At 41.1% G+C, this 72,089-nt stretch overlaps 1 protein-coding gene across 1 annotated transcript; it reads left to right on the forward strand.

The window, feature by feature from the left end:
* The first annotated feature begins 33,565 nt into the window (after window positions 1-33,565).
* Window positions 33,566-36,798, forward strand: LOC145806462 (protein MAINTENANCE OF MERISTEMS-like). The gene is made up of 5 exons (XM_082903506.1): window positions 33,566-33,903; window positions 34,339-35,004; window positions 35,258-35,419; window positions 35,506-35,992; window positions 36,758-36,798. The coding sequence occupies exons 1-5, from the start codon at window positions 33,676-33,678 to the stop codon at window positions 36,796-36,798; spliced, it is 1,584 nt and encodes a 527-aa protein (XP_082759632.1). The 5' UTR covers window positions 33,566-33,675.
* Window positions 36,799-72,089: the final 35,291 nt, after the last annotated feature.

The following is a 72,089-nucleotide window of genomic DNA, read 5'->3' on the forward strand; positions in this document are numbered from 1 at the left end:
CATCAAACATCTTTACAAGTCTTACAATTTAGGTACAGCAAGAATGAGATACAAAACACATCCTGACTAAAAGGCTTCTCAAGCCGACATATGCCAAAACAAACAAAGAACATAAGCCGAGAAGCATAATCTTCAAGACGATGCAAAACGCAAATCCAAAACATGTCGGCTATACGCCCAAAACACATCGGCAATCAAAACACACCGGCAATCACGTCTAGGCCTCAATGCCTTCTTGTTCATCACCTACATATATATATAGAGAGGGTGAGCTTGGATACTCAGTGAATGATATTAGAAATAAAGGTTTGCATGATTGATATCCAAGATTTCTTTCAAAACAATACAAAGTATACTTTACAATCAAGAAAAAGTCAAGTTCATTGCCGGCCTTTCAAGTTCTTTGGATGTTATTACATCTACTTAATACAAGAGGGTGATGACATTCCCAAAACAAGAGTGCAGTTGCATTATAGTCCCCTGCAACTAAGGACCTTCAAGACAAGCTGTGCTGCGAAAGTTTAGAGTCCTCTAGCACTAAGGACTGTCAAGACAAGCTGTGCTGCGAAAGTTTAGAGTCCTCTAGCACTAAGGACTGTCAAGACAAGCTGTGCTGCGAAAGTTTAGAGTCCTCTAGCACTAAGGACTGTCAAGACAAGCTGTGCTGCGAAAGTTTAGAGTCCTCTAGCACTAAGGACTGTCAAGACAAGAGTGCAGTTGCATTATAGTCCCCTGCAACTAAGGACTTTCAAGACGAGTCATCAAAACAAGATAGCATTTGATATACAAAATAGGGATAGTCATTCATGCTAGATCAAGTACTTTTCAAAACAAGGCAAAACAAGATTTATCAAAACAAGTGTAACATAGCTTTATTAGAAATACCACTCACATCGTTTCTTCACACGTCGGGGTCGAGACAAGCCCAAGTCCTACAACACATGGCAAAGCCTATTGAATGCGCTTTCAAACGAGTCTCTCATGTACACAAATGTTTTCGGAAAACATGCTGGGCACCAACCAGGTCTAGGCCGAGGTTCCACACCTCCTTGCCGAGGTGTGTTCCCGAGGGCCACATGCAAGGAAAAGAGGTCGGGAAACTCTGGGTTTCCCTCTGCTGATAAACATGAAGAACATGAGTGTGAAAACATGAAAAATACGAATGTTTGATCATAATCTGCCATCACAAATCTGGGATTTTCGTGCTATGAGTTTGAAAACATGGACCTGGGTACCCGTACTTGAAATCCTTGCGGAAACAAACACAAAATCATGATTCTTTATGCAAGCTTTCGGATCAAACAAGACTTTTCTTGAAGAACACATGAATGTCATTTTCTCTTTCTAAAATCGAGCTTCAAAACGATGCATGGCTTACAAATCATTTTCAATCATGCAATGAAATAACATAAACATAAGGAACATCATGAGCAGATCAAGAATCTAACCTTAGAACGCGGATCTAACGGTTCGATCTCTAGGAATCAAGCTTGAAGATCTACTTCTCTCTCAAGAACTCTTCTCCCTCTTCTAGAGCTTCTCTCTCTCTACAAGGCAAGTTTATGATACCAAATGATAGTTTTCTATACCCGGTTCTGGGGTTAACCCTCTGCTGAGACACGTGGCGGCGACTGGTTGGGTTCATCCTGAAAAGGTGGCTGACAGGCCAGACAAAGCATGGTGGAAGGGTGTTCAACAAGCAAAGCGGTATGGGCTCTCTGACAGACTATGACATCGGCTAGGAAGGACAACACTTGACTAAGCTGTGCCACATCTTGGCCTAGATGCGCCACACCTCGGCCTAGGTCATACCACTTCCAGGACGAGATCACTTGGGTGCAAGGTAACATCTCGGCTAATGTGGTCAAGGCAAGGACTGAGGTCAACAAGGGGTTTCAAGATACTAATACTAGACTAAGGATGACCTCGGCATTGGAATAACATCGGCTAGTATAACTCAAGCAAGGCGTAACCTAGGTTTCGCATTAAGGGAGAAACAAGACAAGCACACTACACTTAGACAAATCACAAGGCTTCAAATCAAGACATGGATCGCATTAGCTCAAGCGAAACAAATCATAACATACACATGCAAGCTAAACAAGTCATAATCATACCGATGCTCATGAACATGATGAGGACATAAAGTGCGGGTTCCTACACCACTATACCTTAACGATCAATTTGGAAATTAAATAAAAAAAGGAAGTTTAATATAAAAGTAAATTCAATAAAAATGGAAGTTCAATAAAAATAAAAGTGAAAGTTGCATAAAATTAAAAACGAAAGTTCAATCCCCAAAGCACTATACCATAACAATCTATTTGAAAATTAAATAAAAAAAGAAGTTGATTAGAAAAGAAACTTGAATAAAAAAAGAAGTTGAATAGAAAAAAAAATGGAAGTTACAGAAAATTAAAATTGGATGTTCATTCAAAAAATCACTATACCTTTACGATCTATTTGGAAATTAAATAAAAAAGGTAGTTGAATAGAAAAATAACTTCACTAAAAACTGAAGTTGAATAGAAATAAAAATGAAAGTTGCAGAAAATTAAAATTGAAAGTTCATTCAAGAAACCACTATACTTTAACGACCTATTTGGAAATTAAATAAAAAAGGAAGTGGAATAGAAAAACGACTTAAATAAAAACGGAAGTCGAATGAAAATAAAAATGGATGTTGCAAAAAATTAAAAATGTAAGTTAATTCAAGAAATCGCTATACCGTAACGATCTGTTTGGAAATTAAATAAAAAAAGGAAGTTTAATAGATAAGTAAATTGAATAAAAATAAAAGTTGAATAAAAATAAAAATGGAAGTTGCAGAAAATAAAAAATGGAAGTTCAATCCAGAAACCAGTATACCTTAACGATTTATTTGGAAATTAAATAAAAACGGAAGTTGAATAAAAAAATAACATGAATAAAAATGGAAGTTGAATAGAAATAAAAATGGAAGTTGCAAAAAATTAAAAATGGAAGTTCATTCAAGAAACCACTATACCTTAACGATCTATTTGGAAATTAAATAAAAAAGGAAGTTTAATAGAAGAGTAAATTAAATAAAAATGGAAGTTGAATAAAAATAAAAATGAAAGTTGCATAAAATTAAAAATGGAAGTTCAATTCAGAAACCACTATACCCTAACGATCTATTTGGAAATTAAATAAAAAGGGAAGTTGAATAGAAAAGTAAATTGAATAAAAATGGAAGTCGAATAAAACTAAAAATGGAAGTTGCAGAAAATTAAAAATGGAAGTTCATTCAAGAAACCACGATACCTTAACGATCAATTTGGAAATTAAACAAAAAATGAATTTTAATAGAAAAGTAAATTGAATAAAAATGGAAGTTGAATAAAAATAAAAGTGAAAGTTGCATAAAATTAAAAATGGAAGTTCAATCCAGAAACCACTATACCTTAACGGTCTATTTGGAAATTATATAAAAAAGAAAGTTGAGGAGAAAAGAAACTAGAATGAAAAAGGAAGTTAAATAAAAACTAAAATGGAAATAGCAGAAAATTAAAAATGGAAGTTCATTCAAGAAGTCACTATACCTTAACGATCAATTTCGAAATTAAATAAAAAAAGAAGTTGAATAGAAAAATTACTTGAGTAAAAATGGAAGTCGAATAAAAATAAAAATGGAAGTTGCAGAAAATTAAAAATGGAAGATCATTCAAGAAACCACTATACCTTAACGATCTACTTGGAAATTAAATAAAAAAAGGAAGTTTAGTAGAAAACTAAATTGAATAAAAATGGAAGTGGACTAAAAATAAAAATGATAGTTGCATAAAATTAAAAATGGAAGTTCAATCCAGAAAGCACTATACCTTAGCGATCTATTTGGAAATTAAATAAAAATGAAAGTTGAATAGAAAAATGACTAGAATAAAAATGGAAGTCAAATAAAAATAAAAATAGAAGTTGCAGAAAATTAAAAATGGAAGTTCATTCAAGAAACCATTATACCTTAACGATCTATTTGGAAATTAAATAAAAAAGAAAGTTGAATAGAAAAATGACTTGAATAAAAATGGAAGCCGAATAAAAATAAAAATGGAAGTTGCAGAAAATAAAAAATGGAAGTTCATTCAGGAAACCACTATACCTTAACGATCTATTTGGAAATTAAATGAAAAAAGAAGTTGATTAGAAAAATAACTTGAATAAAAATGAAAGTTTAATAAAAATAAAAATGAAAGTTGCATAAAATTAAAAACGGAGGTTCATTAAAGAAACCACTATACCTTAACGATTTATTTGGAAATTAAATAAAAATAAAAGTTTAATAGAAATGTAAATGCAATAAAAATGGAAGTTCAATAAAAATAAAAGTGAAAGTTACATAAAATTAAAAATGAAATTCAATCCAGAAACCACTATACCATAACAATCTATTCGGAAATTAAATAAAAAAGAAGTTGAATAGAATAGAAACTTGAATAAAAAAAAAAAGAAGTTGAATAGAAATGAAAATGAAAGTTGCAGAAAATTAAAATTGGAAGTTCATTCAAGAAACCAGTATACCTTAACGATCTATTTGGAAATTAAATAAAAAAGGAAGTTTAATAGAAAAGTAAATTGAATAAAAATGGAAGTTGAAAAAAAATAAAAGTGAAAGTTGCATAAAATTAAAAATGGAAGTTCAGTCCAGAAACCACTATACTTTAACGATCTATTTGGAAATTAAATAAAAAAGGATGTTTAATAGAAAAGTAAATACAATAAAAATGGAAGCTCAATAAAAATAAAAGTGAAAGTTGCATAAAATTGAAAATGAAATTTCAATCCCCATACCACTATACCATAACAATCTATTTGAAAATTAAATAAAAAAAGAAGTTGAATAGAAAAAAAAATGGTAGTTACAGAAAATTAAAATTGGAAGTTCATTCAAGAAACCACTATACCTTAATGATCTATTTGGAAATTAAATAAAAAATGAAGTTGAATAGAAAAATAACTTGAGAAAAAATGGATGTCGAATAAAAATAAAAATGGAAGTTGCAGAAAATTAAAAATGGAAATTCATTCAAGAAACCCCTATACCTTAACGATCTATTTGGAAATTAAATAAAAAAGGAAGTTTAATAGAAAAGTAAATTGAATAAAAATGGAAGTTGAAAAAAAATAAAAGTGAAAGTTGCATAAAATTAAAAATGGAAGTTCAATCCAGAAACCACTATACCTTAACGATCTATTTGGAAAGTAAGTAAAAAGGGAAGTTGAATGGAAAAGAAACATGAATAAAAAAATAAGTTGAATAGAAATAAAAATGGAAGTTGCAGAAAATTAAAATTGCAAGTTCATTCAAGAAACCACTATACCTTAACGATCTATTTGGAAATTAAATAAAAAAGGAAGTTGAATAGAAAAACGACTTGAATAAAAATGGAAGTCGAATAAAAATAAAAATAGAAGTTGCAAAAAATTTAAAATGTAAGTTAATTCAGGAAACCGCTATACCTTAACGATCTGTTTGGAAATTAAATAAAAAAAGGTAGTTTAATAGAAAAGTACATTGAATAAAAATAAAAGTTGAATAAAAATAAAAATGGAAGTTGCAGAAAATTAAAAACGAAAGTTCAATCCAGAAACCAGTATACCTTAACGATCTATTTGGAAATTAAATAAAAAAGGAAGTTGAGTAGAAAAGAAACTGGAATAAAAAGGGAAGTTCAATAAAAATAAAAGTGGAAATTGCAAAAAATTAAAAATGGAAGTTCATTCAAGAAACCACTATAGCTTAACGATTTATTTGGAAATTAAATAAAAAAGGAAGTTTAATAGAAAAATAATATGAATAAAAATGGAAGTTGAATAGAAATAAAAATGGAAGTTGCAGAAAATTAAAAATGGAAGTTCATTCAAGAAACCACTATACATTAACGATCTATTTGGAAATTAAATCAAAAAGGAAGTTTAATAGAAAGTAAATTAAATAAAAATGGAAGTTGAATAAAAATAAAAATGAAAGTTGCATAAAATTAAAAATGGAAGTTCAATCCAGAAACCACTATACCTTAACGATCTATTTTGAAATTAAATAAAAAAAGAAGTTGAATAGAAAAGTAAATTGAATAAAAATGGAAGTCGAATAAAAATAAAAATGGAAGTTGCAGAAAATTAAAAATGGAAGTTCATTCAAGAAACCACTAAACCTTAACGATCTATTTGGAAATTGAATAAAAAATGAAGCTTAATAGAAAAGTAAATTGAATAAAAATGGAAGTTGAATACAAATAAAAGTGGAAGTTGCATAAAATTAAAAATGGAAGTTCAATCCAGAAACCACTATACCTTAACAGTCTATTTGGAAATTATATAAAAAAGGAAGTTCAGTAGAAAAGAAACTAGAATGCAAAAGGAAGTTAAATAAAAACAAAAATGGAAGTTGCAGAAAATTAAAAATGGAAGTTCATTCAAGAAGTCACTATATCTTAACGATCTATTTGGAAATTAAATAAAAAAAGGAAGTTGAATAGAAAAATAACTTGAGTAAAAATGGAAGTTGCAGAAAATTAAAAATGGAAGATCATTCAAGAAACCACTATACCTTAACGATCTATTTGGAAATTAAATGAAAAAGGAAGTTTAATAGAAAAGTAAATTGAATAAAAATGGAAGTTGAAAAAAAATAAAAGTGAAAGTTGCATAAAATTAAAAATGGAAGATCAGTCCAGAAACCACTATACCTTAACGATCTATTTGCAAATTAAATAAAAAAGGAAGTTTAATAGAAAAGTAAATTCAATAAAAATGGAAGCTCAATAAAAATAAAAGTGAAAGTTGCATAAAATTAAAAATGAAAGTTCAATCCCCAAACCACTATACCATAACAATCTATTTGAAAATTAAATAAAAAAAGAAGTTGAATAGAAAAGAAACTTGAATAAAAAAAGAAGTTGAATAGAAAAAAAATGGAAGTTACAGAAAATTAAAAATGGAAGATCATTCAAGAAACCACTATACCTTAACGATCTGTTTGGAAATTAAATAAAAAAGGAAGTTTAATGCAAAAGTAAATTAAATAAAAATGGAAGTTGAATTAAAATAAAAATGAAAGTTGCATAAAATTAAAAATGGAAGTTCAATCCAGAAACCACTATACCTTAACGATCTATTTGGAAATTAAATAAAAAAGGAAGTTGAATAGAAAAATGACTTGAATAAAAATGGAAGTCAAATAACATAAAAATGGAAGTTGCAGAAAATAAAAAATGGAAGTTCAATCCAGAAACCACTATACCTTAACGATCTATTTTGAAATTAAATAAAAAAAGAAGTTGAATAGAAAAGTAAATTGAAGAAAAATGGAAGTCGAATAAAAATAAAAATGGAAGTTGCAGAAAATTAGAAATGGAAGTTCATTCAAGAAACCACAAAACCTTCACGATCTATTTGGAAATTAAATAAAAAATGAAGCTTAATAGAAAAGAAAATTGAATAAAAATGGAAGATGAATAAAAATAAAAGTGGAAGTTGCATAAAATTAAAAATGGAATTTCAATCCAGAAACCACTATACCTTAACGGTCTATTTGGAAATTATATAAAAAAGGAAGTTCAGTAGAAAAGAAACTAGAATGAAAAAGGAAGTTAAATAAAAACAAAAATGGAAGTTGTAGAAGATTAAAAATGGAAGTTCATTCAAGAAGTCACTATACCTTAACGATCTATTTGGAAATTAAATAAAAAAAGAAAGTTGTATAGAAAAATAACTTGAGTAAAAATGGATGTCGAATAAAAATAAAAATGGAAGTTGCAGAAAATTAAAAATGGAAGATCATTCAAGAAACCACTATACCTTAACGATATATTTGGAAATTAAATAAAAAAGGAAGTTTAATAGAAAAGTAAATTAAATAAAAATGGAAGTTGAAAAAAAATAAAAGTGAAAGTTGCATAAAATTAAAAATGGAAGTTCAGTCCAGAAACCACTATACCTTAACGATCTATTTGGAAATTAAATAAAAATGGAAGTTTAATAGAAAAGTAAATTCAATAAAAATGGAAGCTCAATAAAAATAAAAGTGAAAGTTGCATAAAATTAAAAATGAAAGTTCAATCCCCAAACCACTATACCATAACAATCTATTTTGAAAATTAAAAAAAAAAAAGAAGTTGAATAGAAAAAAAAATGGAAGTTACAGAAAATTAAAAGTGGAAGATCATTCAAGAAACCACTATACCTTAACGATCTGTTTCGAAATTAAATAAAAAAGGAAGTTTAATAGAAAAGTAAATTAAATAAAAATGGAAGTTGAATTAAAATAAAAATGAATGTAAGAACCCACATTTTTTCATCTTAATCATGTTCATGAGCATTTGCATGATTATGACTTGTTAAGCTTGCATGTGTGTGTTGTGACTTGTTTTGCTTTAGCAAGTGAGATTCGTGCCTTGATTTGAAGCCTTGTGATTTGTCTAAGCGTAGTGTACTTGTCTTGTTCCTTCCTTGATGTTAAAACTTAGGTCACGCCTTGCCTCTAGCCGACGTTATTTCAATGCCGAGGTCTTCCTTAGTCTGGCCTTAGTATCTTGAAACCCCTTGTCAACCTCAGTCCTTGCCTCGACCACGTTAGCCGAGATGTCACCTTGCACCCTAGTGATCTCGTCCTGGAGCGGTATGACCTAGGCCGAGGTGTGGCGCATCTAGGCCAAGATGTGGCACAGCTTAGTCAAGTGTTGTCCTTCCTAGCCGAGGTCATTGTCACCTTAGTTGACGAAGTCCTTGGTCAGCCGATGTCACCCCTTGCCGGAGTGTCATTCTGTGTAGCGTGTTAGATACGCCTTGTTGTCAGCCGATGTCATTGCCTCGTCAGAAAGCCCATACCGCTTTGCTTGTTGAACACCCTTTCCACCATGCTTTGTCTGGCCTGTCAGCCACCTTTTCAGGATGAACCCAACCAGTCGCCGCCACGTGTCTCAGCAGAGGGTTAACCCCAGAACCGGGTATAGAAAACTATCATTTGGTGTCATAACCCTGTCTTGTAGAGAGAGAAGCTCTAGGAGGAAGAAAGAGTTTTAGAGTGAGGAAGTAGATCTTCAAGCTTGATTTCTAGAGATCCAACCGTTAGATCCGCGTTCTAAGGTTAGATTCTTGATCTACTCGTGATGTTCTTTATGATTATGTTATTGCATTGCATGATTGAAAACGATTTGTAAGCCATGCATCGTTTTGAAGTTCGATTTTAGAAAGAGAAAATGACATTCATATGTTCTTCAAGAAAGTCTTGTTTTAATCCGAAAGCTTTATGCCTAGATTCACGTTTTGTGTTCGTTCTTGCATGATTTCCAAGTATGGGTACCCAGGTCCATGTTTTCAAACTCATAGCACGAAAACCCCAGATTTGTGATGGCAGATTATGATCAAACATTCGTATTTTTCATGTTTTCACACCCATGTTCTTCATGTTCATCAGCAGAGGGAAACCCAGAGTTTCCCGACCTCTTTTCCTTGCATGTGGCCCTCGGGAACACACCTCGGCAAGGAGGTGTGGAACCTCGGCCTAGACCTGGTTGGTGCCCAGCATGTTTTCCGAAAACATTTGTGTATGTGAGAGACTTGTTTGAAAGCGCATTCAATAGGCTTTGCCATGTGTTGTAGGACTTGGGCTTGTCTCGACCCCGACGTGTGAAGAAACGATGTGAGTGGTATTTTTAATAAAGCTATGTTACACTTGCTTTCATAAATCTCGTCTTGCCTTGTTTGAAAAGTACTTGATCTAGCATGAATGACTATCCCTATTTTGTATACCAAATGCTATCTTGTTTTGATGACTTGTCTTGACAGTCCTTAGTGCTAGAGGACTCTAAACTTTTGCAGCACAGCTTGTCTTGACAGTCCTTAGTGCTAGAGGACTCTAAACTTTTGCAGCACAGCTTGTCTTGACAGTCCTTAGTGCTAGAGGACTCTAAACTTTCGCAGCACAGCTTGTCTTGAAACTCTTGTCTTGATATGTCATCACCCCCTTGAAATAAGTAGATGTTATTAACATCCAAGGAACATGAAAGCCGGCAAATGAACTTGATTTCCCTCTTGATCGAAAAGTATGCTATGTATAGTTTTGAAAGAAATCTTGGATATTATTCATGCAAAACCTTTATTTCTAGTATCATTCACTGAGTATCCAAGCTCACCCTCTCTATATATATGTAGGTGATGAACAAGAAGGCATTGAGGCCTAGACGTGATTGCCGATGTGTTTTGGGTGCTTTGCCGACATGTTTTGGATTTGCGTTTTGCATCGTCTTGAAGATTATGCTTCTCGGCTTATGTTTTCTTTGTTTGTTTTGGCTTATGTCGGCTTGAGAAGCCTTTTGGTCAGGATGTATTTTGTGTTCCATTTTGTTGTATCTAAAATTGTAAGACTTGTAAAGATGTTTGATGTATGGCATTCCATTGGACTTATGCACGGCTCTCATGGACAACTCGGTTTATATGTATATTTTGCTTCCGCTCTTGTAAGCCCCATATTTCATACTCTGATTGTGTGTGATTTTTGTAAGACGGCCTTCGGTAACCTCGGGTTACTGGCCATCACGGCACCAAACTACTAGGGGCGGTTTGGGGGCGTGACAGAATGGTATCAGAGCACAAGATCCTTGTAGTACGTTAATCACACACCTTGAGTCCTAGAGAGCCTAGGATTTCCCCTAGAATGATGTTAGGAATTGCATCATATTGCTTGCTACTTGACTATGTGTGCATCAATTCGGCTAGACGCTCGTTACTTGCGTATGTGTTATTTGTTTAGTTGTTTTAAAGTCTCATCTTGCATTCCCCCTAGCATCATGAGGAGAGGTAGACCCCCGGTTGGCCGAGATCGATCGGAAGACAGGATGGAGAGATTGGAAAGGTTAGTCGAAGGCTTGGTTCGTGAGCAGAGGCAATCTAGGCCGCAGGATACTGGTACCACTTCTATGCATGCCGAACAGACGAATGGCCGATATGCAGCTCCACCCCCTCCGGTGCCACAAGTGCCTCCGCAGCAAGCTTTGTATGGGAACGACACGATAACTCTAATCAGAGAGTTCAAGAAGATGAAACCGCCGAGATTTCAGGGAGGCATAGAACCAATGAAAGCCGAGGCATGGGTTTTAGAGATGGAGAAGTTGTTTGAAGTTTTCCCCAGTACAGACGCTCAGAAGGTATCTCTGGCAGCATTCACGTTAGACGACGATGCTCGTAGGTGGTGGATGATGGTCCGAGAAAGCAATCCGGGTTTGTCGTTGGGCAACAGGAGCTTGTTATGAGTGCGGTGAGATAGGCCATCGCGTGAAGGACTGCCCGAAAGCAAGGACCGACGATGGGAAGAGGAATGGAAGCACCTCGGGCTCTACACAGAAGAATAACATCGGGGGAATACAGGCGAGGCAGGGCAGAGTTTTTGCATTAGTACCAGGAGACGCCCAGAATGCCGAGGCGGTAGTGTCAGGTACCCTCTCAATTTGTTCTCAAGATGCATACGTACTGATTGATTCGGGTTCTACGCATTCATTTGTGTCCACTATATTCGCCGAGAAGTTGAATAGAGAATTAGAACCCCTTGATTATGTATTATCTGTGTCTACTCCATCTGGGAGAAATATGATTGTTACATCCATTTATAGGGCGTGTATTGCTATGATTGAGAGTGTAGAATTGTTAGTTGATTTGATGCCATTAAACATGACTCACTTCGATGTTATATTGGGAATGGACTGGTTAGCGGCGAATCATGCATCCATTAATTGTGTTACTAAGAACGTCACATTGAAGACCCCAAGTCAAGCCGAGGTCATTTTCCAGGGTAAAGGAGTTGTACCCCCACCTTACTTAATCTCATCCATGAAGGCCTACAAGTTGATCCAAAAAGGATGTAAGGGTTACTTATGCAGTATACTAAGTGATCTGAATGGAAATGTTGAGTTAGCCGACATACCCGTTGTGGAGGAATTCTCCGACGTCTTTCCGACTGAGTTGCCTGGCCACCTTGTCGATAGAGAAATAGAGTTTACTGTGGACGTCTTGCCAGGAACACAACCTATCTCCAAAACACCCTATAGAATGGCTCCAGCTGAACTTAGAGAACTGAAATCGCAATTACAAGAATTGTTGGATAAGGGATTCGTCAGGCCGAGCACTTCACCGTGGGGAGCACCCGTTTTATTTGTTAAGAAAAAGGACGGCACACTTCGTCTTTGCATTGACTACAGAGAACTTAATAAGGTGACCATCAAGAACAAGTACCCATTGCCTAGAATCGACGATTTGCTTGATCAACTACGAGGAGCACGAGTCTTTTCCAAGATTGACCTTAGGTCGGGCTACCACCAGTTGAAGGTTAAAGCCGAGGATATCGAGAAGACTGCTTTTCGGACAAGATATGGCCACTACGAATTCTTGGTAATGCCCTTCGGAGTAACCAATGCCCCAGCAGCATTCATGGACCTGATGAACAGAGTCTTTAAGCCGTACCTAGATGAGTTCGTCATTATTTTTATCGACGACATATTGATTTATTCCGGGAGTGCGAGCGAGCACGAGAATCATCTGAGACTTGCCCTACAGACCTTGAGAGATAAGAAGTTGTACGCCAAGTTAAGTAAATGCGAGTTTTGGCTTTCCAGCATTTCATTTCTAGGGCATGTGATCAATGAAGATGGTATATCAGTTGACCCCAGTAAGATTGAAGCCATTGTGAACTGGCCGACGCCGACCAACGTGTCCGAGGTTCGTAGTTTTCTGGGTTTGGCAGGTTATTACAGAAAGTTTGTGAAGGACTTCTCGAGGATTGCAGTGCCATTGACACAACTAACCAAGAAGGGAGCAGCTTATGAATGGACCAATGAAAGGGAATCAGCTTTCCAGGAATTGAAGACGAGGTTAGTCACAGCACCAGTTCTAGTACTACCATCAGCTAATGAGGAATTTCAGATTTACAGTGATGCTTCACATAAAGGTTTGGGTTGCGTGTTAATGCAAGAAGGTAAAGTCATAGCGTACGCGTCTCGACAGTTGAAGCCCAATGAAAAGAATTATCCTACCCATGATTTAGAGCTAGCTGCCGTGGTTTTTGCCTTGAAGATATGGCGTCATTATCTATATGGAACATCTTGCCAAGTTTTCACCGACCACAAGAGTCTGAAATACTTGTTCACCCAGAAAGAGTTAAATATGAGGCAGAGAAGATGGCTCGAGCTACTGAAGGATTATGACATGCAGATTCAGTACCACCCAGGTAAGGCAAATTCCGTAGCCGACGCATTGAGCAGGAAGTTAGTTGGAAGTTTGGCGTGCCTGACAGCGGTTTCGGTGGAACCAACCATTATTGAGGAAGCGAAGATCAGACAGAGGGAGGATAAATTCCTCGAGAAGGTAATTGATGAATTCGTCACCAAGCCGAGGCCGGGATACACTATGGAGAATCAAGTGCTTAAGTTTGAAGGAAGATTGTGCGTGGCCGACGTACCAGAGTTAAAAAGGAAGATTTTGCAAGAGGCCCATAGTTCCAAATTTGCCATTCATCCAGGGAGCACCAAGATGTATCGGGACGTAAAGCGGACCTTTTGGTGGCCAAACATGAAAAGGGAGATAGCCGAGTTTGTATCTCAGTGTCTGTGTTGTCAGCGAGTGAAGGCAGAACACCAGAGACCAGCAGGACTTCTTCAACCCTTGCCAATTCCTGAGTGGAAATGGGAGCACATCTCCATGGATTTCGTAGTGGGCTTGCCGAGGACGCAAAGAGGTATGGATTCCATTTGGGCTATAGTCGACAGGTTTACTAAGTCAGCTCACTTTTTGCCGGTCAAGACCACATTCAATGCCGATCGACTTGCCGAATTGTACATGAATGAGATCGTTAGGCTTCATGGTGTGCCGATATCCATTGTGTCAGACCGAGACCCGAAGTTCGTTTCTAGATTTTGGCAGAGTCTACAAGGAGCCTTGGGAACAGAGTTGAGATTTAGCACAGCCTTTCACCCCCAGACCGACGGACAGACAGAAAGGACGATTCAGACACTCGAAGACATGCTCAGACTGTGCGTGTTGGACTTCCAGGGAAGTTGGGAATCGCATTTGCCATTAGTAGAATTCGCATACAACAACAGTTATCAAGCCAGCATAGGCATGGCACCGTATGAAGCTCTGTATGGAAGAGAGTGCAGATCGCCGATATGTTGGACTGAAGTAGGAGACAAGGCTCTAATTGGTCCCGAGTTGGTTCAGATGACGACTGAAAAGATCAAACTCATTCAGCAGAGGATTAAAACTGCACAGAGTCGACAGAAGTGTTATGCCGACCAAAGAAGGAGGGAGTTAGAATTTGAAATTGGAGATCATGTATTTTTGAAGGTCTCGCCGATGACAGGAGTTTCGAGATTTGGGAAGAAGGGCAAACTTGCACCCCGATACGTTGGGCCATTTGAAATTCTTGAGAGGATTAACACCGTTGCTTACAGGCTTGCTTTGCCACCAGATTTGAGTCGAGTCCACAGTGTGTTCCATGTTTCGATGCTGAGAAAATATATCCGAGACCCACTGCATGTAATAGATTACTCCGGGGTTGTAGTTAATGAAGACTTGGGCTACGAAGAGAAACCGATGAGGATTATTGACAGACAAGTGAGGCAGTTGAGAAACAAGTCGATATCGATGGTGAAAATCGAATGGGAGAAGCATTATGGCGGGGAGGCCACATGGGAAAAGGAAGAGGAGATGAAAATCTGTTACCCGGAGTTATTCGTAGGTCAAGGTAACTTAAGTTTGGGGACCAAACTTCCTTAAGGAGGGTAGACTGTAAGAACCCACATTTTTTCATCTTAATCATGTTCATGAGCATTTGCATGATTATGACTTGTTAAGCTTGCATGTGTGTGTTGTGACTTGTTTTGCTTTAGCAAGTGAGATTCGTGCCTTGATTTGAAGCCTTGTGATTTGTCTAAGCGTAGTGTACTTGTCTTGTTCCTTCCTTGATGTTAAAACTTAGGTCACGCCTTGCCTCTAGCCGACGTTATTTCAATGCCGAGGTCTTCCTTAGTCTGGCCTTAGTATCTTGAAACCCCTTGTCAACCTCAGTCCTTGCCTCGACCACGTTAGCCGAGATGTCACCTTGCACCCTAGTGATCTCGTCCTGGAGCGGTATGACCTAGGCCGAGGTGTGGCGCATCTAGGCCAAGATGTGGCACAGCTTAGTCAAGTGTTGTCCTTCCTAGCCGAGGTCATTGTCACCTTAGTTGACGAAGTCCTTGGTCAGCCGATGTCACCCCTTGCCGGAGTGTCATTCTGTGTAGCGTGTTAGATACGCCTTGTTGTCAGCCGATGTCATTGCCTCGTCAGAAAGCCCATACCGCTTTGCTTGTTGAACACCCTTTCCACCATGCTTTGTCTGGCCTGTCAGCCACCTTTTCAGGATGAACCCAACCAGTCGCCGCCACGTGTCTCAGCAGAGGGTTAACCCCAGAACCGGGTATAGAAAACTATCATTTGGTGTCATAACCCTGTCTTGTAGAGAGAGAAGCTCTAGGAGGAAGAAAGAGTTTTAGAGTGAGGAAGTAGATCTTCAAGCTTGATTTCTAGAGATCCAACCGTTAGATCCGCGTTCTAAGGTTAGATTCTTGATCTACTCGTGATGTTCTTTATGATTATGTTATTGCATTGCATGATTGAAAACGATTTGTAAGCCATGCATCGTTTTGAAGTTCGATTTTAGAAAGAGAAAATGACATTCATATGTTCTTCAAGAAAGTCTTGTTTTAATCCGAAAGCTTTATGCCTAGATTCACGTTTTGTGTTTGTTCTTGCATGATTTCCAAGTATGGGTACCCAGGTCCATGTTTTCAAACTCATAGCACGAAAACCCCAGATTTGTGATGGCAGATTATGATCAAACATTCGTATTTTTCATGTTTTCACACCCATGTTCTTCATGTTCATCAGCAGAGGGAAACCCAGAGTTTCCCGACCTCTTTTCCTTGCATGTGGCCCTCGGGAACACACCTCGGCAAGGAGGTGTGGAACCTCGGCCTAGACCTGGTTGGTGCCCAGCATGTTTTCCGAAAACATTTGTGTATGTGAGAGACTTGTTTGAAAGCGCATTCAATAGGCTTTGCCATGTGTTGTAGGACTTGGGCTTGTCTCGACCCCGACGTGTGAAGAAACGATGTGAGTGGTATTTTTAATAAAGCTATGTTACACTTGCTTTCATAAATCTCGTCTTGCCTTGTTTGAAAAGTACTTGATCTAGCATGAATGACTATCCCTATTTTGTATACCAAATGCTATCTTGTTTTGATGACTTGTCTTGACAGTCCTTAGTGCTAGAGGACTCTAAACTTTTGCAGCACAGCTTGTCTTGACAGTCCTTAGTGCTAGAGGACTCTAAACTTTTGCAGCACAGCTTGTCTTGACAGTCCTTAGTGCTAGAGGACTCTAAACTTTCGCAGCACAGCTTGTCTTGAAACTCTTGTCTTGATATGTCATCACCCCCTTGAAATAAGTAGATGTTATTAACATCCAAGGAACATGAAAGCCGGCAAATGAACTTGATTTCCCTCTTGATCGAAAAGTATGCTATGTATAGTTTTGAAAGAAATCTTGGATATTATTCATGCAAAACCTTTATTTCTAGTATCATTCACTGAGTATCCAAGCTCACCCTCTCTATATATATGTAGGTGATGAACAAGAAGGCATTGAGGCCTAGACGTGATTGCCGATGTGTTTTGGGTGCTTTGCCGACATGTTTTGGATTTGCGTTTTGCATCGTCTTGAAGATTATGCTTCTCGGCTTATGTTTTCTTTGTTTGTTTTGGCTTATGTCGGCTTGAGAAGCCTTTTGGTCAGGATGTATTTTGTGTTCCATTTTGTTGTATCTAAAATTGTAAGACTTGTAAAGATGTTTGATGTATGGCATTCCATTGGACTTATGCACGGCTCTCATGGACAACTCGGTTTATATGTATATTTTGCTTCCGCTCTTGTAAGCCCCATATTTCATACTCTGATTGTGTGTGATTTTTGTAAGACGGCCTTCGGTAACCTCGGGTTACTGGCCATCACGGCACCAAACTACTAGGGGCGGTTTGGGGGCGTGACAATGAAAGTTGCATAAAATTAAAAATGGAAGTTCAATCCAGAAACCACTATACCTTAACGATCTATTTGGAAATTAAATAAAAAAAGAAGTTGAATAGAAAAGTAAATTGAATAAAAATGGAAGTCGAATAAAAATAAAAATGGAAGTTGCCGAAAATTAAAAATGAAAGTTCATTCAAGAAACCACTAAACCTTAACGATCTATTTGGAAATTAAATAAAAAATGAAGTTGAATGAAAAAATAACTTCAGTAAAAGTGGAAGTCGAATGAAAATAAAAATGGAAATTGCAGAAAATGAAAAATGGAAGATCATTCAAGAAACCACTATACCGTAACGATCTATTTGGAAATTAAATAAAAAAGGAAGTTTAATAGAAAAGTAAATTGAATAAAAATGGAAGTTGAAAAAAAATAAAAGTGAAAGTTGCATAAAATTAAAAATGGAAGTTCAGTCCAGAAACCACTATACCTTAACGATCTATTTGGAAAATAAGTAAAAAAGGAAGTTCAATAGAAAAGAAACTTGAATAAAAAAAGAAATTGAATAGAAATAAAAATGGAAGTTGCAGAAAATTAAAATTGAAAGTTCATTCAAGAAAGTACTATACCTTAACGATCTATTTGGAAATTAAATAAAAAAGGAAGTTGAATAGAAAAATGACTTGAATAAAAATGGAAGTCAAATAAATATAAAAATGGAAGTTGCAGAAAATAAAAAATGGAAGTTCATTCAGGAAACCACTATACCTTAACGATCTATTTGGAAATTAAATAAAAAAGAAAGTTGAATAGAAAAATGACTTGAATAAAAATGGAAGTCGAATAAAAATAAAAATGGAAGTTGCAGAAAACAAAAAATGGAAGTTCATTCAAGAAACCACTAAACCTTAACGATCTATTTGGAAATTAAATAAAAAAAAGGAATTTGAATAGAAAAATAACTTGAATAAAAATGGAAGTTGAATAAAAATAAAAATGAAAGTTGCATAAAATTAAAAATGGAAGTTCATTGAACAAACCACTATACCTTAACGATCTATTTGGAAATTAAATAAAAAAGAAAGTTTAATAGAAAAGTAAATGCAATAAAAATGGAAGTTCAATAAAAATAAAAGTGAAAGTTGCATAAAATTAAAAATGAAAGTTCAATCCAAAAACCACTATACCATAACAATCTATTTGGAAATTAAATAAAAAAGAAGTTGAATAGAATTGAAATTTGAATAAAAAAAGAAGTTCAATAGAAATAAAAATGGAAGTTGCAGAAAATTAAAATTAGAAGTTCATTCAAGAAACCACTATACCTTAATAACCTATTTGGAAATTAAATAAAGAACGAAGTTGAATAGAAAAGTAAATTGAATAAAGATGGAAGTCGAATAAAAATACAAATGGAAGTCGCAGAAAATAAAAAATGGAAGTTCATTCAAGAAACCATACACCTTAACGATCTATTGGGAAATTAAATAAAAAAAGAAGTTTAATAGAAAAGTGAATTAAATAAAAATGGAAGTTGAATAAAAATAAAAATGAAAGTTGCATAAAATTAAAAATGGAAGTTCAATCCAGAAACAATTATACCTTAACGATCTACTTGGAAATTAAATAAAAAAGGAAGTCGAATAGAAAAGTTAATTGAATAAAAACGGAAGTCGAATAAAACTAAAAATGGAAGTTGCAGAAAATTAAAAATGGAAGTTCATTCAAAAAACCACTATACCTTAACGATATATTCTGAAATTAAATAAAAAATTATGTTGAATGGAAAAATAACTTGAGTAAAAATGGAAGTCGAATGAAAATAAAAATGGAAGTTGCAGAAAATTAAAAATGGAAGATCATTGAAGAAACCACTATACCTTAACGATCTATTGGGAAATTAAACAAAAAAGGAAGTTTAATTGAAAAGTAAATTGAATTAAAATGGATGTTGAATAAAAATAAAAATGAAAGTTGCATAAAATTAAAAATGGAAGTTCAATCCAAAAAGCACTATACCTTACCGATCTATTTGGAAATTAAATAAAAATGGAAGTTGAATAGAAAAATGACTTGAATAAAAATGGAAGTTGCAGAAAATTAAAAATGGAAGTTCATTCAAGAAACCACTATACCTTAACGATCTATTTGGAAATTAATTAAAAAAGAAAGTTGAATAGAAAAATGACTTGAATAAAAATAGAAATGGAGGTTGCAGAAAATAAAAAATGGAAGTTCATTCAAGAAACCGCTATACCTTAACGATCTATTTGGAAATTAAATAAAAAAGGAAGTTGAATAGAAAAATAACTTGAATAAAAATGGATGTTCAATAAAAATAGAAATGAAAGTTGCATAAAATTAAAAATGGAAGTTCCTTAAAGAAACCACTATGCCTTTACGATCTATTTGGAAATTAAACAAAAAAGAAAGTTTAATAGAAAAGTAAATTCAATTAAAATGGAAGTTCAATAAAAATAAAAGTAAAAGCTGCATAAAATTAAAAATGAAAATTCAATCCAGAAACCACTATACCATAACAATCTATTTGGAAATTAAATAAAAAAAGAAGTTGAATAGAAAAGAAACTTGAATAAAAAAATAAGTTGAATAGAAATAAAAATGGAAGTTGCAGAAAATTAAAATTGGAAGTTCATTCAAGAAACCACTATACCTTTACAATCTATTTGGAAATTAAATAAAAACGAAAGTTTAATAGAAAAGTAAATTCAATAAAAATGGAAGTTCAATAAAAATAAAAGTAAAAGTTGCATAAAATTAAAAATGAAAATTCAATACAGAAACCACTATACCATAACAATCTATTTGGAAATTAAATAAAAAAAGAAGTTGAATAGAAAAGAAACTTGAATAAAAAAAGAAGTTGAATAGAAATAAAAATGGAAGTTGCAGAAAATTAAAATTGGAAGTTCATTCAAGAAACCACTATACCTTTACAATCTATTTGGAAATTAAATAAAAACGAAAATTTAATAGAAAAGTAAATTCAATAAAAATGGAAGTTCAATAAAAATAAAAGTAAAAGTTGCATAAAATTAAAAATGAAAATTCAATACAGAAACCACTATACCATAACAATCTATTTGGAAATTAAATAAAAAAAGAAGTTGAATAGAAAAGAAACTTGAATAAAAAAAGAAGTTGAATAGAAATAAAAATGGAAGTTGCAGAAAATTAAAATTGGAAGTTCATTCAAGAAACCACTATACCTTTACAATCTATTTGGAAATTAAATAAAAACGAAAATTTAATAGAAAAGTAAATTCAATAAAAATGGAAGTTCAATAAAAATAAAAGTAAAAGTTGCATAAAATTAAAAATGAAAATTCAATACAGAAACCACTATACCATAACAATCTATTTGGAAATTAAATAAAAAAAGAAGTTGAATAGAAAAGAAACTTGAATAAAAAAAGAAGTTGAATAGAAATAAAAATGGAAGTTGCAGAAAATTAAAATTGGAAGTTCATTCAAGAAACCACTATACCTTTACAATCTATTTGGAAATTAAATAAAAACGAAAATTTAATAGAAAAGTAAATTCAATAAAAATGGAAGTTCAATAAAAATAAAAGTAAAAGTTGCATAAAATTAAAAATGAAAATTCAATACAGAAACCACTATACCATAACAATCTATTTGGAAATTAAATAAAAAAAGAAGTTGAATAGAAAAGAAACTTGAATAAAAAAAGAAGTTGAATAGAAATAAAAATGGAAGTTGCAGAAAATTAAAATTGGAAGTTCATTCAAGAAACCACTATACCTTAATGACCTATTTGGAAATTAAATAAAAAACGAAGTTGAATAGAAAAGTAAATTGAATAAAGATGGAAGTCGAATAAAAATAAAAATGGAAGTTGTAGAAAATTAAAAATGGAAGTTCATTCAAGAAACCATACACCTTAACGATCTATTTAGAAATTAAATAAAAAAAGAAGTTTAATGGAAAAGTGAATTAAATAAAAATGGAAGTTGAATAAAAATAAAATTGAAAGTTGCATAAAATTAAAAATGGAAGTTCAATCCAGAAACAACTATACCTTAACGATCTACTTGGAAATTAAATAAAAAAGGAAGTCGAATAGAAAAGTTAATTGAATAAAAATGGAAGTCGAATAAAACTAAAAATGGAAGTTGCAGAAAATTAAAAATGGAAGTTCATTCAAAAAACCACTATACCTTAACGATCTATTCTAAAATTAAATAAAAAATGATGTTGAATAGAAAAATAACTTGAGTAAAAATGGAAGTCGAATGAAAATAAAAATGGAAGTTGCAGAAAATTAAAAATGGAAGATCATTGAAGAAACCACTATACCTTAACGATCTATTGGGAAATTAAACAAAAAAGGAAGTTTAATGGAAAAGTAAATTGAATTAAAATGGAAGTTGAATAAAAATAAAAATGAAAGTTGCATAAAATTAAAAATGGAAGTTCAATCCAGAAAGCACTTATAGCGATCCCGGTTTTACCCTTGTTGTACAGTGATCCGGACATGTGTCCGTGGATGTTGGTAGTTGTTTATTATCTTGTTTGCACTCTCTTTACTTCGTAATTGAGTTATAGGATGTGTTGGGCAGGTCTGTTACAGGTTGGTTGTGTTTGGGAGCCTAGTGTTGCTGCCCAGATTTTTGGACCTTCACTCGAGCGAGGAGTTGGTCGCTCGAGCGAGAGTTGAGGTTGTGTCTGGTGGGTCGAGCCAGAGTGGCTTCGCTCGAGCGAGCGATTGCGTCTGGTTCTGGACCTGAGAGTTGCATTTCTTGGCTCGAGCGAGCTTTCTTCGCTCGAGCGGTCTGGTTTGTTCTTCGCTCGAGCAAGAAGTAGGTCGCTCGAGCGTACTTCTGGTTGCAGACCTGAGGGTTTGAGTTGTTGGCTTGAGCGAGCATTCTTTCGCTCGAGCGCACTTCTGAGTTTTTTGGCTCGAGCGAGAACTTCTTGGCTCGAGCGAGTGTTTTCTGTGTCTGGTCGCTCGAGCGACAAAGTCTTAGCTCGAGCGAGGGTGTTTTATATCAGCGGATAGTAGCGATTTTGAACTTGAGTTTTTCACTTCTTTTTTTTTTATCAAACCCTAGATCCGAGACTCTCTCCCTCTAAACTTACACTCTCTCTAAGATTTGATCCCCCTAGGGTGTGAATCTAGCCTAGAGCCTTTGTTAAAAAGATAGAGGGCGTTGAGAGCTTCGATTTAATCTGGAAACGTTTGGATTAGGAGCACGTTGATCTTCGAGTCTTCATCTCCTTTTTGGCTCAAACTTCGAGGTAGGGATATCCTACTCCTCTCTATGGATTTTGTCTCTAAATTTTAGTATTTTGAGATGTTGGGGTTGGTTTGGTAATTTGGTGAAAGTTCGGGGCTTTTGTGCTATTTTACAAAAGTTGGGGTTTTATTCATAATAAACCTAGATGCATGTTTGGCATAGAGAAATGAAATAAATGTTGAGTCATTGATGAAAATGGGACCTAAGGGTTGAAATGTTAATTATGGGTAATGACCTAATTACATTGTTGATTAATTGGGATAATTAATTGTGAAAAATGAGGAAATGAAATGTTGATTGAATATCCATTGTGCATTTATTTTCTGTTTAGAAATAACTGTTTTGGGCTATCGGTGGAGGATAGTCGTGATTGTTGTAGACAATGCATGATGATTAGGCAAACGGAAACTAATCAATGGAATGTGTCATGGAATTTGACGATTGATGTAACTATATGTATTGAGTGATTGTATATAGAACCAATGTGTTTGTATACGTTATGTGTAGAGGAGGAGATGGGGGATGTACTCCGCGGTTTAGGGGAAGATGGGGGATGTACCTCTAAACCGGATAGTGTTGGGAGAAGATAGGGGATGAACTCCGTAGATACAGCTCATATGCTTGTCTAGAGAAGTGAAGATAGAGCTTATATGCTTATCTTTATGAAGTGTGGATATAGCTCATATGCTTATCTGTAAGTATGGGATATTGTTGTTATACATATCTGTTGAGAATGTGGATATAGCTTATATGCATATCTGTGAATGTGGGATATAGTTATTATACATATCTGTTGAGAATGTGGATAGAGCTTATATGTCTATCTGTTGAAAAAGGGAAAATGAAAAGTAACTTGGACTCATAAGTCGGATGACATAAATATGAGATTTATGTGAATGTATCAGTGTTGGCCATCTGTCAATTGCTAATCTTTTAGTCAGTGTTCATGGTTGGTTTAGTGTATTTCTACTGGGCTGTGGCTCACCCTATATGGGAATATCATTTTCAGGTACAGGTAGCATGCCACCTCCAAGGACATAGCTTGGGAGGCTAGAGGCGGATATACTTTGTCGTTTTACTTTTGATGTATTACATGTAACTTCAAGCCAAGGGCTTAAGGTGTAAATGAGTTAGCACTCTTTTGTTGTAACCAAGTGTTAACTTGGAAAGCTGTAAGCCCGTAGGGCATTTTGCTTTTGTTGTTAACATGTAATACTTTTGTAATCAAACTCTGTTGAATAGAAGAACTGCGGTTATTTCATATGTCAATGAATGTCTTATTTGATGGGTTTAATGTTATTATTTTGAGGGCGTTACAACTTGGTATCAGAGCGTACCGGGTTCGAATACTTTGGGTACGTGGGAAGTGATTAGGATCACAATGGGTTTGTCTCGCTTGATAGAGACTTAGATGTAGTATCATATGCTATGTGCTTAATTGATAACATGCTTATGTGACTATATGGGTATGGAATTTAATTTCTAGGATGTTGATTGGATCCTTGGGTTTCTGGGAGTCTTGTTGGAAAAGCACTCGATCAATGCTGTTTCTAACCGGAACTCTAGTAACGCCTCGGGACTATCATTATCTGGAAATGAAATTCGTAAGTGCTTATGTGTTTATGTGCTTACGTGGAGTGAATTATAGTTGTCCATGCATTAGGACGTGAGTGTTTAGTTTCGGCACATTTATGAATGTGCTAACGTTCTGTGTTACCTTTATTAGGATGTCAGGACAAGGAAGAGGTGCTAGGCGTGGTAGACCTGCGAGGCAGGAAGTACCATTACCGGAGGAGGTTCCGGTAGTGCAAGAGGGAGTTGGTCAGGCCAATGTGGCCGAGCCAGCGGGTCAGCAGGCCATGGGTGCCTTGGCCAGAGAGATAGCAGGGGCTTTGGGTATTCTTAGAGCTGGGAATCAGGCGGCTGAGGCAGGGCCTTCTTTCTTGAAGAGGGAGTTTTTCCGGTCTAATCCGGATGAGTTTATCGGGGATCCAAAGGAGCCATTGAAGGCTGATGAGTGGCTACAGCAAATGAGTAAGACGTTCGAGATGCTTGGCATCGAGGACGGAGCACTGAAAGTGACCTTGGCATCCTTCCAACTGAAGGGAGATGCGGGTCAGTGGTGGAAGTACGAGAAGGCTCGTGTTGGTGGTACTTGGGGAGCCTTTGTAAATGCTTTTCAGGAGAGGTTTTTGTCTGCAGCAGCTAGGGAGAAACTGAGGGACCAGTTTAGCCGGCTTAAACAGCAGGGCTTGTCAGTGGCCGAGTTTGAGGCTACTTTTACCAGTTTGTCCAGGTTTGCACCTGAACTAGTGGCGTCTGAGGAATGCTGTTGCTATGAGTTTGAGCGGAAGTTGAGGCGGGGCCTCAAGTTGAGAGTTGGCGGGTCTTATATCCGAGAGTATAGACACCTGGTAGATGCTGCTGCTCATGTGGAAATTATGATGCAGGAGGAGGAAGAACAGAAGGGCTCCAAGAGGAGCCAAGATGGCCAGGGTGATGGCAAGAGGTAGAGAGGTTATAACCCTCAACAGTCTCAGGGTGTAGTTTCTAGGTCGACCTTTCCAGTGCCGAGTGCAGGCTCGGGGAGAGGCAATCAGGGGGAGTTTGCTTGCTACAAGTGTGGCCAGCTGGGCCACAAGGTTTCAGTTTGCCCGCAGAAGGGTGGGGGTCAGAGAGCTGCTTCTTCTTCAGCTAGACCGCAGAGTCAGAGTTTGGGCAGGGGGCAGCCCTTGTCTTGTTATCAGTGTGGACAGCCTGGGCACCTGAAGAGGTTTTGCCCGCAGTTGAGTGCCACTTCGGGAGCGTCTGGTTCCAGGCAGACGCAGGGTTTTCAGCCAGCTCAGTCTGTGCAGGCCTCGAGGGCCAATCCGGGGGCTTCGTCATCCCAGTCTGTGCAGCAGTCTTTTGCTCCGAGAGGTGAGCAGGTAGACCAGGGGCCTACGGGGCGCGTGTATGCTGTTACCGCGCAGGATTTAGTACCGGCTCCATCGGTAGTGAGAGGTACTTTTCTGTTTTGCAACTCGGTTGCTAATGTGTTGATTGACACGGGTGCATCTCATTCTTTTGTATCTGCTACATTTGCATCTGTTTTGGAATTAGAGTTAGCACAGTTAGCATCTCCTATTTGTGTAGTGTCACCTCTTGGTGGTGAGTTGATTCTGAAACAGGGTGTTAGAGGCTGTGATATAGAGGTCGCCGGCTATAGGCTTCCTTTTCCGTTTGTTGTCATGCCCATGAAGGGTTTTGATGTTATTTTGGGTATGGACTGGCTATCGTCATACCGGGCTGTTATCGATTGCTACCGCCAGAGGGTCACGTTATGTACCTTGAGCGGGGAGTGGTTCCATTTCTTGGGAGACCGGGTTGGTAGTGTTTTGCCACCGGGGTATGACTCGCGAGGGCGAAGTGAGTTTAGTGGTCTACTTGCTAGCTTTGAGAGTGGTGAGTGTGATGAGACCCAGATTGTATTGCCGAGGGTGGTTTGTGAGTATTCGGATGTCTTTCCCGAAGATCTTGTTAGTTTGCCACCTCACCGAGAGATAGAGTTCTCTATTGATTTAGTGCCTGGCACGGCGCCGATTTCTATGGCACCTTACCGTTTTGCTCCAGCAGAGTTGGTTGAGTTGAAAGTTCAGCTCCAGGAATTGCTAGATAAGGGTTTTGTTCGCCCTAGTGTTTCACCGTGGGGAGCACCGGCCCTCTTTGTTAAAAAGAAAGATGGTGCCTTGAGATTGTGTATTGACTACCAGAAGTTGAATCGGGCTACGGTTAAGAATAAGTATCCTATGCCCTGTATAGATGACCTGTTTGACCAGTTGAAGGGTTCCCGTTGTTTCTCTAAGATAGACTTGAGATCGGGTTACCACCAGTTGAGGGTCAGGGAGGAGGATGTTCCTAAGACGACATTCCGTACGCGGTATGGCCATTACGAGTTTCTGGTGATGCCATTTGGGCTTACCAATGCACCGACAGTCTTTATGGACTTGATGAACCGGATCTTCCGGGAATTCTTGGATCGATTTGTAGTCGTTTTCGTGGACGACATCCTTATTTATTCGCCTTCAGAGGAGGAGCACGAGGAACACTTGAGGGTGGTGCTTGAGTTGCTTAGAACCCATAGGCTGTATGCCAAGTTTGGGAAGTGTGAGTTCTGGCTGAGGGAAGTCAAATTCTTAGGCCACGTGGTATCCGGGGAAGGGGTATCTGTTGATGCATCCAAGGTTGAGGCAGTGCAAGATTGGGCACAGCCTAAGAGTGTGTTTGAGATCCGCAGTTTTCTGGGATTAGCTGGGTATTATCGTCGGTTTGTGAAAGATTTCTCCCGGTTAGCGTCACCGTTAACTAGACTGACTCGGAAGGGAGTCGAGTTTGTGTGGAGTGAGACTTGTGAAAAGTCGTTCCAAGAGCTGAAAGTTAGATTGACCACCGCTCCGGTGTTGATTATTCCGGAGAGAGGGTTGGTGTAACAGCGCCCGCGTGGGACCTCGTTACTACAGTTCGGACTCGATTTGTGTCACGGTTCTAAATCTGAACCAAAGAGTCCAAATCTGGCAAATCGTTTTGAGAAACAGATTTTTTGAAAAAGTAGTGCCAAACATGGACTGCTTTGCCAGATACAGAGTCGCCACCTAAATATTTTTTTTATGGGAGAATTTAGGAAACCCTGACTCGGTGCCGAAGGCCACATGTCCGTCATCACCGGAGTTGTCTCGGCTCGGGAGCTTGGGTACGATCGGGGAAGGTCAGCTATGAGCACCCCCTTTCGCCCGGTCCGAAGACCGGCCTCTACTAACCGTGATATCCGTTTTTGAAAACTTTACGTGTTCTTATTCCATTTATTAGCCTAGAATTACTATGTTATGCGCACAGCAAACAAGTATAGACTAGATTGCCTAATTTGGAAATAAACATTGCATATCCGTTTGGTTTGAAAATGCTTTGGAATTTGCTACTCGCAAGTAGGCTAAAATACGGATTTCAACGAGTTTTTCCAACTCAAACAACCCAACCTTCACCCACAGGCATTCAAAGCAGTTTAACACATAAGCATCTAGCCACATGTTAAGCATGCTGTTATGGCAACATTCACACTCATGCGATATGCTAAAGCAGAAATACTTACATAGTACTCCGTGCCAAAACAAAGAACTTGTTAGCAAATATGCATGATCCAAGTCCATGTGAAGTGCCTAATGCATCGCATACAAAATGTTGCTAGAATAGGCTCGGCTATCCTAAACATGTCATGTGAAAATGCACAATTATCACGTATTCAGTTTGAAAATTGAAGTATTGATGCAATTAGTGTGATGTACCGAGCCTAATGCATGTAATACAAATGCATGGATGCACGCATGCATAGCATAAGGTATGCTAAATTAGACGTGACCTAATACTAACCATCAAAGCAGGTAAGTAAAAGGGAAGAAAGAAGTGGGGATTGGAAGACATTCACACACCCACACACACTTATTACAGATTTGCCCTCGCTCGGAGGGACCGAATAAATATTACAAATTAATTAACTACGCAAGCTAATTAATATTACAAATTAACTAATTTAATTAAAAAATTAAATTAAATTAATTAAAGCAGGAAAGCGTCTCGGGAAACGCGCCACCATGCACAAGCTGCCTCTGTTTTCCTTCCTTTCCTCCTCTGGAGGCTGTCAAAGCCTCAGGATTGCATCCTTGGACAGAGGGGATCATCACCGGCTGAATGAAACTTCCGCCGGCAGTGTAGTATGTCCATCGGCACAAAATAGGGTCTGTCGGCAGAGAAAATTGTGCCGGTCGGCACATATTAAACTGCCGGTCGGCAGAGTATTCCTGCAGAACCTGCAACTCACAGCAACAAAGGGCAAAACAAGGCATGGCAGCATATTTCAAGGTATGTATGCATCAACCATGTCTCTTATCATTGTGATGACTCAAAGGGACATGTGCCTCGGTTCTCGGACCACCAATCACGCATTTCCATGCATGATGGCCCAAAGAACCAAGTATGCAACTTTGGTTTCAAATGCAATGCACACCAATCAAACAAATTAGGCCCAATTCCTATCACCAATTCAAGGAACAAGGCATGCATGCAAGATGCAATGCAACCTAGGCATACAAGCTAAGGATGCAACATGGCATGGCAAAACACTTATGCAAGCATACAAGCATGCATATGGCGATACAAATGAGTGCAAAGATGGACTTAAACATGAATTAGGCGACTCTAAAAAGGCCTAAAACAGTAGCCATAAGTGCTAAAGAGTGAGGGCTAAATGGCATGCACACACACATGCTCATAAGGACCAACACTTAAGCATGAATCAAACAACATTCAAGCACACTTGAAAGAAGGAAACATGGACAAATTAGCATGCAACATGAGCCCTAAAATCATGTTATAAAATGATGCCAAACCAAGCAACAAATCAAGCCAAGCATGCACCAAACATGGTCTAAATACTTGAGGCGAATCATGAAGCTTTGAAGCACGTTTTATCACAACAAACATGGCATGCATTAAACAACTAAAAACAGATTTTTAGCATGTTAAAACAAGGCCAAAGGACTCCTTAGATGGCATCTAAGTGGCCCAAATTCAAAGGCATACATCATGACCAAAACATGGAGCATTGCAACGCATGCTTCCAAAGCATTAAAGAGACATGCAAGGCAATCAAACAAGCATGGAAATGGGACTGAAATAGCATGCAAGATGATTCCAAATCATCAAAACAATGCAAAGATGGCATGCTACACATGCACATACTCAAGGCCAACAAGCCCAAATGCAAAGGAGCCATATAATGCATGCTAAAATCGACCCAAACGTCTATGGACAGAGCTAAAGCATGGCAAAATAAGCACATAAACTTCACAAATGCAAGCCTAAAACATGCTCCAACAAAGGCTAACAACCTAGGGCACATTAAGGCATAAACATGGCATTACATGGCAACTATGCTAAACATGCATGGAGTTCCAAAACCAACTTTAAATCATGTTATATCATGGATATATAAGCATGAAAAACAAACCAAACATGCTCAACACACACTCAAGCATAGGCTTCTTTAAGAGGCCAAAATATGCCCTTTTCAAGGACAACAAGGAGAGGGGGTGGCCTTCTCCTTCTTGGGACTTCAAAGGATCATCTTCACCACTGAAATCCCTCAAGATTTCAGTGGTAAAGAGACCTCAACACCAAAATCCCGGAGCTAGCACAAAATGACTCAAAATGAGGCCTTTTGAGGCCTAAGGGTGGTCAACACCTCTCAAACAACAAAACACTCTTAATAAACAATAAAGAGGGCCTAAAAACATAACTTTTTAATGTTATACAACAAGCACAAAAACAGCTCTAAGATAGGTATAAAATCAAAGCAAAAATGGGGGAAAAAGGGACTAGTTTCTTACCCTTGTAGTCCTCTTCAACAATGGTGCTCCAATGGCCTTCTTGAGCTTGAATCTAACACCAAAATCTCAAAACACACTCTTTGGAACCTCAGCTCCAAGAGGAAGGTGAAACACTAGGTGTTTGTGTGCAATAGTGAGACACAAAACACCTAGTGTACAAATAAGAGGGAAAGAGAGATAGAGAGTGTATATCTAACCCTAACCCTAGAAAACCAGAGCTTCTCTCTGTATTTTCTCTCTCAAAAATGTCTAAGCCTCCTTTCTTTTTTTTGCCTTAGAGAGAGCTCTCTCTATAAGCCTCTTGTAAAGCTTACCAAACAAGCTTTGCAAGAGGGAGATCCCTCCATACACGTGTATGGAGGGGAGCAAAAGTTATACAGCTGTCCAAAAATATCTGCAAAAGCAGATGAACAGCAATCGGCCGGCAAAAAATGCCATCTTGGCCAAACAAAGTGCCGACCGGCACAAAAAAGTGCTGACCGGCAACAAATAGTGCCGACCGGCAAACTAAATTGCCGGTGGCAGCAAAAACTAGCCGGTGGCATCTAGCCACTGCCGGTGAAGGGTGGGGATGGTCTACAAGCCCCACTCTGCCTCTCAAAGGCAAGATGCAAGTGTTTGGTGCAAAACCAGACACTAAACGGTCGAGTTCGGGGATCCTGAGGCGGGGCGCGCGAGCCGAGACCTCCGGGAACTCCAAACGAACACAAACATGGATAATCACCGAGTGTTCAAACGGTGACGTCCAAGTCTTGAGGACGGTCAAAAATGGGGTGTCTACAGTTGCCCCTCTTTGACAGAACTCGGAAGTCATAACAATGACGGGAGTGAATGTCAAAGCCCAGAGACGACCCATTTTTGACAAGGCCGAAGACTCAGACAATCATGCAATACAAATAAGATATGCGCCCGGAGGCAGGGGCAAAATGCAAGACAATGCACGGAGCCGAGCATAACTTATGATCATGCAAAGAAAGCTGTAATGAAGCAAACATGCAACAGTTTTAAGCTAGCATACCAAACTACACTACAATGCAGAAAGGATGTAAGAGAATTATGGAATTCTCAAAAAGTCTCACTCGGGAGATACAATACCTGTCCGGTTCGTCTGGTTGCATCAGCTTCAAATGAACCGTACATACAATATCGTGCCTGAAAAAGAAAACAAACTTAACAGGTACAATATTGTTAGCAACATGCATGACAATGCAAATGTGGATGCAAAACGAAATGCAATATATACAAAACAATGTATAAACAATGCAAATGCAGATGCAATGTAATTGAAACAATGCAAGCTACATGCAAAGCAATTGAATCGTGATCCAATCACGAGCGGTTCGAAACCACACCTATGTCAAATAGATTGATGGAGGTAACAAGTCTGTCTACCATAGAACGGTCAACTGAACTATGAGTATTGTAGACAGACGCAAGAACAAGTATTGGGTGGAATGACACAAGTGGGGAAACAACCCGCTGGAGAAAGGACTACGATCCTAATGCCGGATGCAAAAATTACACTACAATGTAATGGATAGATATGGCACGCAGGCCAAACCAAATCTTGCCTAGGAAAGGCATGCATACATACAAGCCATGTGTAACACAGAAAAGGTGCCGCAACCCTCAACCAACATATCAACGTGGAATCGGCGCGATACACATACAGAACTGTGTTCTAACATGAAAAGTAAGGGCACATACCAGACCAAGCTCAACATGGAAAGGCGCAAGCCAAAGGCGGAAGGTGATGCAATGAATGCATGCAATCTACAATGCAATATCTACAAATATGCAATGGAATGGATACAATGGATATGGCATACAAGCCAAACCAAATCTTGCCTAGGAAAGGCATGCATACATACGAGCCATGTGTAACACAGAAAAGGTGCCGCAACCCTCAACCAACATATCAACGTGGAATCGGCGCGATACACATACAGAACTGTGTTTTAACATGAAAAGTAAGGACACATACCGGACCAAGCTCAACCTGGAAAAGCGCAAGCCATAGGCGGAAGGCGATGCAATGAATGCATGCAAACTACAATGCAAATGCAAGACAATGCAAAATATGCAATGACTATGCTTGCAACTTTCCCTATCTTACCAACAGGGTGATATACTAGGTTGGTTCAGTATCCAGAACTGAGGCGTAGACATGCCGCCTCAACCTATGGGGCTTCCATACAGATTTCAAGCCGAGGGTAAACCTCTGGGTATTTAAACCAGACTTTAGTCTCAGAACTCCCGAACCTTTGCGTTCTAGGCATAAGCCGTTCGAACTCTAGTTTCCACCGTCCCAGTTGGTCTTCTAGGAACTCATCGCAAGCACAGACGGATGGCTTTACCAGACCATCGAAAGTCGTTCGGGCACGACAAACACCGAAGGAATTGCACCTTCAGAGGATTTAAGGTCTCCTAGACCGGAATGCAAAATGTATGCATGACAATGCATGTTTTTTTTTTGTTGTTTTTTTTTGAAATGCAAATGATGCATGAAATGCATGTTGCATGGAATGCGCGACAACACGCGGCTTTCGAAGTGTACGACAATGCGAACACTAAAGGTCTTACACCTTCCAAGGATTTAAGGTCTCCTAGACCGTACGTGTTTAAGGTCTCGCCAGACCATGCGGTATGATGCGCAAAATAGCGCAATGCGTTAGGCAACGCGAGTGCGCAGGACAGTGCGATAGAATGCATGCAAAATGCAATGAGATGCGCAAAACAGCGCGAAATTGAAATGCACAAAACAGTGCAATGCGCAGAACTGCGCGAGGTTTGAAATGCACAAAACAGTGCAATGCGCAGAACAGCGCGAGGTTTGAAATGCACACAACAGTGCGATGGTTTGAAATGCACAAAACAGTGCGATGCGCAGAACAGCGCGAGGTTTGAAATGCACAAAACAGTGCGATGGTTTGAAATGCACAAAACAGTGCGATGACCAGTGTGACACGCACGCCACACGGAATGTAAACGGGCTTAAATGCGCAACAACGCACGTATTCCGGAATGCATGACAATGCAAGGAATGGAAATGCAATGATGATGCATGAGAAATGTGCACGACAATGCAAAGGGGTGCGTGTTGCAACGCATGTAACACGCGCATAACAATGCAAATGTGCGGCGCACGACAGTGCGATGTAATGCACCGAAGTAGTGTGATGAATTTGTGCAACACACATGGGGCAACCTTTGAATTCAAAAGGATACAAAAAGGATACACCTTGCATGAATTCGAGTGCCACGCACTGGAGACACGGCCTACGGTCAAAACGGAGGCCGGTTGAATGTCGGAGATGCACTTTCTTGCACTTTCTTGAGCTATGAAGACCACAATCTTCTCAAATGGCCTAAACAAGGCTGTGGGAACCCCACCGGCAGTAAGGGGAGGCCACCGGCTGGCCATCGGCACAAAAACAATTCCATCGGCACAAAAAAGTGCCGGCCGGCACCAAACATTGCCGACCGGCAAACAGTTGCTGGTGCGGGGCAGTTTTGTCTTTCCACCTCGAGTGTTATAAAATAGGGCTTCATGCCCTATTTCCTCATTTCCTACCGCCGAAAACCTTTGTTCTCTCTCTCTAGAGTGCTTCTCTCTCATTTTTCGCCTGTTTGTTCGCGTTCTACGCCCGTTTCGTCGTCGGATTCGCGATCCTCTTCGCGTTTCGGACATTTTCCACCGATCACATTCTTGTTTCGGTGCCTCGTTCGGCGTTCTCGCCTTTTCAGGGTTTGTTCCCCTCACTTTCCTCTTCATTTCCGTGCCTTTTCACATTCCGGCCTTCCCGGCCATTTCCGACACTCTCAGGAGTTGACTTTTCGGTTGACTCTTCGCATTCCGGCTCGGTTTTCCTTTTCCGACCATTTTCACACCACTCTCTACATGGCGGACGACATTCCACGTGGTGGGACTCCCCCGGACCACGAGATGGATCCCGGGGTCGAGCTCTTACCACTGAGCGAGCGCCCGTTCGACCCGGCGACCTACCGGCCGGCGATTCACGTTCTGCCCCCAGACGGCCTGCGTCAGTTCCGGAGCTTTGAGAGGTACGCGGCCCCTGAGCTACTGCTGCGTGAGCCTACCTCCCACCTTTCATTCGGCACTCCCGAGGTAACTCTTCATCTTCTGCTTTACTTTCTGCAATGTAGGATACAAAACTGCCATAGTTAGCTGTATTCTTTAATTGCTGAAATCTGATATGCCGTAGACCGTAGTTGACTGTAAACATACATACAACTGATATCTGCTTGAGACTGACACATGCACACACACTGCACTAGCCCTGAATCACCCAAACACACGGCACACACTGTATTCTACTGCATACACACTGGCACCCGGTATTTGTCTGAATCTGTCAAACTTGCATACATGCCACATCTGTTCTGAAACACCCAAACACGCTGACACAGCACACGTATTTCACTGTAAGCACACCGGCACCCGGTATCTGCCTGAATCTGACAAACTTGCGTACACGCCATATCTGTCTTTTCAAAACTGCATTTTGAATGTTGTCTTGCAATTGTCATTTTCTGTTTGCAGGAGGGTTCCCATACCATTCGCGGGTATGGGAATACTGGTGCACGGGAGTGGTATGACGAGCTCCCTGATGCGGTCCAGCGCATCGTGGATCGGGCGGGCTTCGGCACCTTCTGCCGAGGGCTCTCTAGGTTGTCCACCTGCAGACCTCTTCTTGCCGCTCTGGCGGAGAGGTGGTGGGACACCACCGATTCTTTCCACTTTTCTGCCGCAGGGGACATGACGATGACCCCTTATGACTTCTCGATGCTCACAGGCATCGGGGTAGGGGGTGATCCGATCCCCTTCGACACTGACATGGATGAGTGGACCGCCGCTCAGGTCCATTTACTGGGGGAGGCCCCACCACTAGCTCGTCCAGGCTTCGTCCGATACTCCTGGTTCGAGGCACAGTTCAGGGTCCAGCCCGCATTGGGGGAGGAGGTGCAGATGACCGAGGAGGACGTGGAGAGGTGTGCGCGCGGCTTCCTCATGTTCCTGTTCGGGACTACTATCTTCGCCGACCGGGCGAACACCGTGCCTCTCTGCCTTCTCAGTGCACTGGTGGACGTCCGAGACATCTTGCACTACGACTGGGGCGGCGCTGCTCTGGCCACCCTCTATGGGTACATGAGCTCGGCTTCTCGCGGCAGCGGCCAGCTGCTCGGAGGTTACTGGCGGGCTTGGGAGGTATACTTCTTCTCCGCTTTTTCATTTTTGTCCGATATTCTCTGTACTCTGTACACTGCACACACTGTAGTCTGCCTTACATTTGCTGTATACTGTACACACGGCACACACATACATTCTGTTTTACACTGACTGTACACTGCTCACACTGTACACTGCACACAATACACTGCACAAAACACGGCTCTGCCATTTCTGCTTTATTCTGTATATCCTGCTTTATCTGATGGTCATACTGACATCTGTTTTGCAGTTGTGGGTTTACGCCTACTTCCCTAGGCTTGCACCCGTGCCAGTTGCGGAGCCTCCTCCGGCTGTTCCCTTCTCGAGTCGCTTTGACGGGGGATGCACCCGGCGACCACGGGAGACATTCGGCTTCTTCCGTCGATATTTCGACACCATCACCCCGGCCGAGGTATGTTTTACTTTCAGTTCATTTAGCTTCGCTTTCCCACTGCATGTTTCAATAACAGTAGATAACAAACTGTCTGTTACTTTCAGATCACATGGCGGCCATGGGCTTCCTTGCCGTCGGCGATGCGGGGTCGGTTCCCTGGTGCTGAGGAGACCTCGCGTTTCCGGATCTTGCTAGAGGGCCCGGTCTGTCGGGCTTGGTACCTGGGGGAGCGTTTTCTACGCCAGACCCGCGGGTTACCTGAGCAGATAGTCCCGGTTCACCCTCCTGCAGAGATGAGGGAGACCGAGGGGCTGACCACTGAGCAGCTGGATGATTACTCCATCGGCTGGGAGGAGGCCGGCTTCCGAGGCACCGGCGACTATCAGGAGTACGTGCGGACGTACCTGATGCGACCTTTGAGCGGCCGTCGAGCAGAGGGGGCCAGGCCTGTGGCATCGGCGGCTGGGGCCGGAGCAGGAGCAGGGGCTGGATCTTCGAGGAGGGCCCGAGTCCGTGGCAGGGGCGGAGTGCGAGGAGGACGAGGAGCGGGCTGGCCTGCCCTTCCTGCTGTGCTGACTTTCCAGGGGCAGGGTGGGGCGACCTATCAGATCCCCTTCGCCCCTCCACCGGCTGGGCATGAGTTCATTGACATCCCCGACCTTCCGCCGGTATGTATCACTGCACTTCGTACAGTCATTTCATTTTAGTTTACTTGATATTCCACAGAATACTGATGCATCTGATACTTTTGCAGGCTTCTTCTGAGTACACCCGTCAGTCGTTGGCGATGAATGCCTCGATGATGGGGATGCTCCAGCGGACATTTGACCTCTTGGCCGTCTACAGCATACCGGTATGTCCTTCTGACACTGGCCTCAAACCATTCATACACTGATTCGCATAATCTGATGCACGGCACAACACCCGATACACTGATCTCACAGTATCTGAACACTGCATACACTGCATTCTGCACTAAACTCTGTACTGATAAACTACTCACGGCATTCTTACCCTGTACTCACACACTGCATTCTGCATTACTAAACTGCTCTCGGTATACTGATGCATTTCCTTTTCGTGTACTTTTCAGCCTCCTTTCCAGATTCCCATGGCGGGAGGTGCTCCAGCTAGACCTGCTGTCCCTACTCGGGGGAGAGATGAGGAGGGCAGGATATTTCCCCGTACCAGGGGAGGGCGTACTCACGTCGGGAGTAGCTCGCGAGCTCCAGCCCCGGACGATGACGACGACGAGGAGTCAGAGGCGGAGGCAGGGTCATCGGAGGAGGAGACCGGAGACGGCTCTAGCTCAGGCTCTGACGATGACGCTGATGATGCTCCTGGACCCTCGTCCAGGAAGAGGACCAGGACCGACTGACAGCCCTTGGGGTGCTTGACCTAGCTGCAGATTTTTGCTATTTTTTTCTTTCTTTCCTTGTACTTTTCTTTTTGGTTGGTAGATAGATTACCTTGTACTGCCGCAGGCAGGTTTTGTTTCCAAAGCTTGTACATTTGAAAAAATAGTGAAATGAAACAGACTTTTTATCTGAAAAAGTGTTTACATTCACACATTTCATGCATTGCATCGCATCTCATCATGTTACACCTCAATGTAAATGGAATTGATTGGTTGTCTGAAAATTGAACACTTGCACTGTAATAATCAGATAACTTAAACAGCCAACAGCAAAATAACCCAAGCAACCCACTGCCTGATTCTTGACACACGACCCTTACTCTGTTGGGGATTGATCTGCACACAGCCCATAACACAGCATTCGATTCATTCTGCACACGGCGAATTCTCAAACAAACAGCCCAGTCTAACAGGACGGACCTCAAAGATGGAACCGGTTGGAGTCGAAATGCGTTCAAATGTAGAGAATGGCACAGCATTCTGAGCATAAATGATTTTTGAAATTGAATGAGGGTTTTTCAAACCGGGATATCGAGCCTACCACTGAACACAGCGGGGAGGACTCAATCAAAGAGGTACACGACCTAAACACAACGAGGCGCGCTCGGAAAAGACTGAAAACAAAAGACGAGACCGTCAAATCAAAGAGACACGACACACAGACGCGTAAACGAAGATGGGAGACCTCGGACCACGAGGAGCCAGTTCAATCTGGGTATTGTTTCCCACCCTTTCTCATTTGTGATCCTCACATCACTCGACTCTCAAGCTCGGATTTTCTCTCAAAACCCTTTTCCTCACTTTTCTCTCAACTTACACCTCTCTATTCTTCAATCTCTCATTTTTCATCCCTCCCCGGGGTGACTGATGGATAAATAGAAAGGTGTGGGTTCATGCTCAACACCGTTAGCTCACGGCTATTTCTTCCGGCGGGCAGCGTGCTCTTCTGGCAAGTACGTTGATGACGGGGGAAAGACAGAATGCCTGACTCAACTGTGCCCCTAGTTCATCATTTTAACCATTCTTTCGTTTTTGCTTTCTACCAAAACGGTTTTGATCAAAACGAGAGTCGGATTAACGTACTTGTTCGACTTTTGATTTGAAAAGCATGCAAGTCAAGCTGCAAGCACTGAAAGTTTTCCTTTTTGGATCCAAGACAATGGTCCAGTTTTGGAAAATGAAATAGTTTTCGAGAAAATAGTCAACCTCAGTAAAAAATTTCAAAAACTATTTTTCAAACAGCTGATGCTCAACAAGCATGGAACTTACTCTTCGAGATGCGCAACCTCGGATCGGAGGCAATGGAAAATTGCCCCTGGTTTGAAGGGGGTGGGAGGCAACGGAAAGTTGCCCCTAGTTTGAATGGCGGCTCACGGCGGCTCGCGGCAACGGAAAGTTGCCCCTTGTTTGGGATGGTGCCGCAGCAATCCGCAGACAGTCTTCATTGGCGGTGGTCGAACTCTCAGACACAGAGATGACGAAGACGGTCACAACACATATATGGACACAGTCGCCTTGGGAGCGTTGGCCACTGGACTTTGGGATGAAATCGAAATCATTGCATGGACTGAGACGCTTATGAAAGCGTTGGGGGCTGGACTTCATGATGAAGTTGCCTACGTATCCCAAACATGGGAATCAAGCCTTACGTAGTTCCAGTTAAGGTCCACTCGGGTATTTTAACCTTCACTTTGTTTGGCTCTTATTTTTGCCAAGGCGCCCGTTGCGGGTTTTCGACCTTGCGAGCTTCTTTTCATTTTCTATTTCTTTTTCATTTCTTTTTTTCTCAATCTTTCTTTTTGTATTTTGCTCTTTTTTTGTATTTTTCTCTTGCTCTAACTTTTGCCTGGGCCGCCCTTCCGGGTTTTCGGCCCAGCGAGCCTCTCAAAGGGTAAAAGTGTAGCAAGTCCATGCCAAATGGTTTCTTGAAATTGAAGCCTCTCTGTGTCTAGGAGAACGGCTGTTGCACTGATTTGCGGAGAATCCATCAGGGTTACTCTACGAGCTTCTTCCGACGAGATCTACTCCTTCTGATTCGGCTTTGGTGCCTCCTGCTCGAGGGCTGTTTCGAAACTGGCCACACGGGCCTCCATGGCGCTTGTCCGTTGAACTTTCTGAACATTCTGAACGGGTTCAAACTCGGAAAACAAATAGGTTGAATCTTGAGACTGAGAGCGATCCTAGGCTGCGCAATCTCAAGAGTGATTCCACACAAGTCTTCGCAGGGCCGCGTAAAACATTTGCTTTTGAAAGTTTTTAAGAAGGCGACGAATCGCTCGCGCCGAAGATAGTGCGGCACCAATCTGGATCAGGCCAGGGTCCTTCTCAGTACTTACGCCGACAAGCATGATTTCATTCATAAAAAGGCTTAGCACGCCTCTCTTTCTCTCAAAATGATCAAAATTTTACAAAAGCCGAGGAATTCCTTCCTCTTCGTTTTCATCACCGCAGTGTTCAAAAGTTTTTTTTTGAAAAACTTAGGTTAATGCTATGAGTTTGGCGCGCAGGAGAGCAGGCGAGATGTACTGTCAGCCCATTCAAATTCTCTGGTCCTTATGCTGAAAGCAAGCATGAAGGTTGAGATAGCAACAGCTGTTTCAATCGGCTTTGTTGGTGTAACTGGCTCCTTGGCAGAAACAGACTCAAAACAAAAACAGATAATAATTACAAAACAAAACGGTGTTCGAGGCAACAACCCCAGAATCACCTGGTATTATATACAACGGGGACTGACTCGATACAACAAGACAGACCCTTAAGCAAAAAAAGACTGACTCAAGACAAAGAGACAGACTCAAAACAAAAAACTGACTCGATATCCAAGTCAAGATTTACAAAACTCGGTTTCACCGATGCTCAAAAATGCGTGCCAGACGCTTCATCCAAAAATGTACCAAATGTTGCCCGCAGGCGGTTCACTTTACATACTCGCAGTATCTGAGCCCTCGAAATCCAACAACTGAGTGGTGACGGGCTTGCCCGAGGTGGGTGGTAGGATAACCTTGTTATCAATCAAATCCTGCACTTCATGACGAAGGCGGGAACATCCATCGGTACTGTGACCGGACTGCTGATGGTACGCGCAGTACAAGGTAGCATCATGGGTGGTGGGGAGATTCTTCGGGAGTGGCCGGGGCTCCAAAGGCTTAAGATGCCCATTCTTCGCCAATATCAGCAATGCCCTAGACAAAGGCATGTGGAGGTCGTGAAAGACCCTGCGCCCTCGGGGCAGGTACTTTGCAGTTTGAGGATTCTTGCCAGATGCGCTGGCGAAAGGATCAGCTGGCGCTGCCTTGGCTTTTTGAACCTTCCCCGGTGCAGGATTGGGAACTACTGGAATTGTCTGGGCATGACGGGGCCCATCCCGGTTTTCTGTCTGGCTTGAACTGCCCTTGGTTGGAGCGGGGAAAGCATCATCTACAGCTTTGGTCACGATCGTAGATGTTCGTTGTTTGTTCATCCCTCTGACTTTCAGAGCCTCGACTGCCCACAGCAGTTGCTCAATGGGGTCGGCGTCTATCTTTGCCTTGTCCTTTCCTTTGGCCTCAGCCTGATCGAGGGTCTGGATTGGTGCTGGCATGTCATGGCTATAGCCGGAAGCCACCTCTGGCTGGCTGAGCTCTATCACAATCCGCCCCAGTAGCGGGGGCTCCTGTGGTACAAAATTCCCGGCGTATGGCGCCGCTGGCGGTGAAGCCGACATTCCATAGGCGAGGTCTGCCACAGACCTTTGGAGATCGCCTATCATCCCCATCAATTCGAAGGTGGTGGGCTCACGAGCCTGGTATAACTGGGGAGCCCAAACCGGGTGCACAACGGGCATCCTGGGCGGGTGTGACATACTGATGCTGGCCTCACTCTGCGGAGCGGTCCCCTGCTCCGATACAGCTGCCATAACCACAATTTCTTCTGGACTTTGTGCCGCCATAAATCTTGCCTCGGCAAAGGGGGACACTGGCTATTCTGTTTCAACTCTGCGACTCTCTGAACTGAAAGGAAAAACAGACAGCATTTCAGCCCAAACTGATCAAACACGGGTGTAGCTACACAACTGTTCCCTTCTACTGATCACTGTTCCCAGAAATTACTGTTCCCGAAAACTGAACCGATACCCGCGGATAACTGATTCTCACAACTGATACTGATACTGGTGTTCCCAGGTTAGATACTCTGACTTGCAAACTGACATGTGCGTTCCTGTAGAGCAACACTCTAAAAGCACATAGCAAGTAAAGAGAACAAAACACCCCTATGTTGGGGTAGGGTTTCCCTGTCCTATTTTGTCAGGAACTAGGGTTTCACTACGCACACAGCGGTTTTCAAACAACCTAACATCGGGTAAGCAACCTGTCCTAACTTGGAATGGTCACTATGGATTCCGAATATGCACTAGGTCGAATGGTCAAAAAGGGTGCCCCGGTAAACCGGGGTTTGTGTTCCCATGCTGTCAGAGCCCATAGCCGGTCAGCCTTATGGACATGCCTTGACAAGACAAGCCTCCGGCAAACCGTTCAGGAATGGCAGATGGCAAACACTGTGTTCCTAGGCGCACCAATGCACATGCAATGCAAAGAAACACATAAATGAGATCAAAACAGGATATCACGAGTTCGAGTCAAACTCTCTAAACTCCCCAGCAGAGTCGCCAGAAACTGTAACAGCGCCCGCGTGGGACCTCGTTACTACAGTTCGGACTCGATTTGTGTCACGGTTCTAAATCTGAACCAAAGAGTCCAAATCTGGCAAATCGTTTTGAGAAACAGATTTTTTGAAAAAGTAGTGCCAAACATGGACTGCTTTGCCAGATACAGAGTCGCCACCTAAATATTTTTTTTATGGGAGAATTTAGGAAACCCTGACTCGGTGCCGAAGGCCACATGTCCGTCATCACCGGAGTTGTCTCGGCTCGGGAGCTTGGGTACGATCGGGGAAGGTCAGCTATGAGCACCCCCTTTCGCCCGGTCCGAAGACCGGCCTCTACTAACCGTGATATCCGTTTTTGAAAACTTTACGTGTTCTTATTCCATTTATTAGCCTAGAATTACTATGTTATGCGCACAGCAAACAAGTATAGACTAGATTGCCTAATTTGGAAATAAACATTGCATATCCGTTTGGTTTGAAAATGCTTTGGAATTTGCTACTCGCAAGTAGGCTAAAATACGGATTTCAACGAGTTTTTCCAACTCAAACAACCCAACCTTCACCCACAGGCATTCAAAGCAGTTTAACACATAAGCATCTAGCCACATGTTAAGCATGCTGTTATGGCAACATTCACACTCATGCGATATGCTAAAGCAGAAATACTTACATAGTACTCCGTGCCAAAACAAAGAACTTGTTAGCAAATATGCATGATCCAAGTCCATGTGAAGTGCCTAATGCATCGCATACAAAATGTTGCTAGAATAGGCTCGGCTATCCTAAACATGTCATGTGAAAATGCACAATTATCACGTATTCAGTTTGAAAATTGAAGTATTGATGCAATTAGCGTGATGTACCGAGCCTAATGCATGTAATACAAATGCATGGATGCACGCATGCATAGCATAAGGTATGCTAAATTAGACGTGACCTAATACTAACCATCAAAGCAGGTAAGTAAAAGGGAAGAAAGAAGTGGGGATTGGAAGACATTCACACACCCACACACACTTATTACAGATTTGCCCTCGCTCGGAGGGACCGAATAAATATTACAAATTAATTAACTACGCAAGCTAATTAATATTACAAATTAACTAATTTAATTAACAAATTAAATTAAATTAATTAAAGCAGGAAAGCGTCTCGGGAAACGCGCCACCATGCACAAGCTGCCTCTGTTTTCCTTCCTTTCCTCCTCTGGAGGCTGTCAAAGCCTCAGGATTGCATCCTTGGACAGAGGGGATCATCACCGGCTGAATGAAACTTCCGCCGGCAGTGTAGTATGTCCATCGGCACAAAATAGGGTCTGTCGGCAGAGAAAATTGTGCCGGTCGGCACATTAAACTGCCGGTCGGCAGAGTATTCCTGCAGAACCTGCAACTCACAGCAACAAAGGGCAAAACAAGGCATGGCAGCATATTTCAAGGTATGTATGCATCAACCATGTCTCTTATCATTGTGATGACTCAAAGGGACATGTGCCTCGGTTCTCGGACCACCAATCACGCATTTCCATGCATGATGGCCCAAAGAACCAAGTATGCAACTTTGGTTTCAAATGCAATGCACACCAATCAAACAAATTAGGCCCAATTCCTATCACCAATTCAAGGAACAAGGCATGCATGCAAGATGCAATGCAACCTAGGCATACAAGCTAAGGATGCAACATGGCATGGCAAAACACTTATGCAAGCATACAAGCATGCATATGGCGATACAAATGAGTGCAAAATTGGACTTAAACATGAATTAGGCGACTCTAAAAAGGCCTAAAACAGTAGCCATAAGTGCTAAAGAGTGAGGGCTAAATGGCATGCACACACACATGCTCATAAGGACCAACACTTAAGCATGAATCAAACAACATTCAAGCACACTTGAAAGAAGGAAACATGGACAAATTAGCATGCAACATGAGCCCTAAAATTATGTTATAAAATGATGCCAAACCAAGCAACAAATCAAGCCAAGCATGCACCAAACATGGTCTAAATACTTGAGGCGAATCATGAAGCTTTGAAGCACGTTTTATCACAACAAACATGGCATGCATTAAACAACTAAAAACAGATTTTTAGCATGTTAAAACAAGGCCAAAGGACTCCTTAGATGGCATCTAAGTGGCCCAAATTCAAAGGCATACATCATGACCAAAACATGGAGCATTGCAACGCATGCTTCCAAAGCATTAAAGAGACATGCAAGGCAATCAAACAAGCATGGAAATGGGACTGAAATAGCATGCAAGATGATTCCAAATCATCAAAACAATGCAAAGATGGCATGCTACACATGCACATACTCAAGGCCAACAAGCCCAAATGCAAAGGAGCCATATAATGCATGCTAAAATCGACCCAAACGTCTATGGACAGAGCTAAAGCATGGCAAAATAAGCACATAAACTTCACAAATGCAAGCCTAAAACATGCTCCAACAAAGGCTAACAACCTAGGGCACATTAAGGCATAAACATGGCATTACATGGCAACTATGCTAAACATGCATGGAGTTCCAAAACCAACTTTAAATCATGTTATATCATGGATATATAAGCATGAAAAACAAACCAAACATGCTCAACACACACTCAAGCATAGGCTTCTTTAAGAGGCCAAAATATGCCCTTTTCAAGGACAACAAGGAGAGGGGGTGGCCTTCTCCTTCTTGGGACTTCAAAGGATCATCTTCACCACTGAAATCCCTCAAGATTTCAGTGGTAAAGAGACCTCAACACCAAAATCCCGGAGCTAGCACAAAATGACTCAAAATGAGGCCTTTTGAGGCCTAAGGGTGGTCAACACCTCTCAAACAACAAAACACTCTTAATAAACAATAAAGAGGGCCTAAAAACATAACTTTTTAATGTTATACAACAAGCACAAAAACAGCTCTAAGATAGGTATAAAATCAAAGCAAAAATGGGGGAAAAAGGGACTAGTTTCTTACCCTTGTAGTCCTCTTCAACAATGGTGCTCCAATGGCCTTCTTGAGCTTGAATCTAACACCAAAATCTCAAAACACACTCTTTGGAACCTCAGCTCCAAGAGGAAGGTGAAACACTAGGTATTTGTGTGCAATAGTGAGACACAAAACACCTAGTGTACAAATAAGAGGGAAAGAGAGATAGAGAGTGTATATCTAACCCTAACCCTAGAAAACCAGAGCTTCTCTCTGTATTTTCTCTCTCAAAAATGTCTAAGCCTCCTTTCTTTTTTTTGCCTTAGAGAGAGCTCTCTCTATAAGCCTCTTGTAAAGCTTACCAAACAAGCTTTGCAAGAGGGAGATCCCTCCATACACGTGTATGGAGGGGAGCAAAAGTTATACAGCTGTCCAAAAATATCTGCAAAAGCAGATGAACAGCAATCGGCCGGCAAAAAATGCCATCTTGGCCAAACAAAGTGCCGACCGGCACAAAAAAGTGCTGACCGGCAACAAATAGTGCCGACCGGCAAACTAAATTGCCGGTGGCAGCAAAAACCAGCCGGTGGCATCTAGCCACTGCCGGTGAAGGGTGGGGATGGTCTACAAGCCCCACTCTGCCTCTCAAAGGCAAGATGCAAGTGTTTGGTGCAAAACCAGACACTAAACGGTCGAGTTCGGGGATCCTGAGGCGGGGCGCGCGAGCCGAGACCTCCGGGAACTCCAAACGAACACAAACATGGATAATCACCGAGTGTTCAAACGGTGACGTCCAAGTCTTGAGGACGGTCAAAAATGGGGTGTCTACAGTTGGGTTATGCGGTTTATTGTGATGCCTCACGAGAGGGTTTGGGTTGTGTGTTGATGCAAGAGGGGAAAGTGGTAGCTTATGGCTCATGTCAGTTGAAAATACACGAGAAGAATTACCCTACACACGACCTAGAGTTAGCAGCAGTGATCTTTGCCTTGAAAATCTTGAGGCACTACCTTTATGGTGAGAAGTTCGAGGTGTTCTCAGACCACAAGAGTTTAAAGTATCTGTTTACACAGAGAGACTTGAATTTGAGACAGAGGAGGTGGATGGAGTTCATCGAGGATTATGATTTTGAGTTGCATTATCATCCGGGAAAGGCCAATGTTGTGGCCGATGCCCTTAGTAGGAAATCCATTAGTGATGTAGCTTGTATAGCCATCCCGGAATGGGAAATGTTGGGAGCACTTGGTGAGTTTGATTTGCTACTGGGCGAATCTGTTGAGGCTGCGGCCTTGTTTTCTGTTGTTGCGCAGCCTACACTTGCGACTAGAGTGTTAGAGGCACATAGAGGTAACCTTGAGGTAGAGTCCCTCCGAGAGAAGATCTCCAGTGGGACAGTTGAGAAGGGTCTGACGGTGTATCCCGACCTGAGTGTGAGATACCGAGACCGTTTGTTTGTGCCGGAGCCTTGCCGAGAGGAAGTACTCCGAGAGTTTCACCATTCGCGCCTTGCGGTGCATCCGGGAGGCACTAAGATGTATCAGGATTTGGGTCGTCAGTTTTGGTGGCGGGGTATGAAGAGAGATGTGGCTGTTTTCATATTGAAATGCCTTACTTGCCAGCAAGTGAAGGCCGAGCATCAGAGGCCAGCAGGTTTGTTACAACCCTTGCCTATTGCCGAGTGGAAATGGGAGAATGTCACTATGGACTTCGTTGTAGGTCTTCCGAGGACTCAGCGGGGTAGTGATGCTATTTGGGTGGTTGTAGACCGGTTGACTAAGTCGGCGCACTTCATTCCTATGCGCGTGAGAGATTCGGTAGATCATCTAGCCGACTTGTATATTCGGGACGTAGTGAGATTGCACGAGGTCCCAGTGACGATCGTCTCAAATAGAGATCCTCGTTTTACTGCTAGGTTATGGCAGAGTTTGCAGAGTGCCTTGGGCACTAAGTTGACTTTTAGTACGGCCTATCATCCTCAGACTGACGGGCAGTCCGAGCATACTATTCAGATCCTCGAGGATATGCTTCGGGGTTGTGTCCTGGACTTCAGTGGGACGTGGGAGAGGCACTTGCCATTAGTGGAGTTTGCCTACAACAACAGTTTTCAGTCTAGCATCGGTATGGCACCGTTTGAGGCCTTGTATGGCCGACCGTGTAGGTCTCCAGTGTGTTGGGCCAAGGTGGGTGATGCACCTTTGTTGGGTCCGGAGTTGGTTAGGGAGACGACGGAGAAAGTTGAGCTTATTCGTAGGAGGCTTGTTACAAAAAGAGTTATGCCGACCGTAGAAGGAGGCCTTTGGCGTTTGAGGTAGGTGATCATGTCTTTCTGAAGATATCACCTAGGCGAGGCCTAATGAGATTTGGGAAGAGTGGGAAGTTATCCTCTCGGTTTATTGGTCCTTTTGAGATCCTTGAGAGGATTGGCGAGGTTGCTTATCGGTTAGCCTTACCGCCGCAGTTGTCCGGAGTGCATGATGTGTTTCATGTGAGTATGCTTCGGAAGTATGAGCCAGATCCATCACATGTGTTGGATTGGACCGATTTAGAGGTAGATGAGGATGCCTCGTATGAGGAGAGACCGGTTCGGGTCTTGGATAGGCGGGATCAGGTCCTGCGTGGCAAGACCATTCCTTTGGTGAAAGTCTTGTGGAAACATCACGGAGTGGAAGAAGCCACTTGGGAACGTGAGTTGGAAGTCCGCGAAAAGTATCCGGACTTGTTTGTTGATATGTAATCTTGTATTTAAATTATGAGCTATTGTTGAACTTAAGAGCTTTTATATATGTCTTAAGTTGTGAAACATTGAAAATGTTTTGGTTTATTGGAAGTATGTTTTGGAACTTGCCTCATAAGGAAGTTGAAAGTAACATTATATATGTTGAATATGTTGTTGATTATATTGAAAAGGAAATGCGTAATGTTGATGCATGTTGAAAGTACATATGTTGTTTACATATTGTGAAATGCCTCTTGTTAAAGGGAGGGGGTGACCGGTATTGGGTCGAATTGTTGAATGTCAAAGTGTAACCTTGTTTAAATGGAGAAAAACCTATTTTTGAAACATGTACTTAATTTCAGGGACGAAATTCTTTAAGGGGGGGAGGTTATAGCGATCCTGGTTTTACCCTTGTTGTATAGTGATCCGGACATGTGTCTGTGGATGTTGGTAGTTGTTTATTATCTTGTTTGCACTCTCTTTACTTGTAATTGAGTTATAGGATGTGTTGGGCAGGTCTGTTATAGGTTGGTTGTGTTTGGGAGCCTAGTGTTGCTGCCCAGATTTTTGGACCTTCGCTCGAGTGAGGAGTTGGTCGCTCGAGCGAGAGTTGAGGTTGTGTCTGGTGGGTCGAGCCAGAGTGGCTTCGCTCGAGCGAGCGATTGCGTCTGGTTCTGGACCTGAGAGTTGCATTTCTTGGCTCGAGTGAGCTTTCTTCGCTCGAGCGGTCTGGTTTGTTCTTCGCTCTAGCAAGAAGTAGGTCGCTCGAGCGTGCTTCTGATTACAGACCTGAGGGTTTGAGTTGTTGGCTCGAGCGAGCATTCTTTCGCTCGAGCGCACTTCTGAGTTTTTGGCTCGAGCGAGAACTTCTTGGCTCGAGCGAGTGTTTTCTGTGTCTGGTCGCTCGAGCGACAAAGTCTTAGCTCGAGCGAGGGTGTTTTATATCAGCGGACAGTAGCGATTTTGAACTTGAGTTTTTCACTTCTTTTTTTTTTATCAAACCCTAGATCCGAGACTCTCTCCCTCTAAACTTACACTCTCCCTAAGATTTGATCCCCCTAGGGTGTGAATCTAGCCTAGAGCCTTTGTTAAAAAGATAGAGGGCGTTGAGAGCTTCGATTTAATCTGGAAAAGTTTGGATTAGGAGCACGTTGATCTTCGAGTCTTCATCTCCTTTTTGGCTCAAACTTCGAGGTAGGGATATCCTACTCCTCTCTATGGATTTTGTCTCTAAATTTTAGTATTTTGAGATGTTGGGGTTGGTTTGGTAATTTGGTGAAAGTTCGGGGCTTTTGTGCTATTTTACAAAAGTTGGGGTTTTATTCATAATAAACCTAGATGCATGTTTGGCATAGAGAAATGAAATAAATGTTGAGTCATTGATGAAAATGGGACCTAAGGGTTGAAATGTTAATTATGGGTAATGACCTAATTACATTGTTGATTAATTGGGATAATTAATTGTGAAAAATGAGGAAATGAAATGTTGATTGAATATCCATTGTGCATTTATTTTCTGTTTAGAAATAACTGTTTTGGGCTATCGGTGGAGGATAGTCGTGATTGTTGTAGACAATGCATGATGATTAGGCAAACGGAAACTAATCAATGGAATGTGTCATGGAATTTGACGATTGATAGAATACATTAACTATATGTATTGAGTGATTGTATATAGAACCAATGTGTTTGTATACGTTATGTGTAGAGGAGGAGATGGGGGATGTACTCCACGGTTTAGGGAAAGATGGGGGATGTACCTCTAAACTGGATAGTGTTGGGAGAAGATAGGGGATGAACTCCGTAGATACAGCTCATATGCTTGTCTAGAGAAGTGAAGATAGAGCTTATATGCTTATCTTTATGAAGTGTGGATATAGCTCATATGCTTATCTGTAAGTATGGGATATTGTTGTTATACATATCTGTTGAGAATGTAGATATAGCTTATATGCATATCTGTGAATGTGGGATATAGTTATTATACATATCTGTTGAGAATGTGGATAGAGCTTATATGTCTATTTGTTGAAAAAGGGAAAATGAAAAGTAACTTGGACTCATAAGTCGGATGACATAAATATGAGATTTATGTGAATGTATCAGTGTTGGCCATCTGTCAATTGCTAATCTTTTAGTCAGTGTTCATGGTTGGTTTAGTGTATTTCTACTGGGCTGTGGCTCACCCTATATGGGAATATCATTTTCAGGTACAGGTAGCATGCCACCTCCAAGGACATAGCATGGGAGGCTAGAGGCGGACATACTTTGTCGTTTTACTTTTGATGTATTACATGTAACTTCAAGCCAAGGGCTTAAGGTGTAAATGAGTTAGCACTCTTTTGTTGTAACCAAGTGTTAACTTGGAAAGCTGTAAGCCCGTAGGGCATTTTGCTTTTGTTGTTAACATGTAATACTTTTGTAATCGAACTCTGTTGAATAGAAGAACTGCGGTTATTTCATATGTCAATGAATGTCTTATTTGATGGGTTTAATGTTATTATTTTGAGGGCGTTACAGCATTATACCTTAGCGATCTATTTGGAAATTAAATAAAAATGGAAGTTGAATAGAAAAATGACTTGAATAAAAATGGAAGTCAAATAAAAATAAAAATTGAAGTTGAAGAAAATTAAAAATGGAAGTTCATTCAAGAAACCACTATACCTTAACGATCTATTTGGAAATTAATTAAAAAAGAAAGTTGAATAGAAAAATGACTTGAATAAAAATAGAAATGGAGGTTGCAGAAAATAAAAAATGGAAGTTCATTCAAGAAACCACTATACCTTAACGATCTATTTGGAAATTAAATAAAAAAGGAAGTTGAATAGAAAAATAACTTGAATAAAAATGGAAGTTGAATAAAAATAGAAATGAAAGTTGCATAAAATTAAAAATGGAAGTTCATTAAAGGAACCACTATACCTTTACGATCTATTTGGAAATTAAAAAAAAAAGAAAGTTTAATAGAAAAGTAAATTCAATTAAAATGGAAGTTCAATAAAAATAAAAGTAAAAGCTGCATAAAATTAAAAATGAAAATTCAATCCAGAAACCACTATACCATAACAATCTATTTGGAAATTAAATAAAAAAATAAGTTGAATAGAAAAGAAACTTGAATAAAAAAAGAAGTTGAATAGAAATAAAAATGGAAGTTGCAGAAAATTAAAATTGGAAGTTCATTCAAGAAACCACTATACCTTTACAATCTATTTGGAAATTAAATAAAAAAAAAAGTTTAATAGAAAAGTAAATTCAATAAAAATGGAAGTTCAATAAAAATAAAAGTAAAAGTTGCATAAAATTAAAAATGAAAATTCAATACAGAAACCACTATACCATAACAATCTATTTGGAAATTAAATAAAAAAAGAAGTTGAATAGAAAAGAAACTTGAATAAAAAAAGAAGTTGAATAGAAATAAAAATGGAAGTTACAGAAAATTAAAATTGAAGTTCATTCAGGAAACCACTATACCTTAACGATCTATTTGGAAATTAAATAAAAAACAAAGTTGAATAGAAAAACAACTTGAATAAAAATGGAAGTCAAATAAAAATAAAAATGGAAGTCGTAGAAAATTAAAAATGGAAGTTCATTCAAAAAACCACTATACCTTAACGATCTGTTTGGAAATTAAATAAAAAAGGAAGTTTAATAGAAAAGTAAATTGAATAAAAATAAAAATTGAAGTTGCAGAAAATTAAAAATGGAAGTTCAATCCAGAAACCACTATACCTTAACGATCTATTCGGAAATTAAATAAAAAACGAAGTTGACTAGAAAAGAAAATTGGATAAAAAAGGAAGTTAAATAAAAATAAAAATGGAAATTGTAACAACCCTCACCTTACTCTTGTCATACTTGCATACATTCATGCATGATCTTGCCTTGTTATGTCAATTTGAAGGTTTTGACTTGCCTTGTTTTGTTGAAGTATTGCTTGCATGATTTTGTTCCTTGTTCGGTGTGTGTGTGGCCGAGGTCACCTTGAGCTTAGTCGCTTCTGAACCTTTGTACTTAGAACTGTTTTGAGACCTTGGTCGACCCCCATCTTCACCTCGGGCATTATTGCCGAGATGTTTTGTCTTCACCTCGGTCGACCCCCATCATTTTGTCTCAAATCTTTGCCTTTAGAGAGAGAAGCTCTAGAGAAAGGAAGAGAAGTTCTTGAGTGAGAGCAAGTCTTCCAAGCTTGATATTCGTGGTTTGATCCGTTGGATTCGAGTTTTGAGGTTAGAATCTTGATCTTCTTTGGTTGTTGTTGCTGATCATCTAGCTGCATTGCATGATCGAATCTGTTTTGCATGTCATGCATCGATTTGAAGTTGGTTTTGAAAAGAGAAAATGGTTTTCCTGTGTTCTTGAAGAAAGTCTCGTTTTGATCCGAAAGTTTGGAACGAAAACCATGTTTTTGTGTTTGTTCTTGCATGACTTTCTTGTGTGGGTACCCAGGTCCATGTTTTGAACTCTTGGCATGAAACCTCAGATCTTTGTAACGAGTTTTGAACTTGCATTCATATTCCTCATGATCATGTTCATCCTGTTCTTCACATGCTTCAAAGGGGAAGCCAGGTTTCCCCGACTTTGCTTTTGGTTAAGGCCAGCGGGACCACACCTCGGCAAGGATGTGTGGGACCTCGGCAAAGACCTGGTTGGTACCCAGTGTGTTTTCATGAGACGGGAGCATTGTTTAAACTCCCAGCATGTTTTGCTTTGATATTTACTTGGATCTGATAAGAATGCCGAGATCATTCGTATATATATATAGCTCGTTTTGAGAATGTGATTGCCATGTGATTGTAGGACCTTGATCCTTGCTTTGAGTCTACACCTGAAGAACTAGGTGAGTGGTATTTTTGATAAAGCTATGTTACACTTGTTTTTAATAAATCTTGCTTTGTTTTTTTTTTGACGAGAGAATTTGCTAAGCATGAATGAATAGCCCTGTTTTGATGTATCAAGTATAAGCCTTGTTTTGATGTCATTCTTGAAAAGTCCCTTGTACTGGAGGACTCTAAACTTTCGCAGTACCAAGTGCAAAAGTCCCTTGTACTGGAGGACTCTAAACTTCCGCAGTACCAAGTATAAAAGTCCCTTGTGCTGGAGGACCCTAAACTTTCGCAGCACTAAGTATAAAAGGATACGGTCCTTGTTAAATCAGGCTACGGGCCTAAGTAACACAAGTTCTGTTATGTTAAATCGGGCTACGGGCCTAAGTAACACCAGTTCTGCTATGTTAAATCGGGCTACGGGCCTAAGTAACACAAGTCCCTTGTGCTGGAGGACTATAAACTTTCGCAGTACCTTTGGCTAATCGATTACGGATCGTGCAGTCTTTGTTTTGCCACTGATGGTTTACCGCGTGGACTTTCTTGAGACTTGTAAGATTTGATTGATGAATACGGTTCATCCCTTGTTTTGCCGATGTCAGTAAGCATCCCTTGAGACTTGTAAGATTTGATTGATGAATACGGTTCATCCCTTGTTTTGCCGATGCCAGTAAGCATCCCTTGAGACTTGTAAGATTTGATTGATGAATACGGTTCACCCCTTGTTTTGATAAAGTTTGATGTGTTTTGTTTCGAAAGACCCCGGCTATATTCATGCAAACCTTTATTATTAGTACCATTCACTGAGTATCCAAGCTCACCCTCTCTATATATATGTAGGTGATGAGCAGGACGTCGGCGACGCCTAAGCTTGTTTGGACTCTTGATTATGTCGGCTTTATTTTTGTATTCACGTCGGCAATGCCATTTATCTCATGTCGGCGAATCTTGAAAATCATGCTTCTTGGCTTGTATTTACTGTATTTTGTATATGTCGGCTCGAGAAGCCTTTTGATCAAGATGTAACACGTATTTTGTTTTGTTGTAATTAAGTTGTAAGTTGAATGACATTTCATTTGATCTATGCACAGCTCTTATGGACCACTTGTATTTTAGATTATTGCTTCCGCGTTTGTGAGCCCCGTTTATCATACTCTGATTGTGTTAAGTTTTTGAAAGTTGGCCTTCGGTAATTACGGATTACTGGCCATCACGGCACCAAATTACTAGGGGCGGTTTGGGGACGTGACAGAATGGTATCAGAGCACGAGTTCCTCTGTATGCGTTATTCACACACTTTGAGTCCTAAAGAGCATAGGATTTCCCTTAGAAAGATGTTAGGGTTGCATCATGGTATTTGTTATTTGAATGAGGTGTGCATTGTCTTGATACGCTTATTTGTTGCTTGCCTATGGGGTTATTTGCTTATTTGTTTTAAAGTCATACTTTGCACGCTCATAGCATCATGAGGAGAGGTAGACCTCCAATTGGTCGGGATCAGCCCGAAGATAGAATGGATAGATTGGAAAGATTAGTTGAAGGTTTGGCCCGCGAGTTGAGGCAAACAAGACAGCAGTTCGCCAGTGCCACGTCGACTCAGGCCGAGCAAACCAACGGCCGAAATGTAATTTCGCCTCCACCTCCTCCAATGCCGCAAGTTCCCCCGTAGCCAGCCTTGTATGGGGATGGCACGATAGCTTTGATCAGGGAGTTCAAGAAAATGAAACCACCGAGATTCTCTGGGGGTGTAGAGTCGATGAAGGCTGAGGCATGGGTTTTAGAAATGGAGAAGTTGTTCGAGATCTTCCCTAGCACCAACGCTCAGAAAGTGACGTTGGCAGCATTCACATTAGATGATGACGCTCGCAGGTGGTGGATGATGATTAGAGAGAGCAATCCGGATCTGACCTGGACTCGATTCTTAGAGTTGTTCTACAAGAAACATTTTCCCGTAAGTGTCCGAAACCGCAAGGCTACCGAATTTCATACTTTGACCCAAGGCAACCGAACAGTGGTGGAATACGACCGCGCTTTTACTGAATTGGCGAGGTTTGTACCTCACATGGCCAACGATGAATATATGAAGGCCAGGAAGTTTGAGAGTGGGCTTCGTGGACCGATTCAAGACCGGGTTAATTTGCTCGATATGCCGACTTATGCCAAAGTATTGGACAAAGCCATTCAGGCCGAAGCTAACCTAAATCGATACCAGAGCTCGGGAGAGAACCACCGAAAGAGACAGAACTATGACAACCGCCGAGGACAGCTGGGCACCAAGAAGAAGACGAGCATGGGCAGTACTAGTAACCTAAGGCAGGAAGGTAATGCTAAGCCGACGTGTTCGGACTGTGGGAGGCAACATTTCGGGATCTGTCGCCGGACGTCTGGAGCTTGTTATGAATGTGGTGAGATGGGCCATTATGTGAGAGATTGCCCCAAGGCAAAGGCTGACGACAACAAGAAAGGTGAGAATACCTCGGGTTCCATTCAGAAGGGTAATGCTGGAAAAGGGCAGATGAGACAGGGCAGAGTATTTGCGTTAGTGCCAGGAGACACTCAGAATGCTGAGGTAGTGGTGTCAGGTATACTTCTAATTTGCTCCCAAGATGCCTATGTGTTGATTGATTCGGGTTCTACTCATTCGTTTATATCTACTAAGTTTGCTGAGAAAATTAATAGAGAACTAGAGCCCCTTGATTTCGTATTATCTGTGTCTACTCCATCTGGGAGACCTATGATTGTTGTGTCCATTTATAGAGCGTGTGTTGTTGTGATTGAGAATGTTGAACTGTTAGTAGATTTAATGCCTCTGGATATGATTCATTTTGATGTTATACTGGGAATGGATTGGTTAGTCGCAAATCATGCATCTATTAATTGTGTTTTGAAAAGTGTCACATTGAGACCCCCAGACCTAACCGAGATTATTTTCCAGGGTAAAGGGATAGTGCCCCCACCTTACTTGATTTCATCCATTAAGGCCTATAAGTTAATTCAGAAAGGGTGTCGAGGCTACTTGTGTAGTATACTGAGTGATCAGAATGGAAATGTTTATCTAGCCGACATCCCAGTGGTTAACGAATTCCCCGACGTCTTTCCAGACGAATTGCCTGGCCACCTAACCGATAGAGAAATAGAGTTTACCGTTGACATCATGTCGGGAACACAGCCGATCTCCAAAACACCTTATAGGATGGCCCCAGCTGAACTTAGAGAATTGAAACTGCAATTACAAGAATTGTTGGATAAGGGATTTATTAGGCCGAGCACTTCACCATGGGGAGCACCTGTTTTATTTGTGAAGAAAAAGGATGGCACACTCCGTCTTTGTATCGATTATAGAGAACTTAATAAGGCCACCATTAAGAACAAGTACCCATTACCTAGGATTGATGATCTGCTTGACCAATTACAAGGAGCACGAGTCTTTTCTAAGATCGACCTTAGGTCTGGTTACCACCAGCTCAAAGTTAAAGCCGAAGATGTCGAGAAGACTGCTTTTCGGACAAGATATGGCCACTACGAGTTTTTAGTAATGCCTTTTGGAGTGACCAATGCCCCTGCTGCATTTATAGATTTAATGAATAGAGTCTTCAAGCCATATTTAGATGAGTTTGTAGTTGTCTTCATTGATGATATATTGATCTATTCCAAGGGTAAAGCTCAACATGAAAATCATTTGAGACTCGCCTTACAAATTTTGAGGGACCGAAAATTGTATGCTAAGTTTAACAAGTGTGAGTTTTGGCTCTCTACTATCTCATTCTTGGGTTATGTGATTAATGAAGAGGGTATCTCGGTTGATCCTAGCAAAGTTGAAGCCGTAGTGAATTGGCCGAGGCCGACTAATGTATCCGAGATTCGTAGTTTTCTGGGTTTGGCAGGTTATTACAGAAAGTTTGTGAAAGATTTCTCAAGGACTGCAATTCCATTGACGTAATTGACTAAGAAGGGAACACTGTATGAGTGGACTGAAGATCGGGAGTCAGCCTTCCAGGAACTGAAGACGAGGTTAGTTACAGCACCAGTACTCGCACTTCCATCAGGTAATGAAGAGTTTCATATCTATAGTGATGCATCGCATAAGGGTTTGGGTTGTGTGTTAATGCAAGGGGCTAAGGTTATAGCTTATGCATCTCGTCAGTTGAAACCTCATGAGAAGAACTATCCTACCCATGACTTAGAATTAGCGGCCGTGGTTTTTGCTTTGAAGATTTGGCGTCACTATTTGTATGGAGCTTCTTGTCAGATTTTTACAGATCATAAGAGTTTAAAGTACCTATTCACTCAGAAGGAATTGAATTTGAGACAGAGAAGGTGGCTCGAGTTGTTGAAGGACTATGATATGCAAATCCAATATCACCCCGGTAAAGCTAACAGTGTAGCCGACGCTTTGAGCAGAAAGTCAGATGGAAATTTGGCGCGTTTGACCATGATGACAGCGGAGCCGACTATTGTTGATGAGGTAAAGACAAGACAGATGGAAGATAACTTCTTCAAGAAAATAGCCGAGGAAATCGTCACGAAGCCGAGACCAGGGTATACCATCGAAAACCAAGTACTCAAGTTTGAAGGAAGGTTATGTGTGGCCGACATCCCAGAGTTGAAAAGGAAAATTTTGCAGGAAGCTCACGGTTCTAAGTTCGCTGTCCATCCAGGGAACACCAAAATGTATCAAGATGTGAAGCAGACCTTCTGGTGGCCAAACATGAAAAGAGAGATAGCCGAATTCGTGTCCCAGTGCTTACATTGTCAACAAGTGAAAGCAGAACATCAAAGACCAGCAGGACTTCTTCAACCTTTGCCGATTCCTGAGTGGAAATGGGAACACATCTCCATGGATTTCGTGACTGGTTTACCGAAGACACCGAAAGGTATGGATTCGATTTGGGTTGTTGTTGATAGATTAACTAAGTCAGCACACTTTTTACCTGTTAAGACTACCTTCAAAGTCGAACAACTTGCCCTGTTATATGTGAACGAGATTGTCAGACTTCATGGAGTGCCGATGTCAATTGTGTCAGACTGAGATCCTAAATTTGTTTCCAGATTTTGGCAGAGTCTTCAGGGAGCTTTCGGAGCCGAGCTGAGATTTAGTATAGCTTTTCATCCCCAGATAGATGGGCAGACAGAGAGAACAATTCAGACACTTGAAGATATGCTTAGACTTTGTGTATTGGACTTCCTAGGGAGTTGGGGAACACATTTGCCCTTAGTAGAATTCGCTTACAATAACAGTTATCAAGCTAGCATTGGCATGGCGCCGTATGAGGCCTTGTACGAAAGAAAATATAGGTCGCCGATATGTTGGACCGAAGTCGGAGACAGAGCTCTACTTGGTCCCGAATTGATTCAAGTGACAACAGAGAAGATTAAACTTATCCAACAGAGGATTAAAACTGCCCAGAGCCGACAAAAGAGCTACGCCGATCAGAGAAGGAATGAGTTACAATTCGAAGTTGGGGATCATGTATTCCTGAAAGTTTCACCAATGAAAGGGGTTTCCAGATTTGGAAAGAAAGGTAAATTAGCACCTCGGTATATTGGACCGTTTGAAATTCTTGAGAAAATTAACCCCGTTGCCTACAGACTTGCTTTGCCGCCAGATTTGAGCCAAGTCCACAATGTGTCTCATGTTTCGATGTTGAGGGAGTACATCCGAGATCCGCTGCATGTAATTGATCATTCCGAAATTTCGGTTAATGAGGATTTGGGCTACGAGGAGAAGCCAATGAGGATTAGTGACAGACAAGTGAGGCAGTTGAGAAACAAATCGATATCGATGGTAAAGGTTGAATGGAAGGAGCATTATGGCACAGAAGCCACGTGGGAAAAGGAAGAGGATGTGAGGATCCGTTATCCGGAGTTGTTCAAGGAGCAAGGTAATCTAAGTTTGGGGACCAAACTTCTTTAAGGGGGGTAGGATGTAACAACTCTCACCTTACTCTTGTCATACTTGCATACATTCATGCATGATCTTGCCTTGTTATGTCAATTTGAAGGTTTTGCCTTGCCTTGTTTTGTTGAAGTATTGCTTGCGTGATTTTGTTCCTTGTTCGGTGTGTGTGTGTGGCCGAGGTCACCTTGAGCTTAGTCGCCTCTGAACCTTTGTACTTAGAACTGTTTTGAGACCTTGGTCGACCCCCATCTTCACCTCGGGCATTATTGCCGAGATGTTTTGCACTTAGTGAACCTTGTCTGTAGGCAGGTATGGTCTAGGCCGAGATGTGGCACACCCCGGCCAGGGTGTGGCACAGCTTAGTCAAGTGTCGTCCTCCCTAGCCGATGTCTTTGTTACCATGTTGTCGGATCCTTGATTTGAGTCGATGTCATTATTTGCCGATGTATCTTACCCAGCTTGCTGCGTACGCTTTGTCAGAGAGTTGTCTTATCTATCAATCACCTTTTTGAGTTGAGCCAACCCGGTAGCGCCACGTGTCCGAGCTGATAGTTTAGACAGCCAGCAGACTTAGAAACAAATCATTTTGTCTCAAATCTTTGCCTTTAGAGAGAGAAGCTCTAGAGAAAGGAAGAGAAGTTCTTGAGTGAGAGCAAGTCTTCCAAGCTTGATCTTCGTGGTTTGATCCGTTGGATTCGAGTTTTGAGGTTAGAATCTTGATCTCCTTTGGTTGTTGTTGCTGATCATCTAGCTGCATTGCATGATCGAATGTGTTTTGCATGTCATGCATCGATTTGAAGTTGGTTTTGAAAAGAGAAAATGGTTTTCCTGTGTTCTTGAAGAAAGTCTCGTTTTGATCCGAAAGTTTGGAACGAAAACCATGTTTTTGTGTTTGTTCTTGCATGACTTTCTTGTGTGGGTACCCAGGTCCATGTTTTGAACTCTTGGCATGAAACCTCAGATATTTGTAACGAGTTTTGAACTTGCATTCATATTCCTCATGATCATGTTCATCCTGTTCTTCACATGCTGCAAAGGGGAAGCCAGGTTTCCCTATAACGACCCCGGTCTTTTCCCATTTGATTATTGTATCCGGACTGTTCCGTAGATTCTGTCATTGTATAATGGTTGTTGTTGTTGTTCCTTATTTTCTCTTTTGGAATTATAGGATGTGTTGGGCAGGTTTGTTCAGGTTGGTTGGGTTTAGAAACCTAGTGTTGCTGTCCAGAATTTTGGTTATTCGCTCGAGCGAGGAGTTTGTCGCTCGAGCGAGATGTTGTTTTGGTTCTTCGCTCGAGCCGGGGTTTGGTAGCTCGAGCGAGAGTTTGCATCTGGGTTGGACCTGTAGCTTTGCATTCTTGGCTCGAGCGAGCTTTTCTTCGCTCGAGCGAGTTAGTTTGTTCTTCGCTCGAGAAATAGTTCCTTCGCTCGAGCGTGAGTCTGGTTTCAGACCTGAGGGTTTGAGTTCTTCGCTCGATCGAGCTTTCTTTCGCTCGAGCGAGCTTTTGGGTTGTTGGCTCGAGCAAGGCTTCCTTGGCTCGAGCGTAGATTCTCTGTGTCTGGTCGCTCGAGCGACCAAGTCTTCGCTCGAGCGAGCCTGTCCAGTTTAAATACACAGCAGCGGGATTTGATCAGTCTTTTTCATATTCTTTTGATTCCAAACCCCAGGTTCGACCTCTCTCTCTCCCTACTCACCTTCTCTCTTAGGTTTGATCTGTTTAGAGAGTGTTTCAACCCTAGTTGCTTTATTAAAAAGATAGAGGGAGTCAAGAGCTTTCATTTAATCTGAACATTTGGCAATTTGGAGCATTTTGGTCTTTGGGCACTCATCTCTGTCTTCACCATTTGAGTTGTTTTCTCTGAGGTAGGGATTTCCTACTCCAATTTATAGGTTACGTTCTAAGTTTTGGTATTTTAATATGTTGGGAATACTTTGGTAAATTTTGGGAAAAACCCTAGTTGAATTATTGAATTGATTTGTATAAGTAATTCATGAAATTGGGAAAAGATGGTTAAATTCATGGAATTGGGGAATTCATTGATTAAATGGCATAATTGGATAATTTGTATCATTTGTCTATTGAATTGTGGACATAGTTATTTTCAGTTTAGAAATAACTGTTTTGGGCTATCGGTGGAGGATAGTCGTGATTGTTGTAGACATTGCATGTGGATTAGGATTAACTGAAACTAATCACATTGGTTAAGTCATAAATTTTGACTATTGCATTGATAGAGAATATGTGTAATGATTGAGCATTGCATTTGCATATATTGTTTTGTGTGTGGGAGGAGATAGGGGATGTACTCCACGGTTTAGGGGAAGATAGGGGATGGACCTCTAAACCGGATTTTGTTTGGGAGGAGATAGGGGATGGACTCCATTAGCATCACTTTTATGTGTGCTTATTTATATAGAAGTGTTTTATTGATACAACACTAAAATGTGTATCAATCTGGAAGTATGAAGTGTTTTGATTTATTTGAGCTTGAGTCTCATTTGTTTGTTGATATTGGAAGGATGTGAATACGATATATGTAATTCACTGTTGTAAGTTTGGCTAGGTTCTGAGCCATGTTGATAAAACTGTGAAGTAAAATGTATTTTAGACAATAGTGTCATGAGACTGTAAAATGAAGTAATTGATTATCCTGGTTAACCATCTGTTGGATGCTATTGCTTTATTCGTTACTTATATGTGGTTTAGTATATTTCTACTGGGCTGTGGCTCACCCTTTATGGGAACATCATTTTCAGGTTCAGGGGATAAGCTACCTCCAAGGACTTAGCTTGGAAGGACTTGGATTCCGAAGACTATTTTTCTGTTGTTTGCTTTTATTTGTTAGTACATGTAAAAACTCAAGCCTAGGGCTTTTCTTGTATTGAGTTAGAACTCGTATTTTTGTAACCAAGTGTTGGCTTGGAAAGATGTAAGCATGTAGGGCATTTTATTTGATTATTTAGTAATACTCTGATGAATGAATTAATAAAATGTCTTCTTTAAATAATGCATGTCAATGATATATAATAGATTAATTTTGAGGGCGTTACATTCCCCGACTTTGCTTTTGGTTAAGGCCAGCGGGACCACACCTCGGCAAGGATGTGTGGGACCTCGGCAAAGACCTGGTTGGTACCCAGTGTGTTTTCATGAGACGGGAGCATTGTTTAAACTCCCAGCATGTTTTGCTTTGATATTTACTTGGATCTGATAAGAATGCCGAGATCATTCGTATATATATATATAGCTCGTTTTGAGAATGTGATTGCCATGTGATTGTAGGACCTTGATCCTTGCTTTGAGTCTACACCTGAAGAACTAGGTGAGTGGTATTTTTGATAAAGCTATGTTACACTTGTTTTTGATAAATCTTGCTTTGCTTTGTTATGACGAGAGAATTTGCTAAGCATGAATGAATAGACCTGTTTTGATGTATCAAGTATAAGCCTTGTTTTGATGTCATTCTTGAAAAGTCCCTTGTACTGGAGGACTCTAAACTTTCGCAGTACCAAGTGCAAAAGTCCCTTGTACTGGAGGACTCTAAACTTCCGCAGTACCAAGTATAAAAGTCCCTTGTGCTGGAGGACCCTAAACTTTCGCAGCACTAAGTATAAAAGGATACGGTCCTTGTTAAATCGGGCTACGGGTGTCACGCCCCCAAACCGCCCCTAGTAGTTTGGTGCCGTGATGGCCAGTAATCCGTAATTACCGAAGGCCAACTTACAAGAATCACACACAATCAGAGTATAAAATATGGGGCTTACAAGTGCGGAAGCAATATATATACATATACAGAATCTAAATAGTCCATGAGAGCCGTGCTTAAGTCCAATGAAATGACATACATCTTTATGTAGTCTTATAACTTAAATACAATAAGGAAATGAGATACAAAACACATCCTGACCAAAAGGCTTCTCAAGCCGACATATACAAGTACAAATGAAAATAAGCCGAGAAGCATGATCTTCAAGATGGCACAAAAATGCTAATCCAAAACATGTCGGCAATGCACCCAAAAATACATCGGCATCACGTCTAGGCCTCAATGCCTTCTTGTTCATCACCTACATATATATAGAGAGGGTGAGCTTGGATACTCAGTGAATGATATTAGAAGTAAAGGTTTTGCATGATTGATATCCAAGATTTCTTTCAAAACAATACATAGCATACTTTACAATCAAGAGGGAAATCAAGTTCATTGCCAGCCTTTCAAGTTCTTTGGATGTTATTACATCTACTTAATACAAGAGGGTGATGACAATCTCAAGACAAGAGTGCAGTTGCATTATAGTCCCCTGCAACTAAGGACTTTCAAGACAAGAGTGCAGTTGCATTATAGTCCCCTGCAGCTAAGGACTTTCAAGACAAGAGTGCAGTTGCATTATAGTCCCCTGCAGCTAAGGACTTTCAAGACAAGAGTGCAGTTGCATTATAGTCCCCTGCAGCTAAGGACTTTCAAGACAAGAGTGCAGTTGCATTATAGTCCCCTGCAACTAAGGACTTTCAAGACAAGAGTGCAGTTGCATTATAGTCCCCTGCAACTAAGGACTTTCAAGAAGTGTCATCAAAACAAGATAGTGTTTAATATTCAAGTAGGGATAATCATTCATGCTAGATCAAGTACTTTTCAAAACAAGGCAAGACGAGATTTATGAAAGCAAGTGTAACATAGCTTTATTAAAAATACCACTCACATAGTTTCTTCACACGTCGGGGTCGAGACAAGCCCAAGTCCTACAAACACATGGCAAAGCCTATTGAATGCACCTTCAACAAGTTTCGTATGTACACAAATGTTTTCGGAAAACATGCTGGGCACCAACCAGGTCTAGGCCGAGGTTCCACACCTCCTCGCCGAGGTGTGTTCCCGAGGGCCACATGCAAGGAAAAGAGGTCGGGAAACTCTGGGTTCCCCTCTGCTGATGAACATGAAGAACATGAGTGTGAAAACATGAAAAATATGGATGTTCGATCACAATCTGTAATCACAAATCTGGGATTTCCATGTTACGAGTTTGAAAACATGGACCTGGGTACCCATAGTTGAAAATCATGCAAGAACAAACACAAAACACGAGTCTAGGCAAAAAGCTTTCGGATCAAAACATGACTTTTCTTGAAGAACACATGAATGTCATTTTCTCTTTGTAAAATCGAGCTTGAAAACGATGCATGGCTTACAAATCATATCCGATCATGCAATGCAATAACATGAACATAGAGAACATCATGAGCAGATCAAGAATCTAACCTTAGAACACGGATCTAACGGTTCGATCTCTAGGAATCAAGCTTGAAGATCTACTTCCTCACTCTAAAACTCTTTCTTCCTCCTAGAGCTTCTCTCTCTACAAGGCAAGTTTATGATACCAAATAATAGTTTTCTATACTCGGTTCTGGGGTTAACCCTCTGCTGAGACACGTGGCGGCGACTGGTTGGGTTCATCCTGAAAAGGTGGCTGACAGACCAGACAAAGCATGGTGGAAAGGGTGTTCAACAAGCGAAGCGGTATGGGCTTTCTGACGAGGCAATGACAACGGCTAATAACGAGGCGTATCTAACACGCTATACGGAATGGCACTCCGGCAAGGGATGACATCGGCTAACAAAAGACTTCGGCAACTCAGGTGACAATGACCTCGGCTAGGAAGGACAACACTTGACTAAGCTGTGCCACATCTTGGCCTAGATGCGCCACACCTCGGCCTAGGTCATACCGCTCCAGGACGAGATCACTTGGGTGCAAGGTAACATCTCGGCTAATGTGGTCAAGGCAAGGACGGAGGTCAACAAGGGGTTCCAAGATACTACTACTAGACTAAGGATGACCTCGGCTCGGAATAACGTCGGCTAGTATAACTCAGGCAAGGCGTGACCTAAGTTTCACATCAAGGAAGGAGAAAGACAAGCATACTACACTTAGACCACACAAGGCTTCAAAACAAGGCATGGATCACATTAACTCAATCAAAACTACTCACAACACACACACACACATGCAACTTAACAAGTCATAATCACACAGATGCTCATGAACATGATGAGAACATAAAATGTGGGTTCCTACAGTCTACCCTCCTTAAAGAAGTTTGGTCCCCAAACTTAGGTTACCTTGTCCTACGAATAACTCCGGGTAACGGATTTTCATCTCCTCTTCCTTTTCCCATGTGGCCTCCTCGCCATAATGTTTCTCCCATTCGATTTTCACCATTGATATCGACTTGTTTCTCAGCTGTCTCACTTGTCTGTCGATAATTCTCATCGGCTTCTCTTCGTAGCCCAAGTCTTCATTAACTACAACCCCGGAGTAATCTATTACATGCAGTGGGTCTCGGATATATTTTCTCAGCATTGAAACATGGAACACGCTGTGGACTTGGCTCAAATCTGGCGGCAAAGTGAGTCTGTAGGCAACGGTGTTAACTTTCTCAAGAATTTCAAACGGCCTAATATATCGGGGTGCAAGCTTACCCTTCTTCCCAAATCTCGAAACTCCTGTCATCGGCGAGACCTTCAAAAATACATGATCCCCAATTTCAAATTCTAACTCCCTCCTTCTTTGGTCGGCATAACACTTCTGTCGACTCTGTGCAGTTTTAATCCTCTGCTGAATGAGTTTGATCTTTTCAGTTGTCACCTGAACCAACTCGGGGCCAATTAGAGCTTTGTCTCCTACTTCAGTCCAACATATCGGCGATCTGCACTCCCTTCCATACAAAGCTTCATACGGCGCCATGCCTATGCTGGCTTGATAACTGTTGTTGTACGCGAACTCTACTAATGGCAAATGCGATTCCCAACTTCCCTGGAAATCCAACACGCACAGTCTGAGCATGTCTTCGAGTGTCTGAATCGTTCGTTCTGTCTGCCCGTCGGTCTGGGGGTGAAAGGCTGTGCTAAATCTCAACTCTGTTCCCAAGGCTCCTTGTAGACTCTACCAAAATCTAGAAACGAACTTTGGATCTCGGTCTGACACAATGGACATCGGCACACCATGAAGCCTAACGATCTCATTCATGTACAATTCGGCAAGTCGGTTGGTATTGAATGTAGTCTTGACAGGCAAAAAGTGAGCTGACTTAGTAAACCTGTCGACTATAACCCAAATGGAATCCATACCTCTTTGTGTCCTCGGCAAACCCACTACAAAATCCATGGAGATGTGCTCCCATTTCCACTCAGGAATCGACAAGGGTTGAAGAAGTCCTGCCGGTCTCTGGTGTTCTGCCTTCACTTGCTGACAACACAGACACTGAAATACAAACTCGGCTATCTCTCTTTTCATGTTTGGCCACCAAAAGGTCCGCTTTACGTCCTGATACATCTTGGTGCTCCCTGGGTGAATGGCAAACTTGGAACTATGGGCCTCTTGTAAAATCTTCCTTTTCAACTCTAGTTCGTCGGCTACACACAATCTCCCTTCAAACTTAAGCACTTGATTCTCCATAGTGTATCCCGGCCTCGGCTTGGTGACGAATTCATCCATTACCTTCTTGAGGAATTTATCCTCCTTCTGTCTGGTCTTCGCTTCCTCAATAATCGTCGGTTCCACCGAAACCACTGTCAGGCACGCCAAACTTCCAACTGACTTCCTGCTCAATGCGTCGGCTACGGAATTTGCCTTACCTGGGTGGTACTGAATCTGCACGTCATAATCCTTCAGTAGCTCGAGCCATCTTCTCTGCCTCATATTTAACTCTTTCTGAGTGAACAGGTACTTCAGACTCTTGTGGTCGGTGAAAACTTGGCAAGATGTTCCATACAGGTAATGACGCCATATCTTCAAAGCAAAAACTACGGCAGCTAGCTCCAGATCATGGGTAGGATAATTCTTTTCATTGGGCTTCAATTGACGAGACGCGTACGCTATGACTTTACCTTTTTGCATTAACACGCAACCCAAACCTTTATGTGAAGCATCACTGTAAATCTGAAATTCCTCATTAGTTGATGGTAGTACCAGAACTGGTGCTGTAACTAACCGCGTCTTCAGCTCCTGGAAAGCTGATTCTCTTTCATTGGTCCATTCATAAGCTGCTCCCTTCTTGGTTAGTTGTGTCAAAGGCACTGCAATCCTCGAGAAATCCTTCACAAACTTTCTGTAATAACCTGCCAAACCCAGAAAACTACGAACCTCGGACACGTTGGTCGACGTCGGCCAATCCACAATGGCTTCAATCTTACTGGGGTCAACTGATATACCGTCTTCATTAATCACATGTCCTAGAAATGAAATGCTGGAAAGCCAAAACTCGCATTTACTTAACTTGGCGTACAACTTCTTATCTCTCAAGGTCTGCAGGGCAAGTCTCAGGTGATTCTCGTGCTCGCTCGTACTCCCGGAATAGATCAATATGTCGTCGATAAAAATAATGACAAACTCATCTAGGTACGGCTTAAACACTCTGTTCATCAAATCCATGAATGCTGCTGGGGCATTGGTTACTCCGAAGGGCATTACCAAGAATTCGTAGTGGCCATATCTTGTCCGAAAGGCAGTTTTCTCAATGTCCTCGGCTTTAACCTTCAACTGGTGGTAGCCCGACCTAAGGTCAATCTTGGAAAAGACTCGTGCTCCTCGTAGTTAATCAAGAAAATCGTCGATTCTAGGCAATGGGTACTTGTTCTTGATGGTCACCTTATTAAGTTCTTTGTAGTCAATGCAAAGACGAAGTGTGCCATCCTTTTTCTTAACAAATAGAACGGGTGCTCCCCACGGTGAAGTGCTCGGCCTAACAAATCCTTTGTCCAACAATTCTTGTAATTGCGATTTCAGTTCTCTAAGTTCGGCTGGGGCCATTCTGTAGGGTGTTTTGGAGATGGGTTGTGTTCCTGACAAGATGTCCACAGTAAACTCTATTTCCCTATCGACAAGGTGGCCAGGCAACTCATTCGGAAAGACATCGGGGAATTCCTCAACAACGGGTATGTCGGCTAACTCAACATTTCCATTCAGATCACTTAGTACACTGCATAAATAACCCTTACATCCTTTTTGGATCAACTTGTAGGCCTTCATGGATGAGATTAAGTAAGGTGGGGGTACTACTCCTTTACCTTGAAAAATGACCTCGGCTTGGCTTGGGGTCTTCAATGTGACACTCTTAGTAACACAATTAATGGATGCATGATTCGCCACTAACCAATCCATTCCCAATATAACATCGAAGTGAGTCATGTTTAATGGCATCAAATCAACTAACAATTCTACACTCTCAATCATAGCAATACACGCCCTATAAATGGATGTAACAATCATATTTCTCCCAGATGGAGTAGACACAGATAATACATAGTCAAGGGGTTCTAATTCTCTATCCAACTTCTCGGCGAATATAGTGGACACAAATGAATGCGTAGAACCTGAATCAATCAATACGTATGCATCTTGAGAATAAATTGAAATGGTACCTGACACCACTGCTTCAGCATTCTGGGCGTCTCCTGGCACCAATGCGAAAACTCTGCCCTGCCTTGCCTGTGTTCTCCCGACGTTGTTGTTCTGTGCAGAGCCCGAGGTGCTTCCATTCCTCTTTCCATTGTCAGTCCCTGCCTTCGGGCAGTCCTTCACACGATGACCTATCTCGCCGCACTCATAGCAAGCTCCTGTTGCCCAACGACAAACCCCGAAATGTAGCTTTCCACAACTCGCGCACATCGGCTTGGCGTTACCTTCCTGATTCGAGTTGCTGGAACTGTCTGTACTCATTCTCTTCTTGGCATTGAACGGAACTCGGCGATTGTCATAATTCTGTCTCTTCCTCTGGCCCTCACTTGAACTCTGGTATCGGTTCAAATTAGCTTCAGCTAAGATAGCCTTGTCTAGCACTCCAGCGTATGTCGGCATATTGAGCATGTTGACCCGGTCTTGTATCGGTCCACGCAACCCACTTTCAAACTTTCTCGCCTTCCGATAGTCGTCATCAACCATGTGAGGCGCATACCTCGCCAATTCGGTAAAGGCACAATCATACTCTGCCACTGTCTTGTTCCCCTGTGTCAGATTCTGGAACTCCGTGGTCTTTCGGTCTCGGACGCTGAGGGGAAAATGTTTGTTGTAGAATAACTCCAGGAATCTGGCCCAAGTCAAACCCGGATTACTTTCTCGAACCATCATCCACCACCTGCGGGCGTCGTCGTCTAACGTGAACGCTGCCAGAGATACCTTCTGAGCGTCTGTACTGGGGAAACTTTCAAACAGCTTCTCCATTTCTAAAACCCACGCCTCGGCTTTCATTGGTTCTATGCCCCCTTGGAATCTTGGCGGTTTCATTTTCTTGAACTCTCTGATCAGGGTTATCGTGTCGTTCCCATACAAAGCTTGCTGCGGAGGCACTTGTGGTACTGGAGGGGGTGGAGGCGGAGCTGCATATCGGCCATTGGTCTGCTCGGCCTGGGTAGAGGTGGTACCAGTATCCTGTGGCCTCGGTTGTCTCAGCTCACGAACCAAGCCTTCGACTAACCTTTCCAGTCTCTCCAACCTATCTTCGGAATGATCTCGGCCAACTGGAGGTCTTCCTCTCCTCATGATGCTGGGGGTATGCAGGATGTGACACTTAAACAAAATGAACAAAGGAACATGTATGCAAGAGAGTATGATCACGCTGATGTAACAAAACGTTAATGCCGAAATGATGCACACGTAGTCAAGTAGCAAGCAATATGATGCAATCCTAACATCATTCTAAGGAAAATCTTATGCTCTTTAGGACTCAAGGTGTGTGAATAACGTATTATAAGGATCTTGTGCTCTGATACCATTCTGTCACGCCCCCAAACCGCCCCTAGTAGTTTGGTGCCGTGATGGCCAGTAATCCGTAATTACCGAAGGCCAACTTACAAGAATCACACACAATCAGAGTATAAAATATGGGGCTTACAAGTGCGGAAGCAATATATATACATATACAGAATCTAAATAGTCCATGAGAGCCGTGCTTAAGTCCAATGAAATGACATACATCTTTATGAAGTCTTATAACTTAAATACAATAAGGAAATGAGATACAAAACACATCCTGACCAAAAGGCTTCTCAAGCCGACATATACAAGTACAAATGAAAATAAGCCGAGAAGCATGATCTTCAAGATGGCACAAAAATGCTAATCCAAAACATGTCGGCAATGCACCCAAAAATACATCGGCATCACGTCTAGGCCTCAATGCCTTCTTGTTCATCACCTACATATATATAGAGAGGGTGAGCTTGGATACTCAGTGAATGATATTAGAAATAAAGGTTTTGCATGATTGATATCCAAGATTTCTTTCAAAACAATACATAGCATACTTTACAATCAAGAGGGAAATCAAGTTCATTGCCGGCCTTTCAAGTTCTTTGGATGTTATTACATCTACTTAATACAAGAGGGTGATGACAATCTCAAGACAAGAGTGCAGTTGCATTATAGTCCCCTGCAACTAAGGACTTTCAAGACAAGAGTGCAGTTGCATTATAGTCCCCTGCAGCTAAGGACTTTCAAGACAAGAGTGCAGTTGCATTATAGTCCCCTGCAGCTAAGGACTTTCAAGACAAGAGTGCAGTTGCATTATAGTCCCCTGCAGCTAAGGACTTTCAAGACAAGAGTGCAGTTGCATTATAGTCCCCTGCAACTAAGGACTTTCAAGACAAGAGTGCAGTTGCATTATAGTCCCCTGCAACTAAGGACTTTCAAGAAGTGTCATCAAAACAAGATAGTGTTTAATATTCAAGTAGGGATAATCATTCATGCTAGATCAAGTACTTTTCAAAACAAGGCAAGACGAGATTTATGAAAGCAAGTGTAACATAGCTTTATTAAAAATACCACTCACATAGTTTCTTCACACGTCGGGGTCGAGACAAGCCCAAGTCCTACAAACACATGGCAAAGCCTATTGAATGCACCTTCAACAAGTTTTGTATGTACACAAATGTTTTCGGAAAACATGCTGGGCACCAACCAGGTCTAGGCCGAGGTTCCACACCTCCTCGCCGAGGTGTGTTCCCGAGGGCCACATGCAAGGAAAAGAGGTCGGGAAACTCTGGGTTCCCCTCTGCTGATGAACATGAAGAACATGAGTGTGAAAACATGAAAAATATGGATATTCGATCACAATCTGTTATCACAAATCTGGGATTTCCATGTTACGAGTTTGAAAACATGGACCTGGGTACCCATAGTTGAAAATTATGCAAGAACAAACACAAAACACGAGTCTAGGCAAAAAGCTTTCGGATCAAAACATGACTTTTCTTGAAGAACACATGAATGTCATTTTCTCTTTGTAAAATCGAGCTTCAAAACGATGCATGGCTTACAAATCATATCCGATCATGCAATGCAATAACATGAACATAGAGAACATCATGAGCAGATCAAGAATCTAACCTTAGAACACGGATCTAACGGTTCGATCTCTAGGAATCAAGCTTGAAGATCTACTTCCTCACTCTAAAACTCTTTCTTCCTCCTAGAGCTTCTCTCTCTACAAGGCAAGTTTATGATACCAAATAATAGTTTTCTATACTCGGTTCTGGGGTTAACCCTCTGCTGAGACACGTGGCGGCGACTGGTTGGGTTCATCCTGAAAAGGTGGCTGACAGACCAGACAAAGCATGGTGGAAAAGGTGTTCAACAAGCAAAGCGGTATGGGCTTTCTGACGAGGCAATGACATCAGCTAATAACGAGGCATATCTAACACGCTATACGGAATGGCACTTCGGCAAGGGATGACATCGGCTAACAAAAGACTTCGGCAACTCAGGTGACAATGACCTCGGCTAGGAAGGACAACACTTGACTAAGCTGTGCCACGTCTTGGCCTAGATGCGCCACACCTCGGCCTAGGTCATACCGCTCCAGGACGAGATCACTTGGGTGCAAGGTAACATCTCGGCTAATGTGGTCAAGGCATGGACGGAGGTCAACAAGGGGTTCCAAGATACTACTACTAGACTAAGGATGACCTCGGCTCGGAATAACGTCGGCTAGTATAACTCAGGCAAGGCGTGACCTAAGTTTCACATCAAGGAAGGAGCAAGACAAGCATACTACACTTAGACCACACAAGGCTTCAAAACAAGGCATGGATCACATTAACTCAATCGAAACTACTCACAACACACACACACATGCAACTTAACAAGTCATAATCACACAGATGCTCATGAACATGATGAGAACATAAAATGTGGGTTCCTACAACGGGCCTAAGTAACACAAGTTCTGTTATGTTAAATCGGGCTACGGGCCTAAGTAACACCAGTTCTGCTATGTTCAATCGGGCTACGGGCCTAAGTAACACAAGTCCCTTGTGCTGGAGGACTATAAACTTTCACAGTACCTTTGGCTAATCGATTACGGATCGTGCAGTCTTTGTTTTGCCACTTACGGTTTACCGCGTGGACTTGCTTGAGACTTGTAAGATTTGATTGATGAATACGGTTCATCCCTTGTTTTGCCGATGTCAGTAAGCATCCCTTGAGACTTGTAAGATTTGATTGATGAATACGGTTCACCCCTTGTTTTGATAAAGTTTGATGTGTTTTGTTTCGAAAGACCCCGGCTATATTCATGCAAACCTTTATTATTAGTACCATTCACTGAGTATCCAAGCTCACCATCTCTATATATATGTAGGTGATGAGCAGGACGTCGGCGACGCCTAAGCTTGTTTGGACTCTTGATTATGTCGGCTTTATTTTTGTATTCACGTCGGCAATGCCATTTATCTCATGTCGGCGAATCTTGAAAATCATGCTTCTTGGCTTGTATTTACTGTATTTTGTATATGTCGGCTCGAGAAGCCTTTTGATCAAGATGTAACACGTATTTTGGTTTGTTGTAATTAAGTTGTAAGTTGAATGACATTTCATTTGATCTATGCACAGCTCTTATGGACCACTTGTATTTTAGATTATTGCTTCCGCGTTTGTGAGCCCCGTTTATCATACTTTGATTGTGTTAAGTTTTTGAAAGTTGGCCTTCGGTAATTACGGATTACTGGCCATCACGGCACCAAACTACTAGGGGCGGTTTGGGGACGTGACAGAAATTGCATAAAATTAAAAAATAAAGTTCAATCCAGAAACCACTATACCATAATAATCTATTTGGAAATTAAATAAAAAAAAAAGTTGAATAGAAAAGAAACTTGAATAAAAAAAGAAGTTGAATAGAAATAAAAATGGAAGTTGCAGAAAATTAAATTTGGAAGTTCATTCAAGAAACCACTATACCTTAACGATCTATTTGGAAATTAAATAAAA

Source organism: Camellia sinensis, chromosome 2, assembly GCF_055761805.1.
Source record: "Camellia sinensis isolate YWXY chromosome 2, ASM5576180v1, whole genome shotgun sequence".
NCBI classification, from domain to species: Eukaryota; Viridiplantae; Streptophyta; class Magnoliopsida; order Ericales; family Theaceae; genus Camellia; species Camellia sinensis.

Excerpts from the sequence above, each read along its gene's own strand:
- LOC145806462 (XM_082903506.1), top strand. The coding sequence starts at position 33,676 with ATGGCGGACGACATTCCACGTGGTGGGACTCCCCCGGACCACGAGATG. Across the intron at positions 35,005-35,257 it reads GTTACTGGCGGGCTTGGGAG|TTGTGGGTTTACGCCTACTT; the intron begins GTATACTTCTTC and ends TCTGTTTTGCAG. Across the intron at positions 35,993-36,757 it reads GCTGACTTTCCAGGGGCAGG|GAAGAGGACCAGGACCGACT; the intron begins GTGGGGCGACCT and ends ACCCTCGTCCAG.